This window comes from Primulina eburnea, chromosome 5 (genome assembly GCF_022965805.1).
Source record: "Primulina eburnea isolate SZY01 chromosome 5, ASM2296580v1, whole genome shotgun sequence".
Taxonomy (NCBI): Eukaryota; Viridiplantae; Streptophyta; class Magnoliopsida; order Lamiales; family Gesneriaceae; genus Primulina; species Primulina eburnea.
The window spans coordinates 39,052,162-39,124,250 of record NC_133105.1 but is presented as its reverse complement, the minus strand read 5'-3'; positions in this window follow the sequence as shown (position 1 = coordinate 39,124,250).

The following is a 72,089-nucleotide window of genomic DNA, read 5'->3' as shown; positions in this document are numbered from 1 at the left end:
CATATGTTGCATCCAACGACAGAGATAAAGGCGCTCATTTCATTCGAGGCCTTAGAGCAGAGATTCGTAGAGATATCAATATGTCCAATGCTGTGACTTTCAAGGAGATTGTGTCCAAGGCTTTGTTGGCCGAGCAGGATGAGAAAGACATTGCCCGGGAGAGGCAAGCGAGACATCAGGCTATTGCTCAGAGGAGCCAGAGTTCGAGTCAGCAAGGTAGGAGATCGATTCAAAGGGAAAGGCAAGATGGATCTGAGTCCTAGACCACCGACAGTCCCATCTAATCCCGAGAAGCCATTGTGTTCCAAGTGCGGCAGACATCATTGGGGAGAGTGCAGATATGGCACTTATTCTTGTTATCGTTGTGGCACGGCAGGCCACGTAGCCAAAGACTGTCCTAAGGGAGCTAGCCAAGAGAAGGTGCAGGTTCGTATCTTTTCGATGACCAAGGAAGGTATTAATCATGATTCTTCTGTGATCTCTAGTGCTATTTTAATTTCAGACAGAGTAGCTACGACTTTGATTGATACTGGTGCTACTCATTCTTTTATGTCTGAATTGTTTTTGAGATCTTTGGGTATAGTTCCTTCTGTTATTCCCCTCCAGTTCAATGTTGTTTTGCCTTCGGGAGATGTGTTGTGCCCGACGTCTATTGTGTTTGCATGCCCTGTTCGTATTGATGAGCGAGAGGTCTTTGCTGATTTGATTGTGATCCCGATGGTTGCTTTTGATGTTATTCTTGGCATGGATTGGCTATCGACTTACCGTGCAGTGATTGATTGCGTTGCTAAGACGGTGACTTTTGCAGATGATGGCGATAGGAAAGGTATGCTCGCCAGTGCAGGTACTTCGCTGGTCCTTCCTTTTAGTTCTTGTCTTGAGGCTGAGAGATTGCTGTGTAGTGGTTGTGATGGGTTTTTGGCTTCTATTGTTGATGTGGATAGTATGGTTAAGTTGAATATTGATGTTATGGACGTGGTGAGGGAGTTTGTTGGTGTATTTGAGATTGATGTGCCGGGTTTTCCTCCGGACAGAGATAGGGAGTTTGTGATTGATTTGATGGTTCCGGGGACCATTGCTCGTTTATCAGCGTTGGTTATTAGGGCTACATTGACGGACAGGATCCGTAGAGAGCAGACTGACGAGGTTCAGTTGATAGAGATGAGAGCTGAGGAGAGAGGTACCTTAGAGTTTAGAGTGTATGGTGATGGTTTGGTGACCTTCAGAAGTTGTATTTGAGTTCCTGTGTCGATCGTGTCTGATCGTGACCCTAGATTTACTTCAGAGTTTTGGAAGAGTTTGCTTAGAGCTATGGGTTCGTGGTTAGCATTTAGTACAGCTTATCACCCTCAGAGCGACGGTCAATCAGAGAGAGTCATTTAGATTCTAGAGGATATGCTCAGAGCTTGTACTATCGATTATCCAGGTAGCTGGGATTCTATGTTGCCTTTGACAGAGTTCACAATGTGTTTCATGTTTCGATGCTCAGGAGAGTATATTGCGAATCTTTCCCATGTTCTTCGCCACGAGCCATTGGACTTGACGCCAAATTTGACATACCAAGAGATTCCGATTCAGATTTTGGATCGCAGAGTTAGAGTTTTGAGGAACAAAGAGATCGGCATTGTTAAAGTCCTTTGGAGGAATCATTTGATAGAAGATGCTACGTGGGAACCAGAGGTTGAGATGAGAGAGAGGTATCCTGAGTTGTTCGTGTAGTGACGTCAATTTCGCGGACGAAATTCCTCTGAGGAGGGGAGATTGTAATAGCCGAGCCCGGTGTACGGTATGGTTTAAGATTTTGTATGATTATTGGCTATTTGGGTAAGTTTAAGTATAGTTTGGATGTTAAGAGTTTCGAGTTATGATTTATAGTATGGTTGGTTATAGATGATGTGCAGTGTTATTGTAGCGGCGTTACGATTAAATTCATGATAAATGGTATATTGATCCAAATGAGGTGAGGCCAATTGGAGTGGTTAGATAAGACATAAGGCAATAACTTTCTTATTTTGAGTTTTGTTCAAATCATTGTGGAAGGTAAGCCAAAAGTGTCTCGAAGTGTGTTGTGTGTTTTGACGTTCCTCCAGTGACACATGTTGGGAGATTTAGCATAACGTTTTACTCAGACCTCCAAATGATCTGAAATTTTGAGGGATCAAGATAAGACATAGAGCTACAACTTTGTAGTTTACCACTCTTTCTAATTCGGAGAGGAAGAGGCGTTTCTGAGGCGATATTTGAAGAAGCTGTGCGCAGAGTACGCGGTGGCAGGACCGAAGCAAGAGCGCACCCGCGGTCCTTAATGGAGCGCACCCGCGGTGATGAACAGTAGAGGTATGGTCGAGATTTAAAATGCTTTTTGGATGAGTTGACTTCACTTTTCCCCTTTTCTCTCCTCTCCATTCTCGTTTTCTCTCGTGAAGACAAGGGTTTTCCCTCATTTATTTTGCTTCCTATCTTCGATACAAGCGTTTATTTGGCGATTTGACTTGAGATTGAGATTCTCCTTGGTGCTAGGAAGCTAAGGTAAGCTTTTGTTGCTTTTATTTCATGGTTTTGGAGGAGAGATCATTTGGGTTTGTTGTTTATGTTGGATTGATGGATTAATTGACATGGGTTCTTGATTATTGGGTTGATGTTTGTGTTATTTATGGACTATTGTTGTAGGTGGTGAACCAAGAGCTTAGATTGTGGTGTTCTATTGGTTTGTAAGTGGAATTTCATCCTTTGTGCTCACATGATGTTATATGTATTGTGTTTCAAAGGTTTTAATGTGTTATTCCCTTCAATTGATTCATTGTTATGTATTAATTTCATTGATATGCATATTGGAGGCTTTTATGTCTCATTATTGTTCAAAGGGAATACAAGAGAAAAGAAAGAGTTTCAAAGTGTTATTAATGCCACAGAGAGAGTTTAAATGTTTCTATTGGATTGATAAATACATAGCAGAGAATTGCATGCAATTAGTTGATCAACGACTATAGGCTTATATTCCTCAGAGTTATCGGTTTTTATCGATTTGGGATACGAGAACCCCAGAGCAGAGTTACTATTGATATCAATCCAACCAGTGTAAAGAGAAATACCATCTCATTTCTATGCTATTGTTATGATATTCATTGATTCAGAGTCTACAGTTCAGAGTTGATGGTATTTATGATTTCAAAGGTATGTTTTTACAGAGTATGTTATGTCATTGCTATGTAAGAGTTCTACTTGCTGAGATTTATTCTCATTTCAGTTATTTCATGTGATGCAGATCAGAGTGGAGGCCCGGGACGTTAACTGTGGAAAGGGGGTCATATGCATACACCGTTGGAAGGATGATTTTGATGGCATGATCATAGGAATCATGTTTTGTATTTTTGTTATATCATTTGAATGATCATGTATTGCTATTTTGTAAAAAAAAAAATGTTTAAAGAAATGTATTTTGTAACTCCTTCCATATTTTAAAGAAAATTATTTTATTTTCGCTGCGTATTTTAATGTATTGGGTCAGAGGTGTCACACAATTGACACAGAAGAATATGCCATTCGTTTGGTGAGAGGAGTGCGAGTCTAGCTTCCTAGAACTGAAGAAAAGGCTGACTAGTACTCCAGTGTGGACGATACATCAGGTACGGGTGACTTCGTTGTCTATTGTGATGCTTTTCACAGAGGTTTGGGATGTGTACTTATGCAGCGAGGTCATGTGATCGCATACGCCTCGAGACAACTGAAGCCACATGAAGTACGATACCCATTCATGATCTGGAATTGGCGGCTATCGTATTTGTATTAAAGATTTGGCGTCATTATCTCTACGGTGAGAAATTTGAGATCTTCTCCGATCACAAGAGCCTGAAGTACCTATTTTCTCAATCAGAATTAAACATGAGGCAGCGTAGATGGCTTGATCTACTAAAAGATTTTGATTGTGAAATCAAATATTATCCAGGAAAGTCAAATGCAGCAGCAGATGCCTTGAGTCGAAAGGTATGTGCCTTGTCCTTATCGACGATAGGTGTTAATAATTTAGTTGAGAAATGCTGCTTGTCTGGGTTAGAATTTGATACAGATAGTAAGCCACTCCGACTTGCTACGATCCAAGTTGAACCTGATTTGATTATGAGGATCAAAGAAGCACAGAGAAGAGATCAGAACGTGCAAAGATCGATTCAAATGGTCAGATCAGGGCATATGTCAGAATATCAGGTACATGATCATGTGCTGTACGTGAATAACCGTCTTGTTGTGCCAGATGTTGCAGAGTTGAGACAGCAGATTCTGTCAGAGGCACATGGTAGTCGGTTCAGCATTCATCCTGGTGGCAGGAAGATGTATAATGACTTGAAGACACAATTCTGGTGGAAACAAATGAAATCAGATATTGCAGAATTTGTGTCTAAGTGTTTGAACTGCCAACAGGTAAAAGCTGAAAGAAAGAAGCCGGAAGGTTTACTTTAGAGTTTATCTATTCCAGAATGGAAATGGGACCACATTTCCATGGATTTCGTGACGAAGTTACCTCGATCATCCAGAGGCTGCGATGCGATTTGGGTCATTATTGACAGATTGACCAAATCTGCTTGTTTCATTCTGTACAGAATGACATATAGACAAGATCAGATGGCGGAGATATATATTCGAGAGGTAGTCAGATTGCATGGAGTGCCGAAGTCTATCGTATCAGATCGTGATCCACGATTCACTTCTCACTTTGGCACAGCTTACAGCAGGCTTTGGGTACGACATTACACCTGAGTACTGCTTATCACCCTCAGATAGACGGACAGTCAGAACGGACTATCCAGACACTAGAGGATATGTTGAGAGCCGTTGTGCTAGATTTTGGCATTAGTTGGCAAGATTCCCTACCTCTTTGCGATTTTTCTTACAATAATAGCTATCAGACGAGTATCGAGATGGCACCGTTTGAAGCTTTGTATGGAAAGAAGTGCAGATCTCTGCTATATTGGGATGATATCTCAGAAGTACCAGAACTGGGGCCAGACATGATTCGTGACATGATTGAGAAGGTGAAAGTTATTCAGAAAAGAATGAAGACAGCACAGGATAGACAAGCAAAGTACGCCAATATTCGACGTAGACCGTTAGTATTTGAGGCAGGAGATAGAGTATTCTTAAAGATTTCTCCTTTCAGAGGCGTTGTAAGATTTGGCAAACGCGGGAAACTATCTCCTCGATACATTGGGCCTTACGAAATTCTTGAGAAGATTGGCGATCGAGCTTACAGACTTGCTCTTCCTCCTTCTCTATCCGGAATACATGACGTTTTTCACGTATCAATGTTGCGAAGATATATGCCCGATGTTTCCCATGTCATTCAACCTGACGAAGCTGAACTTTATCAGACTTTGAGCTATGTGGAACAACCGATACAGATTCTTGATCGGAAAGATAAGCAACTCAGAACGAAGACTATTCCACTTGTGAAAGTTCAGTGGAGTCGTCATGGCATCGAGGAAGCGACTTGGGAAACAGAGGCAGACATGAGGCAGAAACACCCCGAATTATTTATATGAGGTAAGTATTTATTCAGTTTTAGATTGTAATACTGTTTTAAATACTCTAATTGATTTATTTCAAGTTCGAGGACGAACTTATGTCTTAGAGGAGGAGAAATGTAATGCCCAGAACACTGAGTGATCATTCTGAATTGATAGATATGTTATGAATAATGTGCATAGAGATAAAAAATAAGAGATGAAGAAGTTTGGCTTGAAATGTAGAATTATGCAATTTTAATTCGAAGCCACACCGCACCGGCGGTATAAGACAGCACCGCACCCGTGGTGTAAAGAGAGAAAATAAGATTTGGTGCGAAGCAAGACCGCACCCACGGTCTTAACCATACCGCACCCGCGGTATAATTCCAGTAGGGTCACCGCACCCGCGGTAGTAACAGGAGCGCACCCGCGGTCGATAGTTTTTGAAAATTACTAGCCCTGCCGAGACATGAGTGCACCCGCGCTCATGTTAGCACCGCACCCGCGGTTATGCATGCGAGGAATCCACTCTCCTTCTCCTGTTGACACATGGCATGGTATATATATAGAATTGTGCTGATTCATTCATTCTTCATTTCCAGCCAGAGAACCGAGACTTCCTCTCCAAGCATCTTCAAGTTCTTCACTTTGATTCTTAAGTTGTGTATGATTTAGCCATCCAAACTTTGAGCTAAGTAGAAATTCTTGCTCCTTGCATCGACGGCTACAAAGTGATGTAAGTTTCATTTAATTTCAGCATGGTTCGGATTTTAGATCTTGGGGAAATTGGAATATGATAGTTAGATTGTGTTCTTGCCGTATTGAACATGATATATTCATAAACGGATCAAAGAATGGATGTCAAATGTAATTGTTGTTATTGTCAGCAGATATTGTGATGAGATTATGCATCTTGTACGATCTTGACATAGATATTGTAATGTTGGTGATTTGAGGATATAGTCTTGTATTGAGTTTAAGATTTGGATTGACCGGTATTACGAATATATGTCGTTATGCTGCCAAATTATATCGAGATCACGTAGTGACTTGGATATGTGTTGATTAGATGAGAGATTGATAGATTGTATATCCACATTTCCATTTCAGATTCGTCTTTACGACCGTGACAGCGACTGTGCAAAGAAAGGTATAGTACATGTTTTGCTTGGCGAATCACGACTCAAAGGAGATCACATTTGAGTTCCCAACCAAAATCACATACTTGTTTTATTATCTATATCTTGATATGATTATGATTGTTTATAGATTTGTTTCTAGAACTTATATGCAAATCTTGCTATGCTTTGTTTACAGATCATGTTGCATTGCATTAAGATGATCATGCTTGTTTACAGATTTTGTATTCATGCATTAAGATAGGAAAGTCTGAGAGATCATACAGACTTCTAGACGTTCGGCGATATCACAGCTTAGGGGAAAATCACCGCCCCTATTGTAGACGCGGATACAGATCAGGCCGAAGTCTAGGAATAAGACGGACAGCACCTCGATTGGGAGGGTAGGTGACAGCCAGTGACGTCTTATTCACAACGGGATCCCTAGAGTTCTAGTCGAGTCGAGTCTAGACATGATTAGATTCGCATTGCATTATTATATATGAATGATATTCATAATAGCATGTTGCATGTTTTTCGATTGTTTTAATGCATATATACATGTTTATACTGGGATTTATTCTCACCGGTTTTCCGGCTATTGTTATGTCTGTATGTGTGCATAACAACAGGTGGGGCAGGATCTGGGTCGAGACAACGATGATCGTGATAGCGTGGTGATATCGGGCGCAGCAGAGGACTAGTGGTTCTTTTGTTAGACATGTACTATAATTTGAGTTTAGATGATAATGAACACTAGTTGTATATAGACCAAGACATGTATTTTATGTTTTATATTGTAAATTAAACTAAGAACTTATGTTCATTTAGTTACATTTGATTTAATGTAAAAAGCAAAAATTTGACCCACGTTTTATAACAACGATCCATTTAATCCCAAGAAAAAGAATTAGAGCCTGGGTCCCCTCAAAGAAGGGGAGGGATTCTATTTTTGTTGTTGTGGATAGATTCTCTAAGATGGCACATTTTATAGCTTGTCATAAAACCGATGATGCTTCAAACATTGCGGATTTGTTCTTTAGAGAAATCGTTAGGTTGCATGGCATGCCTAGGACTATTGTTTCTGGTCGCGATGTTAAATTCTTGTGTTACTTTTGGAAGACTTTATGGGCTAAACTTGGCACATAATTGTTGGTTTCTACTACTTGTCATCCTCAAACGGATGGACAAACTGAAGTTGTCAATAGAACTTTGGGAACACTTTTGCGTGCTATTCTTAAAAAGAACTTTGATTGACATTTCTATGGACTTTATTTTGGGGTTGCCTAAGACTAAGAAGGGTAGGGATTCTATTTTTGTTGTTGTGGATAGATTCTCTAAGATGGCACATTTTATAGCTTGTCATAAAACCAATGATGCTTCAAACATTGCGGATTTGTTCTTTAGAGAAATCGTTAGGTTGCATGGCATGCCTAGGACTATTGTTTCTGGTCGCGATGTTAAATTTTTGAGTTACTTTTGGAATACTTTATGGGATAAACTTGGCACAAATTGTTGTTTTCTACTACTTGTCATCCTCAAACGGATGGACAAACTGAAGTTGTAAATAGAACTTTGAGAACACTTTTGCGTGCTATTCTTAAAAAGAACTTGGATTGACATTTCTATGGACTTTATTTTGGGGTTGCCTAGGACTAAGAAGGGTAGGGATTCTATTTTTGTTGTTGTGGACAGATTCTCTAAGATAGCACATTTTATAGCTTGTCGTAAAACCGGCGATGTTTCAAACATTGCGGATTTGTTCTTTAGAGAAGTCGTTAGGTTGCATGGCATGCCTAGGACTATTGTTTCTGGTCGCGATGTTAAATTCTTGAGTTACTTTTGGAAGACTTTATGGGCTAAACTTGGCACAAAATTTTTGTTTTCTACTACTTGTCATCCTCAAACGGATGGACAAACTGAAGTTGTCAATAAAACTTTGGCAACACTTTTGCGTGCTATTCTAAAAAAGAACTTGGATTGACATTTCTATGGACTTTGTTTTGGGGTTGCCTAAGACTAAGAAGAGTAGGGATTATATTTTTGTTGTTGTGGATAGATTCTCTAAGATGGCACATTTTATAGCTTGTAATAAAATCGATGATGCTTCAAACATTACGGATTTGTTCTTTAGAGAAGTCGTTAGGTTGCATGGCATGCCTAAGACTATTGTTTCTGTTCGCGATGTTAAATTCTTGAGTAAATTTTGGAAGACTTTATGGGCTAAACCTGGCACAAAATTTTTGTTTTCTACTACTTGTCATCCTCAAACGAATGGACAAAGTGAAGTTGTCAATAGAACTTTGGGAACACTTTTGCGTGCTATTCTTAAAAAGAACATGGATTGACATTTCTATGAACTTTATTTTGGGGTTGCCTAGGACTAAGAAGGGTAGGGATTCTATTTTTGTTGTTGTGGATAGATTCTCTAAGATGGCACATTTTATAGCTTGTCATAAAACCGATGATGCTTCAAACATTGCGGATTTGTTCTTTAGAGAAGTCGTTAGGTTGCATGGCATGCATAGGACTATTGTTTATGGTCGCGATGTTAAATTCTTGTGTTACTTTTGGAAAACTTTATGGGCTAAACTTGGCACAAATTGTTGGTTTCTACTACTTGTCATCCTCAAACGGATCGACAAACTGAAGTTGTCAATAAAACTTTGGGAACACTTTTGCGTGCTATTCTTAAAATGAACTTGGATTGACATTTCTATTGACTTTATTTTGGGGTTGCCTTAGACTAAGAAGGGTAGGGATTCTATTTTTGTTGTTGTGGATAGATTCTCTAAGATGGCGCATTTTATAGCTTGTCATAAACCAATGATGCTTCAAACATTGCGGATTTGTTCTTTAGAGAAGTCGTTAGGTTGCATGGCATGCCTAGGACTATTGTTTCTGGTCGCGATTATAAATTCTTGAGTTACTTTTGGAAGACTTTATGGGCTAAACTTGACACGAAATTGTTGTTTTCTACTACTTGTCATCCTCAAATGGATGGACAAACTGAAGTTGTCAATAGAACTTTGGGAACACTTTTGCGTGCTATTCTTAAAAAGAACTTGGATTGACATTTCTATGGACTTTATTTTGGGGTTGCCTAGGACTAAGAAGGGGAGGGATTCTATTTTTGTTGTTGTGGATAGATTATCTAAGATGACACATTTTATAGCTTGTCATAAAACCGATGATGCTTCAAACATCGCGGATTTGTTCTTTAGAGAAGTCGTTAGGTTGCATGGCATGCCTATGACTATTGTTTCTGGTCGCGATGTTAAATTCTTGAGTTACTTTTGGAAGACTTTATGGGCTAAACTTGGCACAAAATTGTTGTTTTCTACTACTTGTCATCCTCAAACGGATGGACACACTGAAGTTGTCAATAGAACTTTGGGAACACTTTTGTGTGCTATTCTTAAAAAGAACTTGGATTGACATTTCTATGGACTTTATTTTGGGGTTGCCTAGGACTAAGAAGGGGAGGGATTCTATTTTTGTTGTTGTGGATAGATTATCTAAGATGGCACATTTTATAGCTTGTCACAAAACCGATGATGCTTCAAACATTGCGGATTTGTTCTTTATAGAAGTCGTTAGATTGCATGGCATGCCTAGGATTATTGTTTCTGGTCGCGATGTTAAATTCTTGAGTTACTTTTGGAATACTTTATGGGCTAAACTTGGCACAAAATTGTTGTTTTCTATGTGTTATCATGTGTATGCAGGTTGAAATCTCTGGCCAGAGTATGGTGGTAATTATGAAAGGGGTTTCATAGATTACACCATCGATGCAACTACGACATGACACATAGTATCGATTCATTGACAACTCTCGATAAACCAATGGTTGTCGAATCGATCGAGATATATGAGTTGAAGGGACCGTACTGTACGCTAACCATAATTGAATGGTTCTTGCAGGCACTATCATTTGATACCTAGGGAATCATGTAAGCGATGCTGCTAGGCGTTTAACATGATTGGTTGGGTACTATCAGACTTGAGTTCTGACGTTCTTATTATCAAGGGGTTGATAAGTAAGAATGGAGCAATTGGGGTATGCTCATATAAGGACATGTTTAGTCCGAATCACATGGAGATGTGAACCCACGGCTAGTTGTATCAATGAACCATTGAAGGCCACACAAGTGCTGGCTTTCTAGAACCCGTTGAGAAGTAAAAATAGTTCAATGTGTTGAACGGCTTATAAAGGAGTTTATAAGCGTAAGGAAAATTAGAAGTATGACTTCTATAAAGGAGAAATTAGTTCAATGTGTTGAACGGCTTATAAAAGAGTTTATAAGTGTAAGAAAAAAATAAAAGTATGACTTCTATGAGAGAAATGTAACTTTTAATTTGTGGAAGTGTTCCTAAATTAAAAGTTGGCTAAATAAATAATGTATTTGAAAATTGTGATTTTCAAAAACATTATTATGGACTAAATTAAATTAATTCAAGTGTTGAATTAATTAAACACTAGTGGGCCTAGTAGAGTCCAAGTAATTAAATTAATTCAAGTGTTGGATTAATTAAATAACATTGGGTCTAGTAGAGCCCAATTAGAAATAATTATTAAACTAGTAGGGCTTGAGTAAAATCAAGTAATGGTTAAATGGTCTCAAATGTGTTTGAGACATTTAAATAAAAGTCCATGGGCCTTGTAATTGTTACAAGCCCATATAGAATGTGCATGGGGAGATGAAAGGTTGGGAGACAACTTTTTCAAGGTTCTAGGCTTGGGATGCTAAAAAGTGTTTTAGCTTTTCCCACAACCAAGACTAGTCATCCTCCCTCATTCTAGACTCAATATTTTCAAAAATGTCTCTCCTTCTCTCCTAGGGATGAATAGTGCCGAAAATACTATTCATTTTTCTCTCCAATTTTTGTTCTTCAATTGTTGAGGAAACAATACACTTCTCAAAGAAAAATGCTCTAATTTTTCTAGTGCAAAATTAGAGTGGTTCTAGCTAGTTGGTGGTGGGCTTAATATTTGAGCAAGGCGGGCTCAAAGAAAGCTTGAAGATTGTCATGCCATTGAAGAGCTTAGTTGCATATCAACTAAGTTGGAGCCATCATCAATCTTTTAAGATTGATAGGTACAATTCTAAACACACTATGAATGTCATTTTAGTTTTTTATTGTATTTGCTACACAAATCATGGGGTGGCCGAAATTTTGATACAAAATTTTGATTTATTTGAACTTCCGTTGCGCTTCCGGTCACTGTAACCGATCCCCTTTCACTAAGAAGGGTAGGGATTCTTTTTTTTTTGTTGTGGACAGATTCTCTAAGATGGCACATTTTATAGCTTGTCATAAAACCGATGATGCTTCAAACATTGCGGATTTGTTCTTTAGAGAAGTCTTTAGGTTGCATGGCATGCCTAGGACTATTTTTTCTGGTCGCGAGGTTAAATTCTTGAGTTACTTTTGGAATTCTTTAAGGGCTAAACTTGGTACAAAATTGTTGTTTTCTACTACTTGTCATCTTCAAACGGATGAACAAACTGAAGTTGTCAATAGAACTTTGGGAATACTTTTGCGTGCTATTCTTAAAAAGAACTTGGATTGACATTTCTATGGACTTTATTTTGGGGTTGCCTAGGACTAAGAAGGGGATGGATTCTAGTTTTGTTGTTGTGGATAGATTATCTAACATGGCACATTTTATAAAGTCCATATAAAATGTTAGGTTGCATGGCATGCCTAGGACTATTGTTTCTGGTCGCGATGTTAAATTCTTGAGTTACTTTTAGAAGACTTTATGGGCTAAACTTGGCACAAAATTGTTGTTTTCTACTACTTGTCATCTTCAAATGGATGGACAAACTGAAGTTGTCAATAGAACTTTGGGAACACTTTTGCGTGTTATTCTTAAAAAGAACTTGGATTGACATTTATATGGACTTTATTTTGGGGTTGCCTAGGACTAAGAAGGATAGGGATTCTATTTTTGTTGTTGTGGATAGATTCTCTAAGATGGAACATTTTATAGCTTGTCATAAAACCGATGATGCTTCAAACATTGCGGATTTGTTCTTTAGAGAAGTCGATAGGTTGCATGGCATGCCTAGGACTATTGTTTTTGGTCGAGATGTTAAATTCTTGAGTAACCTTTTGGAAGACTTTATGGGCTAAACTTGGCAAAAAATTGTTGTTTTCCACTACTTGTCATCCTCAAACGGATGGACAAACTGAAGATGCTTCAAACATTGCGGATTTGTTCTTTAGAGAAGTCGTTAGGTTGCATGGCATGCCTAAGACTATTGTTTCTGGTCGCGATGTTAAATTCTTGTGTTACTTTTGGAAGACTTTATGGGCTAAACTTGGCACATAATTGTTGGTTTCTACTACTTGTCATCCTCAAACGGATGGACAAACTGAAGTTGTCAATAGAACTTTGGGAACACTTTTGCGTGCTATTCTTAAAAAGAACTTGGATTGACATTTCTATGGACTTTATTTTGGGGTTGCCTAAGACTAAGAAGGGTAGGGATTCTATTTTTGTTGTTGTGGATAGATTCTCTAAGATGGCACATTTTATAGCTTGTCATAAAACCAATGATGCTTCAAACATTGCGGATTTGTTCTTTAGAGAAGTCGTTAGGTTGCATGGCATGCCTAGGACTATTGTTTTTGGTCGAGATGTTAAATTCTTGAGTAACCTTTTGGAAGACTTTATGGGCTAAACTTGGCACAAAATTGTTGTTTTCTACTACATGTCATCCTCAAACGGATGGACAAACTGAAGTTGTCAATAGAACTTTGGGAAGACTTTTGCGTGCTATTCTTAAAAAGAACTTGGATTGAAATTTCTATGGACTTTATTTTAGGGTTGCCTAGGATTAAGAAGGGTAGGGATTCTTTTTTTGTTGTTGTGGATAGATTCTCTAAGATGACACATTTTATAGCTTATCATAAAACCAATGATGCTTCAAACATTGCGGATTTGTTCTTTAGAGAAGTCGTTAGGTTGCATGGCATGCATAGTACTATTGTTTCTGGTCGCGATGTTAAATTCTTGAGTTACTTTTGGAATACTTTATGGGCTAAACTTGGCACAAAATTGTTGTTTTCTACTACTTGTCATCCTCAAACGGATGGACAAACTGAAGTTGTCAATAGAACTTTGGGAACAATTTTGCGTGCTATTCTTAAAAAGAACTTGGATTGACATTTCAATGGACTTTATTTTGGGGTTGCCTAGGACTAAGAAGGGTAGGGATTCTTTTTTTGTTGTTGTGGACAGATTCTCTAAGATGGCACATTTTATAGATTGTCATAAAACCGATGATGCTTCAAACATTGCGGATTTGTTCTTTAGAGAAGTCGTTAGGTTGCATGACATGCCTAGGATTATTTTTTCTGGTCGCGATGTTAAATTCTTGAGTTACTTTTGGAATTCTTTAAGGGCTAAACTTGGCACAAAATTGTTGTTTTCTACTACTTGTCATCCTCAAACGGATGGACAAACTGAAGTTGTCAATAGAACTTTGGGAACACTTTTGCGTGCTATTCTTAAAAAGAACTTGGATTGACATTTCTATGGACTTTATTTTGGGGTTGCCTAGGACTAAGAAGGGGAGGGATTCTAGTTTTGTTGTGTGGATAGATTATCTAAGATGGCACATTTTCTAGCTTGTCATAAAACCGATGATGCTTCAAACATTGCGGATTTGTTCTTTAGAGAAGTCGTTAGGTTGCATGGCATGCCTATGACCATTGTTTCTGGTCGCGATGTTAAAATCTTGAGTTACTTTTGGAAGACTTTATGGGCTAAACTTGGCACAAAATTGTTGTTTTCTACTACTTGTCATCCTCAAATGGATGGACAAACTGAAGTTGTCAATAGAACTTTGGGAACACTTTTGCGTGCTATTCTCAAAAAGAACTTGGATTGACATTTCTATGGACTTTATTTTGGGGTTGCCTAGGACTAAGAAGGGGAGGGATTCTATTTTTGTTGTTGTGGATAAATTCTCTTAGATGGCACATTTTATAGCTTGTCATAAAACCGATGATGCTTCAAACATTGCGGATTTGTTCTTTAGAGAAGTCGTTAGGTTGCATGGCATGCCTAGGACTATTGTTTTTGTTCGCGATGTTAAATTCTTGAGTTACTTTTGGAAGACTTTATGGGCTAAACCTGGTACAAAATTGTTGTTTTCTACTATTTGTCATCCTTAAACGGATGGACAAACTGAAGTTGTCAATAGAACTTTGGGAACACTTTTGCATGCTATTCTTAAAAAGAACTTGGATTGACATTTCTATGGACTTTATTTTGGGGTTGCCTAGGACTAAGAAGGGTAGGGATTATTTTTTTGTTGTTGTGGATAGATTTTCTAAGATGGCACATTTTATAGCTTGTCATAAAACCGATGATGCTTCAAACATTGCGGATTTGTTTTTTAGAGAAGTCGATAGGTTGCATAGAATGCCTAGGACTATTGTTTTTGGTCGCGATGTTAAATTCTTGAGTAACCTTTTGGAAGACTTTATGGGCTAAACTTAGCACAAAATTGTTGTTTTCCACTACTTGTCATCCTCAAACGGATGGACAAACCGAAGTTGTCAATAGAACTTTGGGAACACTTTTGCGTGCTATTCTTAAAAAAAACTTGGATTGACATTTCTATGGTCTTTATTTTGGGGTTTCCTAGGACTAAGAAGGGGAGGGATTCTATTTTTGTTGTTGTGGATAGATTCTCAAAGATGGCACATTTTATAGCTTGTCATAAAACCGATGATGCTTCAAACATTGCGGATTTGTTCTTTAGAGAAATCGTTAGGTTGCATGGCATGCCTAGGACTATTGTTTCTGGTCGCGATGTTAAATTCTTGAGTTACTTTTAGAAGACTTTATGGGCTAAACTTGGCATAAAATTGTTGTTTTCTACTACTTGTCATCCTCAAACGGATGGACAAACTGAAGTTGTCAATACAACTTTGGGAACACTTTTGCGTGTTATTCTTAAAAAGAACTTGGATTGACATTTATATGGACTTTATTTTGGGGTTGCCTAGGACTAAGAAGGAGAGGGATTCTATTTTTGTTGTTGTGGATAGATTCTCTAAGATGGCACATTTTATAAAGTCCATATAAAATGTTAGGTTGCATGGCATGCCTAGGACTATTGTTTTTGGTCGAGATGTTAAATTCTTGAGTAACCTTTTGGAAGACTTTATGGGCTAAACTTGGCACAAAATTGTTCTTTTCTACTACTTGTCATCTTCAAACGGATGGACAAACTGAAGTTGTCAATAGAACTTTGGGAACACTTTTGCGTGTTATTCTTAAAAAGAACTTGGATTGATATTTATATGGACTTTATTTTGGGGTTGCCTAGGACTAAGAAGGGTAATGATATGAATTTTTGTACGAATAAATAGCAAACACGATTAAAAATAAATTGCACCCTCTATTCAATTACGATAATAAGATTCGTGTGTTTTTCCCGATCTTTTGAATCAAGTATGGTTGTGTTATTCACCTCTAAACTACGAACAGTCTAGCAACAAATAAACACGGAATAACAATCGAAAATTAGAACGAACCTTCGAAGAACGATGTCTACGACAATCCGCACAAGAACGATCGACAAACGCCACAAAGTTAGAAACTTTGATAAGTTTGATTTGATTTAACAAAGCTACAGCCTTGAAAAGTTGAGAGAAAAATCTCACAAATTTGATAAACTCAAAATAATATATGTATTGTGTGTAAAATTTCGTCCAATATGGTTTACATATCAAAAGATTACTAGAATTTAGTTACCTAACAAAATAATACTCTAAAGAAGGAAATAAAATCGCACAGAAAACACCAGACACGGACCCCGTGCAGACCTCCGTGTCCGGGTCCGTGTACATACTATAAACAATCTTCAGTCGGGAACAAGGGACACGGACCCCGTGCTCACCTCCGTGTACGGGTCCGTCTAGGCACTGTCTTCGCCAAATACATAGGGCACGGACCCCGTGCTCGCATCCGTCTAAAGGTCCGTGTAGGCACTGGTCTCGCGCATCTCAGGATGTAAAGGGCACGGACCCCGTGTACAGGTCCGTGTGCTGGTCCGTGTACTCTCGGCCGCTTAAAACAAATGCTTGAATGGTATTTCTTCGCCTCCCAAACGCACTCCCATGTCTTCCACACCTTCCTCGGAGTTTGGCCCACCATGATCGCATCATCCTTCCCTTCTTGAAAAGGATTTGTCCTCAAATCTTTACTACCTACACAAAAATGATGCAAGTTAGTAATAACAAAGATTATGTGACCAACATGCTTACCTCGAAATTCAATTCTGTAGGTGCTATCCCCCATGTGCGTTATTGACCTGTGGAACCTCAACTCCTTGGTTGCCCTCTCCACGTAATCATCAATTACTTCAAACATCAAATAACGAGTGACATAGAATGATAATGTTAATATCACATTAAGCATCATGAAGATTAAATTCCTCCCTTCTTAGACCTAGTTAACAACACAAAAATTTCAACACAAGTGCACACCCATAGTTTACTAGGAATAAGAATTGTCTCATGCAATGAATATGAAATGAAAAATTTACTCCCTTTAAACACATATCCACCATGAATGGAAGGATCACCATATTCAATCATGCAACCCTCAAAACCTTCCCTAATCAAATATAAATCATGCAAATAGGACACTTTAAATGTACTATCCATGTATTCATTTAACTCACCACATGAATTTAATTCTAAAGCACACATGTCATTGCCATGACAAAGTGTCAATTGGACAATCTTTGAACACTCAAAATCAATAGCATTCGAATCTAACTCACGCAATACACCTCCCTTCTCATTTATATGACACTTAGGCAACAAGGTTAAATCACATTCATATCTTCTAAGCATCACATTTTCAAGTTGTTCCCATAATTCTTGAAAACAAAACAACAATAAATTAAGGTAAAGAAGAAAATCATACCTCATAGTTGTTGTAGTGGCAACTAACCTTACCTCGTCGTGATTGCACTTGCATCCTCGAGGCTCAAACCTTTGGGTTCTCCCTTCGACAAGACTCACTTGTCTCCTTGTCATGATAACTCCAAGATCCTGCAAATAAGAAATAGCAATGCTCGGGATTGAACCGACGACTTCATCACAATATGGGTAAACCACTTTGTACAAAGGTACATATAATGGTTTATGTAATAATAAACAACTCTCAACCTCACTCTTTTCACTCCTTTGGGCCATCAAAATATTTTTCTTTTCTTTTTCTTTGGCCTCTTTTTCTCTCTCTTTTTTCTTTTCGATGGTCATCTCACTCTTTTGTTCACTCTTTCTTTCGACCATATATTTTTCTTTTTCTTTTTCTAAGGCCATCTCACTCTTTTGGACACTCTTTTTTTCGGCCTCATCTCTTTTTTTTTTCTTTAATTGATCCTCAAGTATTTGTTTTGGTGACAAAGGTATTAATACAATTGGTTCTTTGTTTAGGACAAATGAGTACCTATTCTTGAAGCCATCATGTGTTACATTCCTATCAAATTGCCAAGGCCTACCCAACAAGATATGACAAGCATGCATAGACACCACGTCACACAAAACCTCATCCACATACTTCCCAATAGAAAAGGACACTAGAACTTGCCTATTTACTTTCACCTCCGCACAATCATTGAACCATTGAAGTCTATATGGTTGAGGGTGCTTTAGAGTAGGCAAACTCAACTTCTCCACCATCTCACAACTAGCTACGTTGGTGCAACTTCCCCCATCTATAATAACATTGCAAACCCTTTCGTTCACAAAGCACCTAGTATGGAACAAGTTCCCCCTTTGATTGTTCTCCTCCTCCTTGACTTGGCCAATCATGATACGCCTAGTCACCAATGATTCTCCTACAACCGCCTCATATCCCTCATCGGGATCCTCCAATGCAGGCATATCATCATCACTACCCTCGCTTTGGGACTCATACTCACCATAAGCATTCAAAAACATCACCCTCTTATTAGGACATTCATTAGCAATATGACCCAACCCTTGACATCTAAAGCATTTAGTATCCCTAGAACGATTAGAAGGAGTTTCAGATTTACCTTGGACTCCTTGTGTTGGAAACTAAATTCTGGAGTTTGACAAAACATAAAATCAACTAATACATGAAAGCATATTCGGCAGCTGAACATTCAACTAAAATCAGTTGACACAAACTGATCAGTTGAGAACTGATCAGTTAAAACATTCAGCCGAAAACATTAAAGCTTCTCAACTGAAGATACCTCGGGAAAGATCATTCAACAGACAAAAAGACATATCAGACAGCAACTGAATATGGAAAGCCGCACTGCATAGAAAAACGTATTTCGGCTATTGAGATTAATACGCCGTCTTACAATAAATGATGAAGCGGCAATCAAGAACTTTGTCCAAGAAATGATAAGGTGGCAATCAACGGATACGAGAATTTGAAATTACCGTTGAAAGATAAATCTATAAATATGACTAAAGAGCAGTTGACAGACAGACGATTGACCAATCTCAAACTTGCCATTACCTTGTCAAAATCTCAGCTCACACTTATTAGATCTATTCGTAGCAATCAAGGCTACACATTGAGCAAACTAGCACTCTGAAATATTGATAATTCGATAAGTGCTAAGTCCAGTTACTTACAGATATCATTGTATTATACTAAGAGTTTCAGTTCAGGCAATAGATAAGTCCTAACTGAAGTGGGTCTGTACAAGCGTTGTACTCGATCAAAGTCTTTTAGTGAACAACCTATCTTGGTGATAGAAGGGGTGACGTAGGAGTTATTCAATTCTCCGAACATCCAGAAACATATTGTGTTATCTTTACTTGAGCTTTTTATTTCCAGTCAGATATTCTATCTTTGAATCAGTTTATTTTCCGCAACTGCTTATTCAGTTTAACTGATTGATATTGACCGACGGGATACTTAGTTCAGTTTGTAACAAAACTGAACTACCTTTTTCGAAAAACATTTAAATTCCTAGAAGTGTTTATTCAACCCCCCCTTCTAAACACTCCTTAGTCAATAACCGATCCTAACACCTTGTTTAGGTGTTTCGTGCTTAGCCTCCATCTTGGGTTTGGTCACCTCTTTACTTTCATCAAGTTTCACTCCGCCTGACCGCCAAGAAGATGATGCACCTCCTGGTTTGATTGGTGCTGCCAACTCCTCGCCTCTTGAGTTGTTGCTCCACCTTTATGGCCATTTGCACCATCTCGTCTAGATCTAAGTAGTGCCGAAGCTCCACTTGATCTTGGATCTCCCTGTTCAAACCACAAAGAAAACGAGCCATAGTTGCTTCATTATCCTCCTCAGTATTTGCCCTAATCATGAGTACTTCCATCTCCTTATAATAGTCCTCAACACTCTTCAACCCTTGCCTCAAAGTTTGTAACCTCTTAAACATCTCCCTATAATAGTGGTTAGGCACAAACCTCTTCCTCATTACCCTCTTCATCTCATCCCACGATTCAATGGGTCTCTCATTATACTTTCTTTTAGTGGTCACTAATTGATCCCACCAAATGAGAGCATAGTCTAAGAATTCAACCATCGCCAACCTCACCTTCTTTTGTTCGGAGTAGTGGTGACATTCAAATACGAACTCTACCCTCTTTTCCCACTCTAGGTATGCCTCCGGGTCAGATTTCCCATGGAACGATGGAATTTTCATCTTAATGCTACCCATGTGACCATCTTCCCTAGTCTCCTCATATCTACCCCGCATGGCTTCTCTTCTTCCTCTCCCAAATCCTCTATCTCTTCCATTCCTACCCCAATTCTCATTTTGACTCTCATCGCCTCCTCCTAGATCATACTCCTCGTCATCTTTACCCAAATCCCTAGGCTTAGGTTTACCCCCACTAACACTAACCTCAAGTTTACCCAACCTCTCATGCAACGATTCCATTTGGGTTGCATCATCCTACTAAAATCCCCAAACAACGCATCTATTTGGGCCTTAAACACCCCCGAATTCGAACTATCTCCTACGTCCCTCTCCATTTAATTTCAAATTTGTACCTGCAAGAAAAGGTTAGTAGAAATAAAATAATCCTCACCCAAATGCTCACGGTCACTCCAAAGAAATTCACTCGTCTCTCCTCTCTTATTTTTTTTTGCTCACAAAAAATACTCACTAGTCACTCCAAAGAAATAACACTCACACTCAAGTAATATCACTCAAATTTGAGAGTTCTCTCAAGAGCTTCAAGCTTTGTGTTTTGAGTAAATCAAACAATCAAGTTTCAACTTGTGAACAATTGCAACTGACTCACTTGGACTGTGTAGACACGAAAGTCGAATATAGGGACTATTTTTTTATTTTTTTTTTGACTGTGAGAGGCAATTGAATATGACTCTCAAAAGGGAATAGAACAAGATATCAAAAAGAAATAATGGTGAATTTTCGGAAATTTTTTACTTTTTTGGCTTGAGTACTACTCGAAAATCCCAAAAAAATTAAGAGCAAAAATTTTCGAGAATCACAGATTCACGAAAAAAAATAAACGAAGAACGATAGATTGACACAGATCTGACAAGGAACGAAGGAATATCACAGATCTGAAATTTAATAACAGATGCTTAATTGAATTCAATAAACCTGGCTCTGATACCAAATGATATGAATCTTTGTACGAATAAATAGCTAACACGATTAAAAATAAATCGCACCCTCTATTCAATTACGATAATAAGATTCGTGTGTTTTTCCCGATCTTTTGAATCAAGTATGGTTGTGTTATTCACCTCTAAACTACGAACAGTTTAGCAACAAATAAACACGGAATAACAATCGAAAATTAGAACGAACCTTCGAAGAACGATGTCTACGACAATCCGCACAAGAACGATCGACAAACGCCACAAAGTTAGAAACTTTGATAAGTTTGATTTGATTTAACAAAGCAAAAGCCTTGAAAAGTTGAGAGAAAAATCTCACAAATTTGATAAAATAAAAATAATATATGTATTGTGTGTAAAATTTCGTCCAATATGGTTTACATATCAAAAGATTACTAAAATCTAGTTACCTAACAAAATAAAACTCTAAAGAAGGAAATAAAATCGCACAGAAAACACCAGACACGGACCCCGTGCAGACCTCCGTGTCCGGGTCCGTGTACATACTGTAAACAATCTTCAGTCGGGAACAAGGGACACGGACCCCATGCTAACCTCCGTGTACGGGTCCGAGTAGGCACTGTCTTCGCCAAATACATAGGGCACGGACCCCGTGCTCGCATCCGTCTAAAGGTCCGTGTAGGCACTGGTCTCGCGCATCTCAGGATGTAAAGGGCACGGACCCCGTGTACAGGTCCGTGTACTCTCGGCCGCTTAAAACAAATGCTTGAATGGTATTTCTTCGGCTCCCAAACGCACTCCCATATCTTCCACACCTTCCTCGGAGTTTGGCCCCCCATGATCGCATCAGGTAGGGATTCTATTTTTGTTGTTGTGGATAGATTCTCTAAGATGGAACATTTTATAGCTTGTCATAAAACCGATGATGCTTCAAACATTGTGGATTTGTTCTTTAGAGAAGTCGATAGGTTGCATGGCATGCCTAGGACTATTGTTTTTGGTCGAGATGTTAAATTCTTGGGTAACCTTTTGGAATACTTTATGGGCTAAACTTGGCACAAAATTGTTGTTTTCCACTACTTGTCATCCTCAGACGGATGGACAAACTGATGTTGTCAATAGAACTTTGGGAACAATTTTGCGTGCTATTCTTAAAAAGAACTTGGATTGACATTTCAATGGACTTTATTTTGGGGTTTCCTAGGACTAAGAAGGGTAGGGATTCTTTTTTTGTTGTTGTGGACATATTCTCTAAGATGGCACACTTTATAGCCTGTCATAAAACAGATGATGCTTCAAACATTGCGGATTTGTTCTTTAGAGAAGTCGTTAGGTTGCATGGCATGCCTAGGACTATTTTTTCTGGTCGCGATGTTAAATTCTTGAGTTACTTTTGGAATTCTTTAAGGGCTAAACTTGGCACAAAATTGTTGTTTTCTACTACTTGTCATCCTCAAACGGATGGACAAACTGAAGTTGTCAATAGTACTTTGGGAACACTTTTGCTTGCTATTCTTAAAAAGAACTTGGATTGACATTTCTATGGACTTAATTTTGGGGTTGTCTAGGACTAAGAAGGGGAGGGATTCTAGTTTTGTTGTTGTGGATAGATTATCTAAGATGGCACATTTTCTAGCTTGTCATAAAACCGATGATGCTTCAAACATTGCGGATTTGTTCTTTAGAGAAGTCGTTAGGTTGCATGGCATGCCTATGACTATTGTTTCTGGTCGCGATGTTAAAATCTTGAGTTACTTTAGGAAGACTTTATGGGCTAAACTTGGCACAAAATTGTGGTTTTCTACTACTTGTCATCCTCAAACGGATGGACAAACTGAAGTTGTCAATAGAACTTTGGGAACACTTTTGCGTGCTATTCTCAAAAAGAACATGGATTGACATTTCTATGGGCTTTATTTTGGGGTTGCCTAGGACTAAGAAGGGGAGGGATTCTATTTTTGTTGTTGTGGATATATTCTCTTAGATGGCACATTTTATAGCTTGTCATAAAACCGATGATGCTTCAAACATTGCGGATTTGTTCTTTAGAGAAGTCGTTAGGTTGCATGGCATGCCTAGGACTATTGTTTCTGTTCGCGAAGTTAAATTATTGAGTTACTTTTGAAAGACTTTATGGGCTAAACCTGGCACAAAATTGTTGTTTTCTACTAGTTGTCATCCTCAAACGGATGGACAAACTGAGGTTGTCAATAGAACTTTGGGAACAATTTTGCGTGCTATTCTTAAAAAGAACTTGGATTGACATTTCTATGGACTTTATTTTGGGGTTGCCTAGGACTACGAAGGGTAGGGATTCTTTTTTTGTTGTTGTGGACAGATTCTCTAAGATGGCACATTTTATAGCTTGTCATAAAACCGATGATGCTTCAAACATTGCGGATTTGTTCTTTAGAGAAATCGTTAGGTTGCATGGAATGCCTAGGACTATTGTTCTGGTCGCGATGTTAAAATCTTAAGTTACTTTTGGAAGACTTTATGGGCTAAACTTGGCACAAAATTGTTGTTTTCTACTACTTGTCATCCTCAAACGGATGGACAAACTGAAGTTGTCAATAGAACTTTAGGAACACTTTTGCGTGCTATTCTCAAAAATAACTTGGATTGACATTTCTATGGACTTTATTTTGGGGTTGCCTAGGACTAAGAAGGGGAGGGATTCTATTTTTGTTGTTGTGGATAGATTCTCTTAGATGGCACATTTTATAGCTTGTTATAAAACCGATGAAGCTTCAAACATTGCGGATTTGTTGTTTAGAGAAGTCGTTAGGTTGCATGGCATGCCTAGGACTATTGTTTCTATTCGCGATGTTAAATTCTTGAGTTACATTTGGAAGACTTTATGGGCTAAACCTGGAACAAAATTGTTGTTTTCTACTAGTTGTCATCCTCAAACGAATGGACAAACTGAAGTTGTCAATAGAACTTTGGGAACACTTTTGCGTGCTATTCTTAAAAAGAACTTGGATTGACATTTCTATGGACTTTATTTTGGGGTTGCCTAGGACTAAGAAGGGTAGGGATTCTATTTTTGTTGTTGTGGATATATTCTCTAAGATGGCACATTTTATAGCTTGTCATAAAACCAATGATGCTTCAAACATTGCAGATTTGTTTTTTAGAGAAATCGTTAGGTTGCATGGCAGGCCTAGGACTATTGTTTCTGGTCGCGATGTTAAATTCTTGAGTTACTTTTGGAATACTTTATGTGCTAAACTTGGCACAAAATTGTTGTTTTCTACTACATGTCATCCTCAAACGGATGGACAAACTGAAGTTGTCAATAGAACTTTGGGAACACTTTTGCGTGCTATTCTCAAAAAGAACTTGGATTGAAATTTCTATGGACTTTATTTTGGGGTTGCCTAGGACTAAGAAGGGTAGGGATTCTTTTTTTGTTGTTGTGGATAGATTCTCTAAGATGACACATTTTATAGCTTGTCATAAAACCAATGATGCTTCAAACATTGCGGATTTGTTCTTTAGAGAAGTCGTTAGGTTGCATGGCATGCCTAGGACTATTGTTTCTGGTCGCGATGTTAAATTCTTGAGTTACTTTTGGAATACTTTATGGGCTAAACTTGGCACAAAATTGTTGTTTTCTACTACTTGTCATCCTCAAACGGATGGACAAACTGAGGTTGTCAATAGAACTTTGGGAACAATTTTGCGTGCTATTCTTAAAAAGAACTTGGATTGACATTTCAATGGACTTTATTTTGGGGTTGCCTAGGACTACGAAGGGTAGGGATTCTTTTTTTGTTGTTGTGGACAGATTCTCTAAGATGGCACGTTTTATAGCTTGTCATAAAACCGATGATGCTTAAAACATTGCGGATTTGTTCTTTAGAGAAATCGTTAGGTTGCATGGAATGCCTATGACTATTGTTCTGGTCGCGATGTTAAAATCTTAAGTTACTTTTGGAAGACTTTATAGGCTAAACTTGGCACAAAATTGTTGTTTTCTACTACTTGTCATCCTCAAACGGATGGACAAACTGAAGTTGTCAATAGAACTTTGGGAACACTTTTGCGTGCTATTCTCAAAAATAACTTGGATTGACATTTCTATGGACTTTATTTTGGGGTTGCCTAGGACTAAGAAGGGGAGGGATTCTATTTTTGTTGTTGTGGATAGATTCTCTTAGATGGCACATTTTATAGCTTGTTATAAAACCGATGAAGCTTCAAACATTGCGGATTTGTTGTTTAGAGAAGTCGTTAGGTTGCATGGCATGCCTAGGACTATTGTTTCTATTCGCGATGTTAAATTCTTGAGTTACATTTGGAAGACTTTATGGGCTAAACCTGGAACAAAATTGTTGTTTTCTACTAGTTGTCATCCTCAAACGAATGGACAAACTAAAGTTGTCAATAGAACTTTGGGAACACTTTTGCGTGCTATTCTTAAAAAGAACTTGGATTGACATTTCTATGGACTTTATTTTGGGGTTGCCTAGGACTAAGAAGGGTAGGGATTCTATTTTTGTTGTTGTGGATATATATTCTAAGATGGCACATTTTATAGCTTGTCATAAAACGAATGATGCTTCAAATATTGCGGATTTGTTTTTTAGAGAAATCGTTAGGTTGCATGGCAGGCCTAGGACTATTGTTTCTGGTCGCGATGTTAAATTCTTGAGTTACTTTTGGAATACTTTATGTGCTAAACTTGGCACAAAATTGTTGTTTTCTACTACATGTGATCCTCAAACGGATGGACAAACTGAAGTTGTCAATAGAACTTTGGGAACACTTTTGCGTGCTATTCTCAAAAAAAACTTGGATTGAAATTTCTATGGACTTTATTTTGGGGTTGCCTAGAGCTAAGAAGGGTAGGGATTCTTTTTTTGTTGTTGTGGATAGATTCTCTAAGATGACACATTTTATAGCTTGTCATAAAACCGATGATGCTTCAAACATTGCGGATTTGTTCTTTAGAGAAGTCGTTAGGTTGCATGGCATGCCTAGGACTATTGTTTCTGGTCGCGATGTTAAATTCTTGAGTTACTTTTGGAATACTTTATGGGCTAAACTTGGCACAAAATTGTTGTTTTCTACTACTTGTCATCCTCAAACGGATGGACAAACTGAGGTTGTCAATAGAACTTTGGGAACAATTTTGCGTGCTATTCTTAAAAGGAACTTGGATTGACATTTCAATGGACTTTATTTTTGGGTTGCCTAGGACTAAGAAGGGGAGGGATTCTTTTTTTGTTGTTATGGACAGATTCTCTAAGATGGCACATTTTATAGCCTGTCATAAAACCGATGATGCTTCAAACATTGCGGATTTGTTCTTTAGAGAAGTCGTTAGGTTGCATGGCATGCCTAAGACAATTTTTTCTGGTCGCGATGTTAAATTCTTGAGTTACTTTTGGAATTCTTTAAGGGCTAAACTTGGCACAAAATTGTTGTTTTCTACTAATTGTCATCCTCAAACGGATGGACAAACTGAAGTTGTCAATAGAACTTTGGGAACACTTTTGCTTGCTATTCTTAAAAAGAACTTGGATTGACATTTCTATGGACTTAATTTTGGGGTTGCCTAGGACTAAAAAGGGGAGGGATTCTAGTTTTGTTGTTGTGGATAGATTATCTAAGATGGCACATTTTCTAGCTTGTCATAAAACCGATGATGCTTCAAACATTGCGGATTTGTTCTTTAGAGAAGTCGTTAGGTTGCATGGCATGCCTATGACTATTGTTTCTGGTCGCGATGTTAAAATCTTGAGTTACTTTTGGAAGACTTTAAGGGCTAAACTTGGTACAAAATTGTTGTTTTCTACTACTTGTCATCCTCAAACGGATGGACAAACTGAATTTGTCAATAAAACTTTGGGAACACTTTTGCGTGCTATTCTCAAAAAGAACTTGGATTGACATTTCTATGGACTTTATTTTGGGGTTGCCTAGGACTAAGAAGGGGAGGGATTCTATTTTTGTTGTTGTGGATAGATTCTCTTAGATGGCACATTTTATAGCTGGTCATAAAACCGATGATGCTTCAAACATTGCGGATTTGTTCTTTAGAGAAGTCGTTAGGTTGCATGGCATGCCTAGGACTATTGTTTCTGTTCGCGATGTTAAATTCTTGAGTTACTTTTGGAAGACTTTATGGGCTAAACCTGGCACAAAATTGTGAAAGGGGATCGGTTACGGTGGCCGGAAACGCAACGGAAGCACAAAAATTTCGATTTTAGCATATAAATTTCGGCCACCATGATTTTGTGTAGGAAATACAATAAAACACCAAAATGACATTCATAGTGTGTTTAGAAATAGTTACCTATCAACCTCTTATGGTTGATGATGGCTCCAACCAAGTTATTAACAACTTGGCTCTTGAATGAAATGAAGATCTACAAGCTTCCTTGGACTCCTTTCTTTCCTTCAAAATTAGGCCCACCACTAGCAAACTAGAACCCCTCTTATTTTGCACTAGAAAAATAAAAGAATTTTTCAAAAAGAAGTATTTTTCTTCCTTACCACTTGAAGAGAAAAATTGAGAGAAAACTTGAGAGAATTACAAGAGGAATTTCGGCCATTGCATTGCTTTATTGGGGGGGAGGGAGACTTGTCTTGGTCTTGCAAAAATTAGAGACAAAGTAGCATGCCAAGCCTTGATAGTTGCAAAAGTTGTCTCCAACTCTTCACCTCTCATGCATGCATATTATATGGTTTTTTTATCAAAATAAAAACCATGGACTAAATTTAATTATCTCAAACATATTTGAGACTAATTAAACATTACTTGAATTTACCCAAGTCCCACTAGTTAAATAATTAATTTAAATTGGGCTCTACAAGACTCAATATAATTTAATTAATTCAACACTTGAATTAATTTAATTATTTGGACTCTACTAGGTCCACTAGTGTTTAATTAATTCAACACTTGAATTAATTTAATTTAGTCTATAATAATGTTTATGAAAATCACAATTTTCAAATACGTTATTCAATTGGCCAACTTTTAATTTAGGAACACTTCCATAAATTAAAATTTACATTTCTCTCATAGAAGTCATACTTCTATTTTGCTTTACACTTATAAACTCATTTATAAGTCGTTCAACACATTGAACTATTTTTACTTCTCAACGGGATCTAGAAAGCCAGCACTTGTGTGGCCCTCAATGGTTCATTGATACAACTAGCCGTGGGTTCACATCTCCATGTGATTCGGACTAAACATGTCCTTATATGAGCATACCCCAATTGCTCCATTCTTACTTATCAACTCCTTGATATCAAGAACGTCAGAACTCTATTCTGATAGTACCCAATCAATCATGTTAAACGCCTAGCAGCATCGCTTACATGATTCCCTAGGTATCAAATGATAGTGCCTGCAAGAACCATTCAATTATGGTTAGCGTACAGTACGGTCCCTTCAACTCATATATCCCGACCGATTCGACAACCATTGGTTTATCGAGAGTTGTCAATGAATCCATACTATGTGTCATGCCGTAGTTGCATCGATGGTGTAATCTATGAAACTCCTTTCATAATTACCACCATACTCTGATCAGAGATTTCACACTACATATACATGAAAACACATAGGATATCCATACCCGAAGGTAAGCGGTGAATCCCCGACTACAATGCATTGACACCTATATGTTTCGACAGAACACCCAACCTTGCCACCTGATGACCCCTTGAGAGTCGGTAAACAAGTCAAAGTGCAATGCTAGAACATAGAGTCTCAATGTTGTCCCGAGTCATAAGGACTAATGGTGTACAACCATAAACTAGGACGTTTCCACTCGATAATTGAGAACCACTTGGAAAGTCCTTTAATGGAGGGTTGTTCAGTGGACTCTTCCAGGAGCACCTATCTGCATGCTTGGACATCACAATGTCCCCTACCAATGAAACATGGTACTCACGTCGCAGATACTAGTCTCTAACTCGAGCGGCCTATATCCTTCTTAGCGGCGGCTGAATCGACTAGGAACTGTTTAGAATATACAGTATTCCAAATATGAGTTTCATGATACTCATCATATGAGCATCTCATATTCTTTCTACTATTTGTATATTCAAGGACTTTATCTATGCAACTAGCATGGGTATACAGATAAAGATGTGCCAAAATAATAATTTCAAATATAATTAAAATAAAGATCATTTATACATAGAGTTTCATTGTGAACACTCGGCCAACACTTGGCTCGAGGGGCACCTACTCTAACAATCTCCCACTTGCACTAGAGCCAACTACCCATATGCTTCAAACCCATTGATTCGCGATGTTTCTCGAATAATGGTCCAGGTAAAGGCTTAGTTAGTGGATCAGCAACATTATCTGCGGAGTCGACTTTGTCAATCATGACATCTCCTCTTTCCACGATCTCTCTGAGGATGTGGTACTTTCTCAATACGTGTTTGGACTTCTGATGAGACCTCGGCTCCTTTGCTTGAGCAATGGCTCCCGTGTTGTCACAAAACACCGGGACAGGAGCAACTCCATTAGGAATGACGCCCAACTCTTGGACGAAATTCCTTATCCAAACTGCCTCCTTTGCTGCAGCTGATGCAGCAATGTATTCTGCCTCAGTGGTGGAATCCGCTGTACTGTCTTGCTTGGAACTCTTCCAAGAGACAGCATCACCATTGAGCATGAATATGAATCCAGAGGTTGACTTTGAGTCATCAATATCGCTTTGGAAGCTAGAGTCGGTATAGCCTTCCAATTTTAGTTCTCCACCCCCATAGACCAAGAACAATTTATTGGTCTTCCTCAAGTACTTGAGGATGTCTTTCACAGCTTTCCAATGTGGAAGACCAGGGTTCGATTGATATCTACTCACTACACTTAGTGCAAAAGCCACGTCAGGACGTATGGATATCATTCCATACATGATGCTACCAATTGCCGAAGCATACGGAATGTGTGTCATCCTCGCTATCTCCGCATCAGTCTTGGGAGACATAGACTTGGATAGGGTCATGCCATGACACATTGGTAGATGTCCTCTCTTGGACTCATCCATCGAGAATCGCTTTAGGATGGTATCAATGTATGTGGACTGGGTGAGACCAAGCAATCTCTTTGATCTATATCTATAGATTTGTATTCCCAATACAAAATATGCTTCACCCAAGTCTTGCATCGAGAACTTGCTTGCTAACTATATCTTGGTTGATTGCAACATTCCTACATCATTCCCAATGAGTAGAATGTCATCAACATACAGCACCAAGAATGTCACAGCACTCCCACTGACCTTCTTATACACACAGGGTTCCTCAGGATTCTTAGTAAAATCAAACTCTTTGATTGTACTATCGAATCTAAGGTTCCAACTCCTAGATGCCTGTTTTAGACCATAAATAGATCTCTGAAGTTTGCATACCATATGCTCACTTCCGACAGATGTAAACCCTTCGGGTTGAGACATGTAAATTTCTTCCTTAATATCCCCATTAAGAAAAGCTGCCTTAACATCCATCTGCCATATCTCATAGTCATACCATGCAGCTATGGCTAGCAAAATCCTTATGGACTTGAACATTGCGACTGGAGAAAAGGTTTCTTCAAAGTCAACTCCTTGTCTTTGAGTATATCCTTTTGCTACCAATCGCGCTTTGAAGGTCAATACCTTCCCATCCGCCCCAAGTTTCCTCTTGTAAATCCATTTACACCCTATGGGAACAGTTCCCTCAGGTGGATCCACAAGATTCGACACTTGGTTCGAATGCATGAAATTCATCTCAGATTCCATTGCTTCAAGCCACTTGGATGAATCGGCATCAGATAACGCTTCCTTGAAGGTCCTTGGATCACATCCAAGGTTAGGCTCATCACGGCTCTCTACAAGAAGCAGACCATACCTCATAGGTGGTCTCGAGACTCTCTCGGACCTTCTAGGAGCTTGTATCTCCTCCCTTGGCTCTTCGGGTGTGGGTTCTACAATTGTGGGTGTCTCTCGAACTTCTTCGATTTCTATCATCTCCCCTTTTCTATTCAATAGAAATTCCTTTTCCAAAAAGGTTGCATTTCTAGAAACAAATACCTTTGTTTCTTGGGGATGATAGAAGTAATATCCAACAGAATTCTTTGGATATCCCACAAAGTAACATAAAATGGATCGGCTATCCAATTTATCTCCCACTACCTGCTTCACATAAGCAGGGCACCCCCATATTCTAAAATATGAATATTTGGGTGGCTTACCCATCCATATCTCATATGGTGTCTTATCAACTGCTTTTGTATGGACATTGTTCAACAACAGTGCTGCTGTCTCAAGCGCATATCCCCAAAAGGATGGCGGCAACTCCGTGAACCCCATCATAGACCGAACCATGTCCATCAAAGTCCGGTTACGACGCTCCGAAACACCATTCAACTGTGGTGTAGCGGGCGGAGTCCACTGCGAGAGAATCCCATTCTCCCTTAGATACTCTTGGAACTCGGCACTCAAGTACTCACCACCTCGATCCGATCGAAGTGTCTTGATGCTTCGTCCCAACTGATTCTCTACCTCACTTCTGAATTCTTTGAACCTTTCAAAAGCTTCAGATTTGTATTTCATCAAATACACATACCCATACCTCGAGAAATCATCGGTAAAGGTGATGAAGTAGGCATGTCCATGCTTAGTGGTGATGCTAAGCGGACCGCACACATCGGTATGGATCAAATCCAATAACCCTTTGGCTCGCTCCGCATGGCTCTTAAATGGAATTTTTGTCATCTTTCCTTTTAGACAGGATTCACAAGTCGTGAGAGCATTAATATCGGACATATCAAACATGCCAACTCCCACTAGCTTGTTCATCCTTCTTAAGGAAATATGTCCTAATCGAGCATGCCATAATTGTGCCGAATTTAGAGTATCTTGTTTTCTCTTGTTTGTTGTTGTTATAGCTTTGACATTGTTTAGTGGAATATCTTTCAATTTTAAGTTATAGAGATCGTTTTCAAGTTCCCTGGTACCAACTAAACATTCATTCTTGTAAATGTTGCAAACACCTTTGCTAAATAAACAAGAAAATCCATCTTTGTCCAACATAGAAATGGAAATAATGTTTTTCACCAAGTCGGGTACAAACAAAACATCTCTCAAAATTAACTTAAAATCATTGTTCAAAAGCAAGTAAACATCTCCTACGGCCTTGGCAGCAACCCTTGCTCCATTGCCCATCCTCAAAAAGGTCTCACCTTTTCTAAGCCTTCTACTTCTTCCCATCACCTGCAAATCGTTACAGAGATGTGAGCCACAGCCGGTATCCAATACCCAAGAAGTAGATTTAATTGAAATGTTTACTTCAATATAGAACATACCGTTTCCAGAACCCTTCCGGGCAAGATATTCCCTGCAGTTACGCCTCCAATGTCCAGGCTTCTTGCAGTAATGACAAACGTCAACAGTCTTGTTAGCCTTCACTGGTGTGGCTACCACAACGGGACTCGGAGCTTGCCTCTTCAAGGGCACGTTCTTCTTGGGACGTTGGAAAGAACGCTTCTTCCTCTTCCCACGTGGATCGGTCTTCGTACCAGATGAAGAACCCACATAAAGAACCAACTTCTCTTTCTTGATAGTGGACTCAAAAGTCACAAGCATGTTCACCAACTCCTCAAGGGTCGGCTCCATCTTGTTCATATTGAAATTCACCACAAAAGGATCAAATGAGCTATAGGTAGCGATAACAGCAACACGTCGGTGGTCAACTCCGAAGGCAATATCAAATCCATGCCAACAAGCTTGTCCACGAGCCCAATCATCTTTAGGCCATGCTCATGGACCGAGGCCCCATCTCGCATGCGCAAAGTGATTACCTCCTTGACGGTGGCATGCCTAAGAGGCCGAGTCTGCTCACCAAAGAGCTCCTTGAGGTGCAAATGAATGTCAGCAGCACTCTTTGCACCCTCAAAACGCCTCTGCAGCTCATCATTCATAGAAGCCTGCATATAACACTTGGTTTTCAAGTCATGGTCATACCAATCCTTGTAGGTCTGCAATTCCTCAGGAGTGCAGTCAGTCGGAGCCTTATTAGGGGGCGACTCAGTCAGTGTATATGCAATCTTTTCCGAGTTCAAGACGATTTTCAGGTTTCTTAGCCAAGTGAGGTAGTTAGGTCCGGTTAACACATGTTTTTCGAGTATGGCAGAAAGCGGCTTGCGAATTGAAGACATCGTTAAATAGTACTGAAAAGTAAACAGATAAATGTTAATGACTATTTTAAAATATTTAGAAAGATATAAAGTATGGACTTTAACTTTATAAATGTTTACTCCCACTGTTTTGACATCTTTCACTACCCTCTAGTGAAAACGGGAAACTCCTTTCCTCAGTAGGTACGTAAGGTCCAATTAGCGAATTATGATCCCGAATAATATTAGCCAATCACAATTCCTAAAAGGTAGTTTCCAATTGCATCACAATGCAACCCTCTACGTAAACTTTTGTCTCACGTTTGATTAGGACCCAATAATATGACGTCGTTCATCTTTACGTGTCAAGCCTTACCCATCGATGTTGAACCTTAATGGACGGTCGCCAAGAGTTCCCTCAATAATATGAGCCGAAGGCATGGGAGTTCCACGTAGTTCACATCACTATGTCAAATGGATGTCACAGCTTTCCGGTACTAAGGGCCCCCCCAATAATATGAGCCGAGCCCCGAGTACGGGTAGCGATTCGTAATGCACCCATTTGTCGATGGAAGACAAGGAAATTATAAACAAATTTATAATTCCCCTTCTCGGGCTTGATATTAATTTTTGAATCTAATTCAAAATGAGGGTTTTTAATTTTGAAAAAGGTCTCATCATTAATTTTATTTAAAAGCTCGCCATGTTTGATCGTATGTTTGCCGGATTCATGCAACTTTGTTATTATCATAATAATAACGCACATACTCATTATTTATAACATATCATGCATATATTATAAACAGTAAACAAACAAGGATGATCAATCGCCCCAATACTAACGGACCGTGTGAGCTAAACACGGTCCTAGGTCCAATCCTAGGGAAATGCACGGGATGCAAATGCAACTATTACATAAGCTTCCAATATTTACATGTCTTCGATCTTCATAATCATCATGGTCACCATCTTCCAATCTTGATCATCCACTATACTAATATTTACAAATAAATATCCATAGCAAATAGGGATACATCCCATGGGGGTGGGAACGGGCCATAAACCAAGCCCACTTTATAAATTGATAATTATTACAATCATTCAACACAAAATATCCTAGCATACACCTAGCAAATTGGGCTTGGGCTTTTGATCATCCTTCATGCATAATATCACATATCATACACCATCAATTAATTATCACAATAATTAATTGATCCAATATTATATATCTTGATCCAATCACTAACCTCCACGATTATAAACTAAATAAACAAAGTATACAAACACCTTTGTCTATTTTCCAATTAATTTATTTATAACCGAATTTCTTGTAAATCACCATTTACTATAAATAATTAAAGTCCAATTTAAATTATTTATTTCATGAGAAAATATTTGCAACTTTTGTAATTTTAAACTTAAGGGCCCAAAAACTCATTTTTCACCAAAAACGTTTTGGCCCATTTAAAATTCCCAAATATGTTAGCCATCCAATGGCCCAACAACTCAAGACACATGACACTTGGATATTTCAAAACACCTTTTGAAAAACCTAGTCGTCATCGCCGTCGCCGGAGCTCCGTCGCCGGATTCCTGTAACAAAATTTTTTTTTTTTTTTAAAAGAGGGGCGTTCGGGCAGCCCGAGGGGCTGCCCTTGCTGCCCGAAACGGGCAGCCCGAGCTGCCCGAAATTTCCCAAAAAAGCCTTGGTATTTTGTTGCAAAAAATACACTCATGTGGTTAGAAATCGATCTCAACATAATATCTTGTATTTGCTACTCAAAAACGTAACCATAGCTCGGATACCACTTGAAAGGGGATCGGTTACGGTGGCCGGAAACGCAACGGAAGCACAAAAATTTCGATTTTAGCATATAAATTTCGGCCACCATGATTTTGTGTAGGAAATACAATAAAACACCAAAATGACATTCATAGTGTGTTTAGAAATAGTTACCTATCAACTTCTTAAGGTTGATGATGGCTCCAACCAAGTTGTGAACAACTTGGCTCTTGAATGGAATAAAAAATCTACAAGCTTCCTTGGACTCCTTTCTTTCCTTCAAAATTAGGCCCACCACTAGCAAACTAGAACCCCTCTTATTTTGCACTAGAAAAATAAAAGGATTTTTCAAAGAGAAGTATTTTTCTTCCTCAACACTTGAAGAGAAAAATTGAGAGAAAACTTGAGAGAATTACAAGAGGAATTTCGGCCATTGCATTGCTTGAATGGGAGGGGAGGGAGACTTGTCTTGGTCTTGCAAAAAGTAGAGACAAAGTAGCATGCCAAGCCTTGATAGTTGCAAAAGTTGTCTCCAACCCTTCACCTCCCATGCATGCATATTATATGGTTTTTTATCAAAATAAAAACCATGGACTAAATTTAATTATCTCAAACATATTTGAGACTAATTAAACATTACTTGAATTTACCCAAGTCCCACTAGTTAAATAATTAATTTAAATTGAGCTCTACAAGACTCAATATAATTTAATTAATTCAACACTTGAATTAATTTAATTATTTGGACTCTACTAGGTCCACTAGTGTTTATTTAATTCAACACTTGAATTAATTTAATTTAGTCTATAATAATGTTTATGAAAATCACAATTTTCAAATACGTTATTCAATTGGCCAACTTTTAATTAGGAACACTTCCATAAATTAAAATTTACATTTCTCTCATAGAAGTCATACTTCTATTTTTCTTTACACTTATAAACTCATTTATAAGTCGTTCAACATATTGAACTATTTTTACTTCTCAACGGGATCTAGAAAGCCAGCACTTGTGTGGCCCTCAATGGTTCATTGATACAACTAGCCGAGGGTTCACATCTCCATGTGATTCGGACTAAACATGTCCTTATATGAGCATACCCCAATTGCTCCATTCTTACTTATCAACTCCTTGATATCAAGAACGTCAGAACTCAAGTCTGATAGTACCCAACCAATCATGTTAAACGCCTAGCAGCATCGCTTACATGATTCCCTAGGTATCAAATGATAGTGCCTGCAAGAACCATTCAATTATGGTTAGCGTACAATACGGTCCCTTCAACTCATATATCCCGACCGATTCGACAACCATTGGTTTATCGAGAGTTGTCAATGAATCGATATTATGTGTCATGCCGTAGTTGCATCGATGGTGTAATATATGAAACTCCTTTCATAATTACCACCATACTCTGATCAGAGATTTCACACTACATATACATGAAAACACATAGGATATCCATACCCGAAGGTAAGCGGTGAATCCCCGACTACAATGCATTGACTCCTATATGTTTCGACAGAACACTCAACCTTGCCACCTGATGACCCCTTGAGAGTCGGTAAACAAGTCAAAGTGCAATGCTAGCACATAGAGTCTCAATGTTGTCCCGGGTCATAAGGAATAATGGTGTACAACCATAAACTAGGACGTTTCCACTAGATAAGTGAGAACCACTTGGAAAGTCCTTTAATGGAGGGTTGTTCAGTGCACTCTTCCAGGAGCACATATCTGCATGCTTGTACATCACAATGTCCCCTACCAATGAAACATGGTACTCACATCGCAGATACTAGTCTCTAACTCGAGCGGCCTATATCCTTCTTAGAGGCGGCTGAATCGACTAGGACCTGTTTAGAATATACAGTATTCCAAATATGAGTTTCATGATACTCATCATATGAGCATCTCATATTCTTTCTACTATTTGTATATTCAAGGACTTTATCTATGCAACTAGCATGGGTATACAGATAAAGATGTGCCAAAATAATAATTTCAAATATAATTAAACTAAAGATCGTTTGTACATAGAGTTTCATTGTGAACACTCGGCCAACACTTGGCTCGACGGGCACCTACTCTAACAAATTGTTGTTTTCTACTAGTTGTCATCCTCAAACGGATGGACAAACTGAGGTTGTCAATAGAACTTTGGGAACAATTTTGCGTGCTATTCTTAAAAAGAACATGGATTGACATTTCAACGGACTTTATTTTGGGGTTGCCTAGGACTAAGAAGGGTATGGATTCTTTTTTTGTTGTTGTGGACAGATTCTCTAAGATGGCACATTTTATAGCTTGTCATAAAACCGATGATGCTTCAAACATTGCGGATTTGTTCTTTAGAGAAATCGTTAGGTTGCATGGAATGCCTAGGACTATTGTTTCTGGTCGCGATGTTAAAATCTTGAGTTACTTTTGGAAGACTTTATGGGCTAAACTTGGCACAAAATTGTTATTTTCTACTACTTGTCATCCTCAAACGGATGGACAAACTGAAGTTGTCAATAGAACTTTGGGAACACTTTTGCGTGCTATTCTCAAAAAGAACTTGGATTGACATTTCTATGGACTTTATTTTGGGGTTGCCTAGGACTAAGAAGGGGAGGGATTCTATTTTTGTTGTTGTGTATAGATTCTTTTAGATGGCACATTTTTTAGCTTTTCAGAAAACCGATGATGCTTCAAACATTGAGGATTTGTTCTTTAGAGAAGTCGTTAGGTTGCATGGCATGCCTAGGACTATTGTTTCTGGTTGCGATGTTAAATTCTTGAGTTACTTTTGGAATACTTTATGGGCTGAACTTGGCACAAAATTGTGGTTTTCTACTACTTGTTATCCTCAAACGGATGGACAAACTGAAGTTGTCAATAGAACTTTGGGAACACTTTTGCGTGCTATTCTTAAAAAGAATTTGGATTGACATTTCAATGGACTTTATTTTGGGGTTGCCTAGAACTAAGAAGGGTAGGGATTCTTTTTTTGTTGTTGTGGACAGATTCTCTAAGATGGCACATTTTATAGCTTGTCATAAAACCAATGATTCTTCAAACATTGCGGATTTGTTCTTCAGAGAAGTCGTTAGGTTGCATGGCATGCCTAGGACTATTGTTTCTGGTCGCGATTTAAATTCTTGAGTCACTTTTGGAAGACTTTATGGGCTAAACTTGGCACAAATTTTGTTTTCTACTACATGTCATCCTCAAACGGATGGACAAACTGAAGTTGTCAATAAAACTTTGGGAACACTTTTGCGTGCTATTCTAAAAAAGAACTTGGATTGACATTTCTATGGACTTTATTTTAGGGTTGCCTAGGACTAAGAAGGGGAGGGATTCTATTTTTGTTGTTGTGGATAGATTCTCTTAGATGTCACATTTTATAGCTTGTCATAAAACCGATGATGCTTCAAACATTGCGGATTTGTTCTTTAGAGAAGTCGTTAGGTTGCATGGCATGCCTAGGACTATTGTTTCTGTTCGCGATGTTAAATTAGGTTGCATGGCATGCCTAGGACTATTGTTTCTGTTCGCGATGTTAAATTCTTGAGCTACTTTTGGAAGAATTTATGGGCTAAACCTGGCACAAAATTGTTGTTTTCTACTACTTGTCATCCTCAAACGGACGGACAAACTGAAATTGTCAATAGAACTTTGGGAACACTTTTGCGTGCTATTCTTAAAAAGAACTTGGATTGACATTTCTATGGACTTTATTTTGGGGTTGCCTAGGACTAAGAAGGGGAGGGATTCTATTTTTGTTGTTGTGGATAGATTCTCTAAGATGGCACATTTTATAGCTTGTCATAAAACCGATGATGCTTCAAACATTGCGGATTTGTTCTTTAGAGAAATAGTTAGGTTGCATGGCATGCCTAGGACTATTGTTTCTGGTCGCGATGTTAAATTCTTGTGTTACTTTTGGAAGACTTTATGGGCTAAACTTGGCCCAAAATTGTTGGTTTCTACTACTTGTCATCCTCAAACGGATGGACAAACTGAAGTTATCAATAGAACTTTGGGAACACTTTTGCGTGCTATTCTTAAAAAGAACATGGATTGACATTTCTATGGACTTTATTTTGCGGTTGCCTAGAACTAAGAAGGGGAGGGATTCTTATTTTGTTGTTGTGGATAGATTATCTAAGATGGCACATTTTCTAGCTTGTCATAAAACTTATGATGCTTCAAACATTGCGGATTTGTTCTTTAGAGAAGTCGTTAGGTTGCATGGCATGCCTATGACTATTGTTTCTGGTCGCGATGTTAAAATCTTGAGTTACTTGTGGAAAACTTTATGGGCTAAACTTGGCAAAAAATTGTTGTTTTCTTCTACTTGCCATCCTCAAACGGATGGACAAACTGAAGTTGTCAATAGAACTTTTGGAACACTTTTGCGTGCTATTCTCAAAAAGAACTTGGATTGACATTTCTATGGACTTTATTTTTGGGTTGCCTAGGACTAAGAAGGGGAGGGATTCTATTTTTGTTGTTGTGGATAGATTCTCTTAGATGTCACATTTTATAGCTTGTCATAAAACCGATGATGCTTCAAACATTGCGGATTTGTTCTTTACAGAAGTCGTTAGGTTGCATGGCATGCCTAGGACTATTGTTTCTGGTCGCGATGTTAAATTCTTGAGTTACTTTTGGAAGACTTTATGTGCTAAACTTGGCACAAAATTGTTGTTTTCTACTACTTTCCATTCTCAAACGGATGGAAAAACTGAAGTTGTCAATAGAACTTTGGGAACACTTTTGCGTGCTATTCTAAAAAAGAACTTGGATTGACATTTCTATGGACTTTATTTTGGGGTTGCCTAGGACTAAGAAGGGGAGGGATTCTATTTTTGTTGTTGTGGATAGATTCTCTTAGATGTCACATTTTATAGCTTGTCATAAAACCGATGATGCTTCAAACATTGCGGATTTGTTCTTTAGAGAAGTCGTTAGGTTGCATGGCATGCCTAGGACTATTGTTTCTGTTCGCGATGTTAAATTCTTCAGTTACTTTTGGAAGACTTTATGGGCTAAACCTGACACAAAATTGTTGTTTTCTACTAGTTGTCATCCTCAAACGGATGGACAAACTGAAGTTGTCAATAGAACTTTGGGAATACTTTTGCGTGCTATTCTTAAAAAGAACTTGGATTGACATTTCTATGGACTTTATTTTGGGGTTGCCAAGGACTAAGAAGGGTAGGGATTCTATTTTTGTTGTTGTGGATAGATTCTCTAAGATGGCACATTTTATAGCTTGTCATAAAACCGATGATGCTTCAAACATTGAAAGTTTTTTCTTTAGAGAAGTCTTTAGGTTGCATGGCATGCCTAGGACTATTGTTTTTGGTCGCGATGTTAAATTCTTGAGTTACTTTTGGAAGACTTTATGGGCTTGTGGGGACCCGGGCTCTAACTCAATTCTTTTTGGGATTTATTGGATCTTAGTTCGAAAATGTGGGTCAAAATTTTGCTTTTAACATTAACTCAAATGTGTAATCAAAACATGACATATTTTTATAATAATAAAACAACATCAGGTACATACAAGTCTGTTTCGTACAATCATACACTAGTGTTTAAAAGTTTTCAGTACACGTCTAGTACAACAACTAGTAAGCTGCACGCCCGAGATCTCCACGCTATCAACAATCTCTCATCTTCCTCGTGACCCAGATCCTGCCCCACCTGTTGCCATGCACACATACAGACACGACAACAGCCGAATAACTCCGGTGAGAACATATCCCAGTATAAAACATGGATGCATGCAATGTAATAATCATGTACAAAAGCATAGCACATATCAAGTAACATGAATGCAACTCTAAACATGTAGAAGAATACAAATCTGTATTCAACATTTAAATCTTGACTCGACTCATTTCAAATCTAGGGATCCCGGTGTGAATAAGACGGTCTGTCACCTACCCAACCACTCGGGGTGACGGTACGTCTTATTCCTAGACTTCGGTCAACTCTGTATCGAGGGTCTACACATAGAGAATATCTACTACTATGCGTCGATACACCGAAACGTCTAGTTTTGGCCAATCTGCCAATATCTCCTATCTCAGGACTCGAATATAAATCAATAAACAATACATTACATAATCAAATGTAATAACAATCTAGTATGTGATTTAGGGAAACTCGTATCAAATCTGAATCGAGTTGTGCAATCCCGTGACCACATGAATTATATCTTTCTTGTCGCGCAGTCTGTGTCGAACCGAAATCTCGAATACCAAGTAGCCAATAAAAATATGCTTAGATAGCTCTTGTTGCAAGGAACAATAATCTCAACTCAGTTTCCAATTCGGATGTGTAAATCTTGCACAATACAAATCCTAAAAAATGAAGAAGCTTGCTCCTCTCTTGAGATTCTCTCGGTTCTTAGGTTCTTCTGAATAGAGATGCTGAGTCATGTTACAAATATATATATACACCATGCCAAGTGTCAACATAAAAATCGAAGGTGGCATTTCGCATGCAGCACCGCGGGTGCGGTCACCCCATCACCGCGGGTGCGCTATGCTCTCGGCTGCCCTTCCATTTTCCGGAATGCTCAGACCGCGGGTCCGGTCATTGCAGGACCGCGGGTGCGGTCTTGCTTCGCACAATTCCACCAAATTTTCTTTCAATGCACCGCGGGTGCAGTCCTTCCTGTACCATGGGTGCGGTGTGACTTCGGCCCTGCTCACTCAAAATTCCATAATTCAGGCTATAGTTTCTACTTTCATCTTATGACATGCATTCTCATGTCTTCCAAGTCTTATGCCAATGAAAACTTAAAATCTCGAGCCTTACATTTCTCCCCCTCTAAGAAATGATTTCGTCCTCGAAATCGCATGCCATTCTACTAATATAAGCATAAAAGATAACAACGTTAAAGCTAGATAAATACTTACATCATCAAAATAACTCTGGATACCTCTGTCTCATCTTAGACTCTGTTTCCCAAGTTGCTTCCTCGATGCCATGACGACTCCATTGAACCTTTACAAGCGTAATGGTCTTGGTTCTAAGCTGTTTCTCTTTCCGATCAAGAATCTGTATCGGTCGTTCAACATAGCTCAGAGTCTGATCCAGCTCGGCTTCGTCAGGCTGAATGACATGAGAATCATCTGGCATATATCTGCGTAACATCGATACATGGAAAACGTCATGTATACCAGACAATGAAGGAGGAAGAGCAAGTCTGTAAGCTCGATCGCCAATCTTTTCAAGGATTTCATACGGACCAACGTATCTAGGAGACAACTTCCCTCGCTTGCCAAATCTGACAACGCCTCTGAAAGGTGAAATTTTCAAAAATACTCTGTCTCCCTGCTCAAACACTAACGGTCTACGTCGGACATTGGCGTACTTCGCTTGCCTATCTTGTGCCGTCTTCATTCGCTTCTGAATGATCTTCACTTTCTCAGTCATATCACGAATCATATCAGGCCCCAAATCTGGTACCTCAGAGATATCATCCCAGTACAACGGAGATCTGCACTTCTTTCCGTATAAGCTTCGAACGGTGCCATCTCTATGCTCGTCTGATAGCTGTTGTTGTATGAAAACTCACACAACGGCAATGAATCTTGCCAACTAGTACCAAACTCTAGTACTACAGCTCTCAGCATGTCCTCTAAAGTCTGGATAGTCCGCTCTGAATGTCCGTCCGTATGAGGATGATAAGCAGTGCTCAGGTGTAAAGTCGTACCCAAAGCCTGCTGCAAGCTGTGCCAAAAGTGAGAAGTAAATTGTGGATCACGATCTAATACGATCGACTTCGGCACACCATGCAATCTGACGACCTCTCTGACATACATCTCTGCCATCTGATCGTGTCGATAGGTCATTCTGTACGGAATGAAATACGCTGATTTGGTCAGTCTGTCTATCACAACCCAAATAGCGTCACAGCCCCGCAAAGATCGAGGTAACTTCGTCACGAAATCCATGGAAATGTGGTCCCATTTCCATTCAGGAATAGACAAACTCTGAAGTAAACCTCCGGGCTTCTTTCTTTCTGCCTTCACCTGCTGACAATTCAGGCATTTAGACACAAATTTTGCAATATCGGTCTTCATCTGCTTCCACCAGAATTGCGTCTTCAAATCATTGTACATCTTCCTGCCACCAGGATGAATGCTGAACCGACTACAGTGTGCCTCTGACATGATCTGTCGTCTCAAATCTGAAACCTCTGGCACTACTAGATGGTTATTCACATACAGAACAGAATCTCTAACCTGATACTCTTATATATGACCAGTTCTGACCATATCAATCGATTTCTGAATACTCGGATCAGTTTTCTGCGCTTCTTTGATCCTCAAAATCAAATCTGGCTCAATCTGAATTGCAACAAGTCGCAACGGTCTACTCTCTGTATCAAATGTCAATCCCGACAAGCAACAATCCTCTACTAAATTCGATACACCTACTGTCGATAAGGAAAGCGCACATACCTTTCGACTTAAGGCGTCTGCTGCTGCATTCAACTTCCCTGGATAGTACTTGATCTCGCAATCAAAATCTTTCAGCAGATCAAGCCATCGTCGCTGCCTCATGTTCAACTCTGACTGAGAAAAGAGGTACTTCAGGCTCTTATGATCGGAATAGATCTCAAATTTCTCGCCATACAGATAATGACGCCAGATCTTGAGTGCAAAGACAATCGCCGCCAATTCAAGATCATGAATTGGGTAACGAGTCTCGTGTGGCTTCAGCTGTCTAGAGGCGTACGCTATCATGTGCCCTCGCTGCATAAGAACACATCCTATCCCTCTGTGAGATGCATCACAATATACAACGAACTCACCTGTACCTGAAGGAATCGTCAAGACAGGCGCACTAGTCAGCCTCTTCTTCAGCTCTACAAAACTGGCTTCACAATCTTCAGACCACACAAATGGCATATTTTTCTGTGTCAACTGGGTGATAGGCTTCGCTATACTGGAGAAATCTCGGATAAAAAGACGATAATACCCGGCTAGACCCATGAAACTGCGTATCTCCGGCACAGATGTCGGTCTCGGCCAACTGATCACAGCCTCGACTTTACTTGGATCTACTGCAATACCATCTCCAGATATAACGTGACCTAAGAAGACAACCTGTTTCAGCCAGAATTCGCACTTGGACAATTTAGCGTATAGCTGCTCTTTTCTCAAAGTCTTCAATACAATTCTCAGATGCTCTGCATGCTCAATCAAATTCTTCGAATATACCAAGATATCATCAATGAACACAATAACAAAATCATCTAAATACTTCTGAAAAATTCGGTTCATCAAACTCATAAAAACCGCTGGCGCATTCGCCAAACCAAAAGGCATAACCACAAACTCATAATGTCCGTACCTGGTTCGGAATGCAGTCTTCGAAATATCAACATCTCTAACTCTGAGCTGATGATACCCTGATCTCAAATCAATCTTCGAGTATACAGAAGATCCCTGTAACTGATCAAACAGATCATCGATGCGAGGCAACGGATACCTGTTCTTCACTGTCGCCTTGTTCAACTGTCTGTAATCAATACACAGTCGCATCGAACCATCTTTCTTTCTAACGAAAAGCACCGGAGCACCCCAAGGAGATACACTAGGTCTGATATATCCCTTGGACAGAAGATCTTCCAACTACGCTTTCAACTCTTTCAGTTCAATAGGCGCCATCCTATACGGAGCTCTTGAAATAGGAACACTGCCTGGCACAAGATCTATGCTAAAATCTACCTCTCGAACTGGAGGCAACCCTGGAATCTCATCTGGGAACACATCTGCAAACTCGCAAACCACTGGCAGATCTGCCAATGCTGGGCTCGACTTCAGTAGATCTACTGAATATACGGGAAAGCCTTCTGCTCCTCTCTGAAGCAATCTACTCATAGTCAGAGCAGATACTAAGGGAATCCGAGATCTGGAACCCTTGCCGTAGAATTTCCACTCATCTGTCATTTCGGGTCTGAATCTGACAATCTTGTGGAAACAATCTACAGTGGCCCTGTACTTGGTCAACATGTCTATACCAACTATACAATCAAAATCAGCTAAACCAAGTACTACACAATCAAGATCGATCTCATGCCCATCAAACTGAAGCATACAGTGTCTGACAGTAGTCACAGATATCAAACCACTTCCCAATGGAGAAGCTATAGACACTACCGTCGACATCGACTCAACAGGCAATGAATGTCTCAATGCAAAATGCTCAGATAGGAATGTATGAGATGCCCCTGTGTCTATCAACACATATGCAGGATAACCACAAAGGAAACAGTTACCTGCAATGACGTCATCTGGTGCCTCCTGCGCCTGCTCCTCTGTCAGCGCAAACACCCTTGCCTGCTGTCTCGGAGGTTGACTCACTATCTGACTACCTCCTGGTCTCTGCTGGGTCTGTGTGGAGGGTGGCTGAAAGGAGTGTACAGAGGATGCCTTTCTCTCCATCTGTGGCACTGGTGCTGATGACCCTGTGCTCTGGAATCGTTGTGCACCTCTCTGGGGACAAACTCTGGCGAAGTGTCCCTGTTGCCTACAGATGTTGCAGCGTCCCATAACTCCTTGACACTGCTCCGTGGCATGTCGCCCTCCGCACTAACTACAGTACGCGCCACTGTAATCTGACCCCTGACCTCTCTGTCGAGATCCACTCGAACTCGAGGAACTACTCCCGGATTTCTTAAATTGCTTGCCCTTAGCTTTCAAAAATTCCTTCTTGCCACTACTACTAGATCCACTATCGAAGCGAGGAGGAGGTGGTGGAAACTGAGTGGTAGGCTGTGGCTGTCTCTGCCCCTGAACACTATAAGAAGCGCCTCGCTGCCTGATCCAGTCAGCCTCTGCTCCCTTAGCTCTGTTCAGTGCCTCTGAAAAAGTATTAGGCCGCCCCGTGTTCACCAAAGTAAAAACATCTGGGTTCAGCCCATTGATGAACTAATCGGCCACTGCCTCGTCGTTCCCTGCTACATGCGGTGCAAATCGAAGCAATGCAGAAAATTTAGCAACATACTCCTCGATGTTCCACTGTCCCTTCTTCAAATTCGCAAATTCATCTCCTTTGTCTTTTCGATAGGAAACGGGGAAGAAGCGCTGATAAAACTCATCTTTGAAGACTTTCCACGTGATGTCAATGCCTCGGTGCTCCAAGGCTCTCTTTGTAGTCAACCACCAACTCTTGGCAACCTCTTGCATCTGATGCCCTATCAATTTCACACGTCGCTCATCACTATACGCCAAAGACTCAAACAACATCTCGATATCATCAAGCCAGCTCTCGCACTCTACTGCATTATCTGTGCCCTTCAGGGTAGGCAAATCTTTTCAATAAGGTCTCCATCGGCGTAGTGGTAACATCCATCTGTGCACCGGATGTACTACCCTGCTCTGGCTGTGGTATACGTCTAGGCGGCATAAATCTGATTATCAAACTGATTAGTACATAATCAATATCATCTGTCTCAGCCCTCCTCTGATCATAACCTCTGATCGAGAATCGGTTCTGATTCAGGCTTGACAAGTATATGCTGTAAATCAATTCAGATAATACAACAACATACAATAGGGAAAGCAATAATCATGCTAGCACATCATAAGCAAGGAATATGACTCGATCTACCCCGCTCATTCTAATCTATCTCAGTCTACAGAACCTACTGCTCTGATACCACCTGTTGTGGGGACCCGGGCTCTAACTCAATTCTTTTTGGGATTTATTGGATCTTTGCTCGAAAATGTGGGTCAAAATTTTGCTTTTAACATTAACTCAAATGTGTAATCAAAACATGACATATTTTTATAATAATAAAACAACATCAGGTACATACAAGTCTGTTTCGTACAATCATACACTAGTGTTTAAAAGTTTTTAGTAGACGTCTAGTACAACAACTAGTAAGCTGCACGCCCGAGATCTCCACGCTATCAACAATCTCTCATCTTCCTCGTGACCCAGATCCTGCCCCACCTGTTGCCATGCACACATACAGACACGACAACAGCCGGATAACTCCGGTGAGAACATATCCCAGTATAAAACATGGATGCATGCAATGTAATAATCATGTACAAAAGCATAGCACATATCAAGTAACATGAATGCAACTCTAAACATGTAGAAGAATACAAATCTGTATTCAACATTTAAATCTTGACTCGACTCATTTCTAATCTAGGGATCCCGGTGTGAATAAGACGATCTGTCACCTACCCAACCACTCGCGGTGACGGTACGTCTTATTCCTAGACTTCGGTCAACTCTGTATCGAGGGTCTACACATAGAGAATATCTACTACTATGCGTCGATACACCGAAACATCTAGTTTTGGCCAATCTGCCAATATCTCCTATCTCAGGACTCGAATATAAATCAATAAACAATACATTACATAATCAAATGTAATAACAATTTAGTATGTGATTTAGGGAAACTCGTATCAAATCTGAATCGAGTTGTGCAATCCCGTGACCACATGAATTATACCTTTCTTGTCGCGCAGTCTGTGTCGAACCGAAATCTCGAATACCAAGTAGCCAATAAAAATATCCTTAGATAGCTCTTGTTGCAAGGAACAATAATCTCAACTCAGTTTCCAATTCGGATGTGTAAATCTTGCACAATACAAATCCTAAGAAATGAAGAAGCTTGCTCCTCTCTTGAGATTCTCTCGGTTCTTAGGTTCTTCTGAATAGAGATGCTGAGTCATGTTACAAATATATATATACACCATGCCAATTGTCAACATAAAAATCGAAGGTGGCATTTCGCATGCAGCACCGCGGGTGCGGTCACCCCAGCACCGCGGGTGCGCTATGCTCTCGGCTGCCCTTCCATTTTCCGGAATGCTCAGACCGTGGGTGCGGTCATTGCAGGACCGCGGGTGCGGTCTTGCTTCGCACAATTCCACCAAATTTTCTTTCAATGCACCGCGGGTGCAGTCCTTCCTGTACTGCGGGTGCGGTGTGACTTCGGCCCTGCTCACTCAAAATTCCATAATTCAGGCTATAGTTTCTACTTTCATCCTATGACATGCATTCTCATGTCTTCCAAGTCTTATGCCAATGAAAACTTAAAATCTCGAGCCTTACATTAAACTTGGCACAAAATTGTTGTTTTCTACTACTTGTCATCCTCAAAAGGATGGACAAACTGAAGTTGTCAATAGAACTTTGGGAACACTTTTGCGTGCTATTCTTAAAAAGAACTTGGATTGAAATTTCTATGGACTTTATTTTGGTGTTGCCTAGGACTAAGAAGGGTAGGGATTCTTTTTTTGTTGTTGTGGATAGATTCTCTAAGATGACACATTTTATAGCTTGTCATAAAACCAATGATGCTTCAAACATTGCAGATTTGTTGTTTAGAGAAGTCGATAGGTTGCATGGCATTCCTAGGACTATTGTTTCTGATCGCGATGTTAAATTCTTGAGTTACTTTTGGAATACTTTATGGGCTAAACTTGGCACAAAATTGTTGTTTTCTACTACTTGTTATCCTCAAACGGATGGACAAACTGAAGTTGCCAATTTAACTTTGGGAACACTTTTGCGTGCTATTCTTAAAAAGAACTTGGATTGACATTTCTATGGACTTTATTTTGGGGTTGCCTAGGACTAAGAAGGGTAGGGATTATATTTTTGTTGTTGTGGATAGATTCTCTAAGATGGCACATTTTATAGCTTGTCATAAAACCGATGATGCTTCAAACATTACGGATTTGTTCTTTAGAGAAGTCGTTAGGTTGCCTGACATGCCTAAGGCTATTGTTTCTGTTCGAGATGTTAAATTCTTAAGTTACTTTTGGAAGACTTTATGGGCTAAACCTGGCACAAAATTGTTGTTTTCTACTACTTGTCATCCTCAAACGGATGGACAAACTGAAGTTGTCAATAGAACTTTGGGAACACTTTTGCGTGCTATTCTTAAAAAGAACTTGGATTGAAATTTCTATGGACTTTATTTTGGGGTGGCCTAGGACTAAGAAGGGTAGGGATTCTTTTTTTGTTGTTGTGAATAGATTCTCTAAGATGACACATTTTATAGCTTGTCATAAAACCAATGATTTTTCAAACATTGCGGATTTGTTGTCTAGAGAAGTCGTTAGGTTGCATGGCATGCCTAGGACTATTGTTTCTGATCGCGATGTTAAATTCTTGAGTTACTTTTGGAATACTTTATGGGCTAAACTTGGCACAAAATTTTGTTTTCTACTACTTGTTATCCTCAAACGGATGGACAAACTGAAGTTGCCAATAGAACTTTGGGAACACTTTTGCATGCTATTCTTAAAAAGAACTTGGATTGACATTTCTATGGATTTTATTTTGGGGTTGCCTAGGACTAAGAAGGGTAGGGATTATATTTTTGTTGTTGTGGATAGATTCTCTAAGATGGCACATTTTATAGCTTGTCATAAAACCGATGATGCTTCAAACATTACGGATTTGTTCTTTAGAGAAGTCGTTAGGTTGCATGACATGCCTAAGACTATTGTTTCTGTTCGCGATGTTAAATTCTTGAGTTACTTTTGGAAGACTTTATGGGCTAAACCTGGCACAAAATTGTTGTTTTCTACTACTTGTCATCCTCAAACGGATGGACAAACTGAAGTTGTCAATAGAACTTTGGGAACACTTTTGCGTGATATTCTTAAAAAGAACTTGGATTGACATTTCTATGGACTTTATTTTGGGGTTGCCTAGGACTAAGAAGGGTAGGGATTATATTTTTGTTGTTGTGGATAGATTCTCTAAGATGGCACATTTTATAGCTTGTCATAAAACCGATGATGCTTCAAACATTACGGATTTGTTCTTTAGAGAAGTCGTTAGGTTGCATGGCATGCCTAGGACTATTGTTTTTGGTCGCGATGTTAAATTCTTGAGTTACTTTTGGAAGACTTTATGGGCTAAACTTGGCACAAAATTGTTGTTTTCTACTACTTGTCATCCTCAAACGGATGGACAAACTGAAGTTGTCAATAGAACTTTGGGAACACTTTTGCGTGCTATTCTTAAAAGAACTTGGATTGAAATTTCTATGGATTTATTTTGGGGTTGCCTAGGACTAAGAAGGGTAGGGATTCTTTTTTTGTTGTTGTGGATAGATTCTCTAAGATGACACATTTTATGGCTTGTCATAAAACCAATGATGCTTCAAACATTGCGGATTTGTTGTTTAGAGAAGTCGTTCGGTTGCATGGCATGCCTAGGACTATTGTTTCTGATCGCAATGTTAAATTCTTGAGTTACTTTTGGAATACTTTACGGGCTAAACTTGGCACAAAATTGTTGTTTTCTACTACATGTTATCCTTAAACGGATGGACAAACTGAAGTTGCCAATAGAACTTTGGGAACAGTTTTGCGTGCTATTCTTAAAAAGAACTTGGATTGACATTTCAATGGACTTTATTTTGGGGTTGCCTAGGACTAAGAAGGGTAGGGATTCTTTTTTTGTTGTTGTGGATAGATTCTCCAAGATGGCACATTTTATAGCTTGTCATAAAACCGATGATGCTTTAAACATTGCGGATTTGTTCTTTAGAGAAGTCGTTAGGTTTCATGGCATGCCTAGGACTATTGTTTCTGGTCGCGATGTTAAATTCTTGAGTTACTTTTGGAAGACTTTATGGGCTAAACTTTGCACAAAATTGTTATTTCTACTACTTGTCATCCTCAAACAGATGGACAAACTGAAGTTGTAAATAGAACTTTGGGAACCCTTTTGCGTGCTATTCTTAAAAAGAACTTGGATTGACATTTCTATGGACTTTATTTTGGGGTTGCCTAGGACTAAGAAGGGTAGGGATTATATTTTTGTTCTTGTGGATAGATTCTCTAAGATGGCACATTTTATAGCTTGTCATAAAACCGATGATGCTTCAAAAATTACGGATTTGTTCTTTAGAGAAGTCGTTAGGTTGCATGACATGCCTAAGACTATTGTTTCTGTTCGTGATGTTAAATTCTTGAGTTACTTTTGGAAGACTTTATGGGCTAAACCTGGCACAAAATTGTTGTTTTCTACTACTTGTCATCCTCAAACGGATGGACAAACTGAAGTTGTCAATAGAACTTTGGGAACACTTTTGCGTGCTATTCTTAAAAAGAACTTGGATTGACATTTCTATGGACTTTATTTTGGGGTTGCCTAGGACTAAGAAGGGGAGGGATTCTATTTTTGTTGTTGTGGATAGATTCTCTAAGATGGCACATTTTATAGCTTGTCATAAAACCGATGATGCTTCAAACATTGCGGATTTGTTCTTTAGAGAAATCGTTAGGTTGCATGGCATGCCTAGGACTATTGTTTCTGGTCGCGATGTTAAATTATTGTGTTACTTTTGGAAGACTTTATGGGCTAAACTTGGCACAAATTTTTGGTTTCTACTACTTGTCATCCTCAAACGGATGGACAAACTGAAGTTGTCAATAGAACTTTGGGAACACTTTTGCGTGCTATTCTTAAAAAGAACTTGGATTGAAATTTCTATGGACTTTATTTTGGGGTTGCTTAGGACTAAGAAGGGTAGGGATTCTTTTTTTGTTGTTGTGGATAGATTCTCTAAGATGGCACATTTTATAGCATGTCATAAAACCGATGATGCTTCAAACATTACGGATTTGTTCTTTAGAGAAGTCGTTAGGTTGCATGGCATGCCTAAGGACTATTGTTTCTGTTCGTGATGTTAAATTCTTGAGTTACTTTTGGAAGACTTTATGGGCTAAACCTGACACAAAATTGTTGTTTTCTACTACTTGTCATCCTCAAACGGATGGACAAACTGAAGTTGTCAATAGAACTTTGGTTTTGCGTGCTATTCTTAAAAAGAACTTGGATTGACATTTCAATGGACTTTATTTTGGGGTTGCCTAGGACTAAGAAGGTAGGGATTCTTTTTTTGTTTTTGTGGACAGATTCTCTAAGATGGCACATTTTATAGCTTGTCATAAAACCGATGATGCTTTAAACATTGCGGATTTGTTCTTTAGAGAAGTCGTTAGGTTTCATGGCATGCCTAGGACTATTGTTTCTGGTCGCGATGTTAAATTCTTGAGTTACTTTTGGAAGACTTTATGGGCTAAACTTGGCACAAAATTGTTATTTTCTACTAGTTGTCATCCTCAAACGGATGGACAAACTGAAGTTGTAAATAGAACTTTGGGAACACTTTTGCGTGCTATTCTTAAAAAGAACTTGGATTGACATTTCTATGGACTTTGTTTTGGGGTTGCCTAGAACTAAGAAGGGTAGGGATTATATTTTTGTTTTTGTGGATAGATTCTCTAAGATGGCACATTTTATAGCTTGTCATAAAACCGATGATGCTTAAAAAATTACGGATTTGTTCTTTAGAGAAGTCGTTAGGTTGCATGACATGCCTAAGACTATTGTTTCTGTTCGCGATGTTAAATTCTTGAGTTACTTTTGGAAGACTTTATGGGCTAAACCTGGCACAAAATTGTTGTTTTCTACTACTTGTCATCCTCAAACGGATGGACAAACTGAAGTTTTCAATAGAACTTTGGGAACACTTTTGCGTGCTATTCTTAAAAAGAACTTGGATTGACATTTATATGGACTTTATTTTGGGGTTGCCTAGGACTAAGAAGGGGAGGGATTCTATTTTTGTTGTTGTGGATAGATTCTCTAAGATGGCACATTTTATAGCTTGTCATAAAACCGATGATGCTTCAAACATTGCGGATTTGTTCTTTAGAGAAATCGTTAGGTTGCATGGCATGCCTAGGACTATTGTTTCTGGTCGCGATGTTAAATTCTTGTGTTACTTTTGGAAGACTTTATGGGCTAAACTTGGCACAAAATTTTTGGTTTCTACTACTTGTCATCCTCAAACTGGATGGACAAACTGAAGTTGTCAATAGAACTTTGGGAACACTTTTGCGTGCTATTCTTAAAAAAAACTTGGATTGAAATTTCTATGGACTTTATTTTGGGTTTGCTTAGGACTAAGAAGGGTAGGGATTCTTTTTTTGTTGTTGTGGATAGATTCTCTAAGATGACACATTTTATAGCTTGTCATAAAACCAATGATGCTTCAAACATTGCGGATTTGTTCTTTAGAGAAGTCGTTAGGTTGCATGGCATGCCTAGGACTATTGTTTATGGTCGCGATGTTAAATTCTTGAGTTACTTATGGAATACTTTATGGGCTAAACTTGGCACAAAATTGTTATTTTCTACTACTTGTCATCCTCAAACGGATGGACAAACTGAAGTTGTCAATAGAACTATGGGAACACTTTTGCGTGCTATTCTTAAATAGAACTTGGATTGACATTTCAATGGACTTTATTTTGGGGTTGCCTAGGACTAAGAAGGGTAGGGATTCTTTTTTGTTGTTGTGGACAGATTCTCTAAGATGGCACATTTTATAGCTTGTCATAAAACCGATGATGCTTTAAACATTGCGGATTTGTTCTTTAGAGAAGTCGTAGGTTGCATGGCATGCCTAGGACTATTGTTTCTGGTCGCGATGTTAAATTCTTGAGTTACTTTTGGAAGACTTTATGGGCTAAACTTGGCACAAATTTTGTTTTCTACTACATGTCATCCTCAAACGGATGGACAAACTGAAGTTGTCAATAGAACTTTGGGAACACTTTTGCGTGCTATTCTTAAAAAGAACTTGGATTGACATTTCTATGGACTTTATTTTGGGGTTGCCTAGGACTAAGAAGGGGAGGGATTCTATTTTTGTTGTTGTGGAGAGATTCTCTAAGATGGCACATTTTATAGCTTGTCATAAAACCGATGATGCTTTAAACATTGCGGATTTGTTCTTTAGAGAAGTCGTTAGGTTGCATGGCATGCCTAGGACTATTGTTTCTGGTCGCGATGTTAAATTCTTGAGTTACTTTTGGAAGACTTTATGGGCTAAACTTGGCACAAATTTTGTTTTCTACTACATGTCATCCTCAAACGGATGGACAAACTGAAGTTGTCAATAGAACTTTGGGAACACTTTTGCGTGCTATTCTTAAAAAGAACTTGGATTGACATTTCTATGGACTTTATTTTGGGGTTGCCTAGGACTAAGAAGGGTAGGGATTATATTTTTGTTGTTGTGGATAGATTCTCTAAGATGGCACATTTTATAGCATGTCATAAAACCGATGATGCTTCAAACATTACGGATTTGTTCTTTAGAGAAGTCGTTAGGTTGCATGGCATGCCTAAGACTATTGTTTCTGTTCGCGATGTTAAATTCTTGAGTTACTTTTGGAAGACTTTATGGGCTAAACCTGACACAAAATTGTTGTTTTCTACTACTTGTCATCCTCAAACGGATGGACAAACTGAAGTTGTCAATAGAACTTTGGTTTTGCGTGCTATTCTTAAAAAGAACTTGGATTGACATTTCTATGGACTTTATTTTGGGGTTGCCTAGGACTAAGAAGAGGAGGGATTCTATTTTTGTTGTTGTGAATAGATTCTCTAAGATGGCACATTTTATAGCTTGTCATAAAACCGATGATGCTTCAAACATTGCGGATTTGTTCTTTAGAGAAATCGTTAGGTTGCATGGCATGCCTAGGACTATTGTTTCTGGTCGCGATGTTAAATTCTTGTGTTACTTTTGGAAGACTTTATGGGCTAAACTTGGCACAAAATTGTTGGTTTCTACTACTTGTCATCCTCAAACGGATGGACAAACTGAAGTTGTCAATAGAACTTTGGGAACACTTTTGCGTGCTATTCTTTAAAAGAACTTGGATTGACATTTCTATGGACTTTATTTTGGGGTTGCCTAAGACTAAGAAGGGTAGGGATTCTATTTTTGTTGTTGTGGATAGATTCTCTAAGATGGCACATTTTATAGCTTGTCATAAAACCAATGATGCTTCAAACATTGCGGATTTGTTCTTTAAAGAAATCGTTAGGTTGCATGGAATGCCTAGGACTATTGTTTCTGGTCGCGATGTTAAATTCTTGAGTTACTTTTGGAATACTTTATGGGCTAAACTTGGCACAAAATTGTTGTTTTCTACTACTTGTCATCCTCAAACGGATGGACAAACTGAAGTTGTCAATAGAACTTTGGGAACACTTTTGCGTGCTATTCTTAAAAAGAACTTGGATTGACATTTCTATGGACTTTATTTTGGGGTTGCCTAGGACTAAGAAGGGTAGGGATTCTTTTTTTGTTGTTGTGGACAGATTCTCTAAGATGGCACATTTTATAGCTTGTCATAAAACCGATGATGCTTCAAACATTGCGGATTTGTTCTTTAGAGAAATCGTTAGGTTGCATGGCATGCCTAGGACTATTGTTTCTGGTCGCGATGTTAAATTCTTGTGTTACTTTTGGAAGACTTTATGGGCTAAACTTGGCACAAAATTTTTGTTTCTACTACTTGTCATCCTCAAACGGATGGACAAACTGAAGTTGTCAATAGAACTTTGGGAACACTTTTGCGTGCTATTCTTAAAAAGAACTTGGATTGAAATTTCTATGGACTTTATTTTGGGGTTGCTTAGGACTAAGAAGGGTAGGGATTCTTTTTTGTTGTTGTGGATAGATTCTCTAAGATGACACATTTTATAGCTTGTCATAAAACCAATGATGCTTCAAACATTGCGGATTTGTTCTTTAGAGAAGTCGTTAGGTTGCATGGCATGCCTAGGACTATTGTTTCTGGTCGCGATGTTAAATTCTTGAGTTACTTATGGAATACTTTATGGGCTAAACTTGGCACAAAATTGTTTTTTTCTACTACTTGTCATCCTCAAACGGATGGACAAACTGAAGTTGTCAATAGAACTTTGGGAACACTTTTGCGTGCTATTCTTAAAAAGAACTTGGATTGACATTTCAATGGACTTTATTTTGGGGTTGCCTAGGACTAAGAAGGGTAGGGATTCTATTTTTGTTGTTGTGGATAGATTCTCTAAGATGGCACATTTTATAGCTTGTCATAAAACCGATGATGCTTTAAACATTGCGGATTTGTTCTTTAGAGAAGTCGTTAGGTTGCATGGCATGCCTAGACTATTGTTTCTGGTCGCGATGTTAAATTCTTGAGTTACTTTTGGAAGACTTTATGGGCTAAACTTGGCACAAATTTTGTTTTCTACTACTTGTCATCCTCAAACGGATGGACAAACTGAAGTTGTCAATAGAACTTTGGGAACACTTTTGCGTGCTATTCTTAAAAAGAACTTGGATTGACATTTCTATGGACTTTATTTTGGGGTTGCCTAGGACTAAGAAGGGTAGGGATTCTATTTTTGTTGTTGTGGATAGATTCTCTAAGATGGCACATTTTATAGCTTGTCATAAAACCGATGATGCTTCAAACATTGCGGATTTGTTCTTTAGAGAAGTCGTTAGGTTGCATGGCATGCCTAGGACTATTGTTTCTGGTCGCGATGTTAAATTCTTGAGTTACTTTTGGAAGACTTTATGGGCTAAACTTGGCACAAAATTGTTGTTTTCTACTACTTGTCATCCTCAAACGGATGGACAAACTGAAGTTGTCAATAGAACTTTGGAACACTTTTGCGTGCTATTCTTAAAAAGAACTTGGATTGACATTTCTAATGGACTTTATTTTGGGGTTGCCTAGGACTAAGAAGGGTAGGGATTCTATTTTTGTTGTTGTGGATAGATTCTCTAAGATGGCACATTTTATAGCTTGTCATAAAACCGATGATGCTTCAAACATTGCGGATTTGTTCTTTAGAGAAGTCGTTAGGTTGCATGGCATGCCTAGGACTATTGTTTCTGGTCGCGATGTTAAATTCTTGAGTTACTTTTGGAAGACTTTATGGGCTAAACTTGGCACAAAATTGTTGTTTTCTACTACTTGTCATCCTCAAACGGATGGACAAACTGAAGTTGTCAATAGAACTTTGGGAACACTTTTGCGTGCTATTCTTAAAAAGAACTTGGATTGACATTTCTATGGACTTTATTTTGGGGTTGCCTAGGACTAAGAAGGGTAGGGATTCTATTTTTGTTGTTGTGGATAGATTCTCTAAGATGGCACATTTTATAGCTTGTCATAAAACCGATGATGCTTCAAACATTGCGGATTTGTTCTTTAGAGAAGTCGTTAGGTTGCATGGCATGCCTAGGACTATTGTTTCTGGTCGCGATGTTAAATTCTTGAGTTACTTTTGGAAGACTTTATGGGCTAAACTTGGCACAAAATTGTTGTTTTCTACTACTTGTCATCCTCAAACGGATGGACAAACTGAAGTTGTCAATAGAACTTTGGGAACACTTTTGCGTGCTATTCTTAAAAAGAACTTGGATTGACATTTCTATGGACTTTATTTTGGGGTTGCCTAGGACTAAGAAGGGTAGGGATTCTATTTTTGTTGTTGTGGATAGATTCTCTAAGATGGCACATTTTATAGCTTGTCATAAAACCGATGATGCTTCAAACATTGCGGATTTGTTCTTTAGAGAAGTCGTTAGGTTGCATGGCATGCCTAGGACTATTGTTTCTGGTCGCGATGTTAAATTCTTGAGTTACTTTTGGAAGACTTTATGGGCTAAACTTGGCACAAAATTGTTGTTTTCTACTACTTGTCATCCTCAAACGGATGGACAAACTGAAGTTGTCAATAGAACTTTGGGAACACTTTTGCGTGCTATTCTTAAAAAGAACTTGGATTGACATTTCTATGGACTTTATTTTGGGGTTGCCTAGGACTAAGAAGGGTAGGGATTCTATTTTTGTTGTTGTGGATAGATTCTCTAAGATGGCACATTTTATAGCTTGTCATAAAACCGATGATGCTTCAAACATTGCGGATTTGTTCTTTAGAGAAGTCGTTAGGTTGCATGGCATGCCTAGGACTATTGTTTCTGGTCGCGATGTTAAATTCTTGAGTTACTTTGGAAGACTTTATGGGCTAAACTTGGCACAAAATTGTTGTTTTCTACTACTTGTCATCCTCAAACGGATGGACAAACTGAAGTTGTCAATAGAACTTTGGGAACACTTTTGCGTGCTATTCTTAAAAAGAACTTGGATTGACATTTCTATGGACTTTATTTTGGGGTTGCCTAGGACTAAGAAGGGTAGGGATTCTTTTTTTGTTGTTGTGGATAGATTCTCTAAGATGGCACATTTTATAGCTTGTCATAAAACCGATGATGCTTCAAACATTGCGGATTTGTTCTTTAGAGAAGTCGTTAGGTTGCATGGCATGCCTAGGACTATTGTTTCTGGTCGCGATGTTAAATTCTTGAGTTACTTTTGGAAGACTTTATGGGCTAAACTTGGCACAAAATTTTTGTTTTCTACTACTTGTCATCCTCAAACGGATGGACAAACTGAAGTTGTCAATAGAACTTTGGGAACACTTTTGCGTGCTATTCTTAAAAAGAACTTGGATTGACATTTCTATGGACTTTATTTTGGGGTTGCCTAGGACTAAGAAGGGTAGGGATTCTTTTTTTGTTGTTGTGGATAGATTCTCTAAGATGGCACATTTTATAGCTTGTCATAAAACCGATGATGCTTCAAACATTGCGGATTTGTTCTTTAGAGAAGTCGTTAGGTTGCATGGCATGCCTAGGACTATTGTTTCTGGTCGCGATGTTAAATTCTTGAGTTACTTTTGGAATACTTTATGGGCTAAACTTGGCACAAAATTGTTTTTTCTACTACTTGTCATCCTCAAACGGATGGACAAACTGAAGTTGTCAATAGAACTTTGGGAACACTTTTGCGTGCTATTCTTAAAAAGAACTTGGATTGACATTTCTAATGGACTTTATTTTGGGGTTGCCTAGGACTAAGAAGGGTAGGGATTCTATTTTTGTTGTTGTGGATAGATTCTCTAAGATGGCACATTTTATAGCTTGTCATAAAACCGATGATGCTTTAAACATTGCGGATTTGTTCTTTAGAGAAGTCGTTAGGTTGCATGGCATGCCTAGGACTATTGTTTCTGGTCGCGATGTTAAATTCTTGAGTTACTTTTGGAAGACTTTATGGGCTAAACTTGGCACAAAATTTTGTTTTCTACTACTTGTCATCCTCAAACGGATGGACAAACTGAAGTTGTCAATAGAACTTTGGGAACACTTTTGCGTGCTATTCTTAAAAAGAACTTGGATTGACATTTCTATGGACTTTATTTTGGGGTTGCCTAGGACTAAGAAGGGTAGGGATTCTATTTTTGTTGTTGTGGATAGATTCTCTAAGATGGCACATTTTATAGCTTGTCATAAAACCGATGATGCTTCAAACATTGCGGATTTGTTCTTTAGAGAAGTCGTTAGGTTGCATGGCATGCCTAGGACTATTGTTTCTGGTCGCGATGTTAAATTCTTGAGTTACTTTTGGAAGACTTTATGGGCTAAACTTGGCACAAAATTGTTATTTTCTACTACTTGTCATCCTCAAACGGATGGACAAACTGAAGTTGTCAATAGAACTTTGGGAACACTTTTGCGTGCTATTCTTAAAAAGAACTTGGATTGACATTTCTATGGACTTTATTTTGGGGTTGCCTAGGACTAAGAAGGGTAGGGATTATATTTTTGTTGTTGTGGATAGATTCTCTAAGATGGCACATTTTATAGCTTGTCATAAAACCGATGATGCTTCAAACATTACGGATTTGTTCTTTAGAGAAGTCGTTAGGTTGCATGGCATGCCTAAGACTATTGTTTCTGTTCGCGATGTTAAATTCTTGAGTTACTTTTGGAAGACTTTATGGGCTAAACCTGGCACAAAATTGTTGTTTTCTACTACTTGTCATCCTCAAACGGATGGACAAACTGAAGTTGTCAATAGAACTTTGGGAACACTTTTGCGTGCTATTCTTAAAAAGAACTTGGATTGACATTTCTATGGACTTTATTTTGGGGTTGCCTAGGACTAAGAAGGGGAGGGATTCTATTTTTGTTGTTGTGGATAGATTCTCTAAGATGGCACATTTTATAGCTTGTCATAAAACCGATGATGCTTCAAACATTGCGGATTTGTTCTTTAGAGAAATCGTTAGGTTGCATGGCATGCCTAGGACTATTGTTTCTGGTCGCGATGTTAAATTCTTGAGTTACTTTTGGAAGACTTTATGGGCTAAACTTGGCACAAAATTGTTGTTTTCTACTACTTGTCATCCTCAAACGGATGGACAAACTGAAGTTGTCAATAGAACTTTGGGAACACTTTTGCGTGCTATTCTTAAAAAGAACTTGGATTGACATTTCTATGGACTTTATTTTGGGGTTGCCTAGGACTAAGAAGGGTAGGGATTCTATTTTTGTTGTTGTGGATAGATTCTCTAAGATGGCACATTTTATAGCTTGTCATAAAACCGATGATGCTTCAAACATTGCGGATTTGTTCTTTAGAGAAGTCGTTAGGTTGCATGGCATGCCTAGGACTATTGTTTCTGGTCGCGATGTTAAATTCTTGAGTTACTTTTGGAAGACTTTATGGGCTAAACTTGGCACAAAATTGTTGTTTTCTACTACTTGTCATCCTCAAACGGATGGACAAACTGAAGTTGTCAATAGAACTTTGGGAACACTTTTGCGTGCTATTCTTAAAAAGAACTTGGATTGACATTTCTATGGACTTTATTTTGGGGTTGCCTAGGACTAAGAAGGGTAGGGATTCTATTTTTGTTGTTGTGGATAGATTCTCTAAGATGGCACATTTTATAGCTTGTCATAAAACCGATGATGCTTCAAACATTGCGGATTTGTTCTTTAGAGAAATCGTTAGGTTGCATGGCATGCCTAGGACTATTGTTTCTGGTCGCGATGTTAAATTCTTGTGTTACTTTTGGAAGACTTTATGGGCTAAACTTGGCACAAAATTTTTTGTTTCTACTACTTGTCATCCTCAAACGGATGGACAAACTGAAGTTGTCAATAGAACTTTGGGAACACTTTTGCGTGCTATTCTTAAATAGAACTTGGATTGAAATTTCTATGGACTTTATTTTGGGGTTGCTAGGACTAAGAATGGTAGGGATTCTTTTTTTGTTGTTGTGGATAGATTCTCTAAGATGACACATTTTATAGCTTGTCATAAAACCAATGATGCTTCAAACATTGCGGATTTGTTCTTTAGAGAAGTCGTTAGGTTGCATGGCATGCCTAGGACTATTGTTTCTGGTCGCGATGTTAAATTCTTGAGTTACTTATGGAATACTTTATGGGCTAAACTTGGCACAAAATTGTTTTTTTCTACTACTTGTCATCCTCAAACGGATGGACAAACTGAAGTTGTCAATAGAACTTTGGGAACACTTTTGCGTGCTATTCTTAAAAAGAACTTGGATTGACATTTCAATGGACTTTATTTTGGGGTTGCCTAGGACTAAGAAGGGTAGGGATTCTTTTTTGTTGTTGTGGACAGATTCTCTAAGATGGCACATTTTATAGCTTGTCATAAAACCGATGATGCTTTAAACATTGCGGATTTGTTCTTTAGAGAAGTCGTTAGGTTGCATGGCATGCCTAGGACTATTGTTTCTGGTCGCGATGTTAAATTCTTGAGTTACTTTTGGAAGACTTTATGGGCTAAACTTGGCACAAATTTTGTTTTCTACTACATGTCATCCTCAAACGGATGGACAAACTGAAGTTGTCAATAGAACTTTGGGAACACTTTTGCGTGCTATTCTTAAAAAGAACTTGGATTGACATTTCTATGGACTTTATTTTGGGGTTGCCTAGGACTAAGAAGGGTAGGGATTCTATTTTTGTTGTTGTGGATAGATTCTCTAAGATGGCACATTTTATAGCATGTCATAAAACCGATGATGCTTCAAACATTACGGATTTGTTCTTTAGAGAAGTCGTTAGGTTGCATGGCATGCCTAAGACTATTGTTTCTGTTCGCGATGTTAAATTCTTGAGTTACTTTTGGAAGACTTTATGGGCTAAACCTGACACAAAATTGTTGTTTTCTACTACTTGTCATCCTCAAACGGATGGACAAACTGAAGTTGTCAATAGAACTTTGGTTTTGCGTGCTATTCTTAAAAAGAACTTGGATTGACATTTCAATGGACTTTATTTTGGGGTTGCCTAGGACTAAGAAGGGTAGGGATTCTTTTTTTGTTGTTGTGGACAGATTCTCTAAGATGGCACATTTTATAGCTTGTCATAAAACCGATGATGCTTTAAACATTGCGGATTTGTTCTTTAGAGAAGTCGTTAGGTTTCATGGCATGCCTAGGACTATTGTTTCTGGTCGCGATGTTAAATTCTTGAGTTACTTTTGGAAGACTTTATGGGCTAAACTTGGCACAAAATTGTTATTTTCTACTACTTGTCATCCTCAAACGGATGGACAAACTGAAGTTGTAAATAGAACTTTGGGAACACTTTTGCGTGCTATTCTTAAAAAGAACTTGGATTGAAATTTCTATGGACTTTATTTTGGGGTTGCCTAGAACTAAGAAGGGTAGGGATTATATTTTTGTTGTTGTGGATAGATTCTCTAAGATGGCACATTTTATAGCTTGTCATAAAACCGATGATGCTTAAAAAATTACGGATTTGTTCTTTAGAGAAGTCGTTAGGTTGCATGACATGCCTAAGACTATTGTTTCTGTTCGCGATGTTAAATTCTTGAGTTACTTTTGGAAGACTTTATGGGCTAAACCTGGCACAAAATTGTTGTTTTCTACTACTTGTCATCCTCAAACGGATGGACAAACTGAAGTTGTCAATAGTACTTTGGGAACACTTTTGCGTGCTATTCTTAAAAAGAACTTGGATTGACATTTATATGGACTTTATTTTGGGGTTGCCTAGGACTAAGAAGGGGAAGGATTCTATTTTTGTTGTTGTGGATAGATTCTCTAAGATGGCACATTTTATAGCTTGACATAAAACCGATGATGCTTCAAACATTGCGGATTTGTTCTTTAGAGAAATCGTTAGGTTGCATGGCATGCCTAGGACTATTGTTTCTGGTCGCGATATTAAATTCTTGTGTTACTTTTGGAAGACTTTATGGGCTAAACTTGGCACAAAATTTTTGGTTTCTACTACTTGTCATCCTCAAACGGATGGACAAACTGAAGTTGTCAATAGAACTTTGGGAACACTTGCTATTCTTAAAAAGAACTTGGATTGAAATTTCTATGGACTTTATTTTGGGGTTGCTTAGGACAAAGAAGGGTAGGGATTCTTTTTTTGTTGTTGTGGATAGATTCTCTAAGATGACACATTTTATAGCTTGTCATAAAACCAATGATGCTTCAAACATTGCGGATTTGTTCTTTAGAGAAGTCGTTAGGTTGCATGGCATGCCTAGGACTATTGTTTATGGTCGCGATGTTAAATTCTTGAGTTACTTATGGAATACTTTATGGGCTAAACTTGGCACAAAATTGTTATTTTCTACTACTTGTCATCCTCAAACGGATGGACAAACTGAAGTTGTCAATAGAACTTTGGGAACACTTTTGCGTGCTACTCTTAAATAGAACTTGGATTGACATTTCAATGGACTTTATTTTGGGGTTGCCTAGGACTAAGAAGGGTAGGGATTCTTTTTTTGTTGTTGTGGACAGATTCTCTAAGATGGCACATTTTATAGCTTGTCATAAAACCGATGATGCTTTAAACATTGCGGATTTGTTCTTTAGAGAAGTCGTTAGGTTGCATGGCATGCCTAGGACTATTGTTTCTGGTCGCGATGTTAAATTCTTGAGTTACTTTTGGAAGACTTTATGGGCTAAACTTGGCACAAATTTTGTTTTCTACTACATGTCATCCTCAAACGGATGGACAAACTGAAGTTGTCAATAGAACTTTGGGACCACTTTTGCGTGCTATTCTTAAAAAGAACTTGGATTGACATTTCTATGGACTTTATTTTGGGGTTGCCTAGGACTAAGAAGGGTAGGGATTATATTTTTGTTGTTGTGGATAGATTCTCTAAGATGGCACATTTTATAGCATGTCATAAAACCGATGATGCTTCAAACATTACGGATTTATTCTTTAGAGAAGTCGTTAGGTTGCATGGCATGCCTAAGACTATTATTTCTGTTCGCGATGTTAAATTCTTGAGTTACTTTTGGAAGACTTTATGGGCTAAACCTGACACAAAATTGTTGTTTTCTACTACTTGTCATCCTCAAACGGATGGACAAACTGAAGTTGTCAATAGAACTTTGGTTTTGCGTGCTATTCTTAAAAAGAACTTGGATTGACATTTCTATGGACTTTATTTTGGGGTTGCCTAGGACTAAGAAGAGGAGGGATTCTATTTTTGTTGTTGTGAATAGATTCTCTAAGATGGCACATTTTATAGCTTGTCATAAAACCGATGATGCTTCAAACATTGCGGATTTGTTCTTTAGAGAAATCGTTAGGTTGCATGGAATGCCTAGGACTATTGTTTCTGGTCGCGATGTTAAATTCTTGAGTTAATTTTGGAATACTTTATGGGCTAAACTTGGCACAAAATTGTTGTTTTCTACTACTTGTCATCCTCAAACGGATGGACAAACTGAAGTTGTCAATAGAACTTTGGTAACACTTTTGCGTGCTATTCTTAAAAAGAACTTGGATTGACATTTCTATGGACTTTATTTTGGGGTTGCCTAGGACTAAGAAGGGTAGGGATTCTATGTTTTTTGTTGTGGATAGATTCTCAGTGGGGACCCGGGCTCTAACTCATTTCTTTGGGATTAAATGGATCTTTATTATGAAAAGTGGGTCAAATTTTTGCTTTTAACATTACATCAAATGTTAATAAAACTAAGCACAATAGATACTTCTACTTTATTTCATCAAATGTACATACAAGTCTTGTTATTATACATTCGTACAAACTAGTGTTTAAACAACTACTAGCTACAAGTAGTACAAAGCTAGTAAAAACCACTAGTACTCTGCTGCGCCCGAAGTCACCACGCTATCATGATCTCATCTTTGTCTCGACCCATATCCTGCCCCACCTGTTATTATGCACACATACAGACATAACAACAGCCGGAAACTCCGGTGAGAACAAATCTCAGTATAAACATGTATACATGCATATAATCAATCTAAAACTTGAAACATGCTATGATGAATGACATCCATAAAATCATGCAATGCGAATCAAACCATGTCTGGACTCGACTCGACTAAAACTCTAGGGATCTCGGTGCGAATAAGACGATCTATCACCTACCCTCCCAATCGGGGTGACGGTACGTCTTATTCCTAGACTTCGGCCTGATCTGTATCCACATCTACAATAGGAGAACGATCTTCCCCTAAGCTGTGATATCACCGAACATCTAGAAGTTTGACGGTTCTGTCAAGACTCCCTATCTTAAATGCAATGAATAACAATCTGTAAACAAAGCATAATCATCTCAAAAGATTTGAATACAAGTCTATAAACAAATCACAATCATATTACAATATAATCAATAAATCTAGTATGTGATTTTGGTTGGGAAACTCAAATGTGATCTCATTTGAGTTGTATCTCTCCAAACAAAACATGCATTATACCTTTCTTGTTAAACCGTTACTGATGTCAAAGTCTCGAAGACGAATCTTACCGATGTCAATCTGAAATGGCAATGTAGAGATGTATTCTATCAATATACAACTCAAAACAACTTCTATACAATTCATATTCAATCTCGGTAACAATCGACGGCATAACGGCGTGATTTCTCAATACCGATATCTCAACAACAACATTATCACTCGCTATCAACTCACATTCTTATCAGAACATACATATATATTCTGAAATCTTTATAATTTCCACATAATACATGCTGAAAAATCATAACAATTGAGTTCGATATCATTTCTTCGTTCCGGTTTTGAATCTACCATCACCAACTTAACAAGAACAAATAATCTAGTGTAATTCATAATCCCCCCAATCACCATATCTCAAATCATGCAGGAATGGAAGGAAACTTATATCCCCTTGTAGCCCTTGAAGCAAGGAACAAGAATCTCTATTCGGAATAAAAATCGGATGGCTAAATCTTAAGAAATCTTACCTCAAACTTTGAAGAAACTTGAGGAATTCTAAGGGATATGCCATGTGTCACAACAAGAAGAGGTGGTGGATTTCTCGCATGCAGCACCGCGGGTGCGCTCATGTTTCGGCGTGGTTTTCATTTTTCAAAATGACGACTGCGGGTGCGGTCTTGTTATTACCGCGGGTGCGGTCACACCACCGCGGGTGCGGACTTCTTGAACCGCGGGAGCGGTCTTGCTTCGAATAAAATTTGCCAACTTTCTGTCAATGCACCGCAGGTGCGGTCTAGGTTACACCGCGGGTGCGGTGTTTCTTCGGCTTTTCTTGCAAAAATCCACAATTGCATGACCGTGGGTACACTCCTGTTCTGAGCGCGGGTGCGGTCTTGCAATCTTCTAATTTCTCATGTCTTTTCTCCTTTCCTTGCACGTCATGCATTCTCATTTCTTCCGAGTCTTATATTAATGAATACTAATAAATCTCGGACCTTACATTTCTCCCCCTCTAAGAAATGATTTTGCCCTCGAAATCACAGGCAATCTATTAAACATACATGACAAGTAATATAATCAGGACTGAAAATTACTTACATCATGTAAATAGCTCGGGATACTTCTGTCTAATATCTGTTTCTGTCTCCCAAGTCGCTTCTTCGATGCCATGACGACTCCACTGGACTTTCACGAGCGGAATAGTCTTTGTCCTGAGCTTCTTTTCTTTCCGATCAAAAATTTGTATCGGTTGTTCAACATAGCTCAAAGTCTGATCAAGTTCCGCTTCGTCAGGTTGAATGACATGGGAAATATCCGGCATATATCTACGCAACATTGACACATGAAAAACATCATGTATCCCAGATAACGAAGGAGGAAGAGCAAGTCAATAGGCTCGATCGCCAATCTTCTCTAAGATCTCTTAAGGACCGACGTATCTAGGAGACAGCTTTCCACGCTTGCCAAATCTGACAACGCCTCTGAATGGAGAAATCTTCAAAAATACTCTGTCTCCTTGCTCGAATATCAATGGTCTACGTCTGATATTGGCGTATTTGGCTTGCCTATCTTGCGCTGTCTTCATTCTCTTCTGAATGATTTTCACCTTCTCAGTCATGTCACGAATCATATCCGGCCCAAGTTCTGGTACCTCTGAGATGTCATCCCAGTACAGCGGAGATCTGCACTTCTTGCCATATAAAGCTTCAAACGGTGCCATCTCAATGCTCGTCTGATAGCTATTATTGTAAGAGAATTCACAAAGAGGTAGAGAATCTTGCCAACTAGTGCCAAAATCTAGCACTACGGCTCTCAACATATCCTCTAAGGTCTGGAGAGTCCGCTCTGACTGTCCGTCTGTCTGAGGATGCTATGCAGTGCTCAGGTGTAATGTCGTACCCAAAGCCTGCTGTAGACTGTGCTAGAAGCAAGAAGTGAATCGTGGATCACGATCTGACACGATAGATTTCGGCACACCATGTAATCTGACTACCTCTCGCACATATATCTCCGCCATCTGATCATGTCGATACGTCATTCTGTACGGGATAAAGCAAGATGATTTGGTCAGTCTGTCGAGAGATTATTTTTAAATATTTAGGGGGATAAAATTTTGTGCTTAAAATGTTCGGAAAATATGATTTTTTTTATTCACACAAAAGGGGGAAAAATATGTTGGTTGAATCGATTATTTATCCAAATTTTGTAATCATAAAAAAAGGAGAGATTGTTGGAACATTTCATGTTCGCAATCTTGATTTTGATGTTAACAAAACTTGTTATTGTGTTTTTAATATATTTACTCAAGTGTGAAGTTTTTAAAACAAGAAGCAAACTGAAACTGAATTCTGCACACACTGAATTTCTGGAAAGCTTCGGTATTTTGATCATATATCTCAACTGGATGATTCAAATGAAAATCCGTCAACTTGCCGATCAGAAAACTCAATTTCAAACAAGTCGTAATTCATGTCAATTGGACAAATTCGGATTTTATCAAGGCATTAACGATCGTTGAATTACCGAATGGATTGCACGAAAATAACAATCAGTTGGGTATGAGCAGTTGCGGTATATGTGTCATATCTCTCAACTCGTTATTGGAATGAAGCGATTAAGTATGCGTGGAAATATAATACGATGATCTACAAATCATCTTCAGAAGTCAGCTTAAGATGATGATAAATGACGATGAAACTACTCGTTCTGCACAAACTGAAATCAGATAGGTTGATTTCAGCTGACCAACTGAACTGAACTGAACGAGCTGTTGCTGACCAACTAAAATGAATTGAACCAGCAGCTGACCGACTTAAATGAACCAGCAGCTGACCAACTGAAATGAACCAGCTCCTGACCCGCTGAAACTGAACCAGACCAGCTAAAACTGAACCGAACCAAACCAGCTGAACTGAACAAGACCAGTTGAACTGAACAAGTTGACCACTCGGGAAAATGTCCAGCAAGGCAAATTTGACCATTGCTATATCAGAAACATCACAGAAACTTTCTAAACGGTCATATTCTTGTGTCTAAAGTATATATCATTGTTGGAGCCTATAAATACAACATATTAAAGATAAAACAAGAGCTTTTAAGAGGATTCAAAGCATGAGAAGTTAACATGAAAAAATCAGCTAGTTGAGAGTACAAGCCCTTGTGTAACGATACATTTTAGATGCACACTGTAAAAGATAAATTTCTCACACACACTCACTCACACATATACAAGAGATTTGAACTTCAAATATTAGTTGAGTGAGTCTTCACACAAAGACGTAAAACAATGTGTTTGTAGTGTTTTAGACTTAACTTAATTGTGGCGATAAGAATCAAAACCAACAGGTTGTTAGTTAAAATCAGTAGGCAATATAAAAGCAGTAGTCTTCAGAACTTAGAAAACCAGAAGCAGAACTCAGTCTAAACTAGAGTAACTTAACGTCTTCTGTGCTAACGGAACAAGTCTTAAATGTTACCGTTACTTTATCGAGTATTAGTATTAATAGCACCATTAATGTTGTATGAAGTTATTTATTACGTCTTACCAGTTGTGGTATGAAACAAGACTGATTGTTCTGAAGATTTTCTGCAGGACCCTTTTCAGGTAATAAAGCTGATTTCATCAGAAGTCAAAGAAGCCGTTTTGATTAAAGACGTTGGATTCAAGTTATCTATATATATGAATCAAATCAATTTGAAGAACAAAGCTGATTATTTTTATTATCTATCCAACGCTACTTTGAGCAACCGCGAACAAATCATTAACTTCCAAGCTCAACTTGCAAAAAAGCAGTACACGCTTAATATCTTATATCTGATCTTTGGAGATCATTTCGTACTGCTATTTCTTCATCTCTTCTAGTAAAACACCTTACGATATTCTTTTGAAGAAGAGTATGTAAACTGTAAAAGAGTCTTTTCCAGAACCTTGTCATATTGAATCATATTGTGTTGAGTTACTAAGAGTTTCAGTAGACAAAAGATAAGTCCTGCTGAAGTGAGTGTGTACAAATATTGTACTGTAAAATCCAAAGTCTTTTATTGATATCTTCTGGAAACAGAAGAAGGGGAGACGTAGAAGACTTTATCTTCGAACTTCCCGAAACAACTACTATTCTACTGCCTACTGTTATTACTGTTTTCACCCTACTCCATCGGATTGTTTCCGCACTTATTATTTTGATCTGCTGGACGTAACCTCGAACAAGAATAGCTACAATCTCTAACAGGATTTTAGCACCCTTTGCAAAAGCTATCAGTAAAGGAAAGAGTTTATTCACCCCCCTCTAAACTCTTCAACAATCCCCAACAAGTGGTATTGGAGCAGATTTCTCTTGTTATGAAATATTTACAAACAGTTATGTCACATTTCAGCAAGGTTCATGTGTTCTCAAAAGAAGACTTTGATGATTGGAAGATCCGTATGCAAGCTCATCTTGCAGCCCAAGATGATGACATGTGGTATGTCATCACAGATGGTCCATTAAAGATCTTATAGCCTAATACAGCTGTTGCTGTTACTGATGGTGCACCGCAAATGGTTGAAAAACAAAGAAGCGAATGGGCTGGCGAAGATAAGAAGAAAGAAAATCTCGACCGTGAAAGATGTTGCTCTTGATAATAACACCTTTATCAAAATCAAGATGTGTTCTACCGTGAAAGAAATTTGGGAAAAGCTCATTCAAATATGTGAAGGAAATGAGCAGACAAAGGAAAATAAACTGTCTGTAGCAATGTAGAAGTTTGAAAATCTAAAAATGAAAGCTGGAGAAACTCTAAATGAGTTTGATGAATGGTTCAGTAGCCTGGTTATTGAACTAGCAACTCTCAGGAAAGAGCATGGCAATAGAGAAATAACACTCAAGGTGATGAGAGCTTTACTCAAGGAATGGGACGTCAAAACAATGGCTATGAGAGTCTATAAAGATCTTAACAAATTAGAGCTACATGACTTGTTCGCTGACTTGAAGGCCTATGAGTTCGAATTGGAAGTAAGAAGCGGAGAAGAGCCCTCTACAAATCTACCAACCAAAGGTCTTGCTGCCACTACTGCTACTATTTCTACTGTTGCTGCTACTGCTACAGTTGCTCCAACAGCATCACCATCTTCCATTATTGAGAGCACTTCTGAAAAGACTGGTGAAAAGATCAGCAATGTTGCTATGTCTCTTTTTGTGAAGAAATTCTCCAGATTTATGAAAAAGAATCACCGAACTTACGAAAGTCCTAATCGGAACTTCAAGAAGGGTTCACCACCTGGTGATATGGCGTGCTTCAACTGTGGAGAGATTGGTCACTTTATTGCTGATTGTCCAAAGCCCAAGATAGATGACCAGAAGAAGAAGGAATACAAAAGGAATGACAAGAAGTTGAGAAGAGACCGCAAAGCGATGATTGCTGAGGAAAGCAAGTATGCGGACTCTAGTTCTGAGTCATCTGACTCAGAAAGTCATTCCAGTGAAAGTGATGCAGAAGAGATCAAATGTCTTATGGCGGATGTTGAACCAACCTCGACATCTGGAGAGGAAAAACAGAAGAAAATCAAATCAGCAGCTCCACATGGTATATGGACAGCGGATGCTCAAGACACATGACTGGACAGAAAAATTTACTATCAGAAGTAGTGAGTTGTACTGGACCAAAGATAACTTTTGGGGACAACTCAAAAGTAAAACCGTGGGTAAGGGTAAGATTCTCCATGGTAACATAACTATTAATGATGTACTACTGGTTGAGAATCTCTGTTATAACTTGATTAGCTTTAGTCAACTGTGTGATAATGGTTATTGTGTAGCCTTTCAGAAGCACTAATGCATAGTTAAAGATTCTGCGGAGTCTAATATTTTAACTGGAAAGAGAGAAGGCAACACCTACAAAGTTTCATGGAACTTGGATCATGTTACTGTTCCTACATGCTTAGTTGCCTCTCTTACTGATAAGAATTGGCTCTGGCACAAGAGATTGAATCACCTGAATTTCAAATCGATCAATAATATCAAGAAGCAGAACATAGTTGATGGATTGCCCGGTATTAACTTTGTTAAGAATCATGTTCGTTCTGCATGTCAACTTGGTAAAGAGGTAAGATCCAGCTTCAAGAATAAAGGTAGTAAATCAACTTCAAGGTGCTTGGAGTTATTGCATATGGACATGTTTGATCCAATCCCTATCATGAGCTTAGGGGGAATGAAGTATACACTTGTTGTTGTTGATGATTTTTCTAGATTTACTTGGATAATATTTTTTGCTGGAAAAGATCAAACCAGTATCCTTCTGATCAAGCTTCTGAAAAAGTTTCAAAACAAAAAATTGGTTTCTGTTATTAAAATCAGAAGTGATCGGGGTATGAGTTTACTAACAAGATTCTAGAGTTGTACTTAGATGAATAGGGTATTCATCATGAATATTCAGCTGCCAAAACGCCTCAACAAAATGGAGTGGCTGAGAGGAGAAACAAAACACTTAAGGAAGCTGCTAGAACGATG